Consider the following 58,736-nt stretch of genomic DNA (forward strand, 5'->3'; position numbering starts at 1 on the left):
TGTATCTCCCACGGTCTACCATTCCGCTTCATAACCAATACCTTGAGATGGAAGTTTCAACTCTTAATCCACCGACTGCAGTTCTAATTGTTTATCTCTCAAACTTTCTTATCGTATACTTCAATTATTCATTTTTTTTATTATATCTTCTAATCTAAGTACCTTGATCTTTCCCGATTATCCTTAACCGGAACTAATGGTAAAAAGAGTTTCCCAAGTCGGGTCACAACCTTAATTCATACTATTCGACCTACCACCGCTCTAATTGCTCGTCAAAACTAATCATGAGTTAAACTTTTCATCGACATCTAGATCGATAATACTACTTATCCTCCCTTCGCTCGATATATACGAGCATCTTACTTTAGTTTTCCTAGAGGATCTAGCATACCGCTTGATCCGTCAAACTTCTTTAGTCTTAACTTATGTATACCACTATCAAACCTCCATAGGTGTTCCTTTCTTCACGTTAATACTGTCTTTGTATCCATCGTCCTATTATTGGCATCCAATTCCTTACATCAGTTGCTTTTACGGCTAACTGATTCATAACGACGTTGGGTTACTGCGGCACTTCCGATGCCTGTATGTTCCCACTTTACTTTGCTAAGTTTCCATTATCCTTTATCTCGTCTCTGGCCTTTACTGACCAATTGGAGTAGATTGCATTCGCTTTGGTTACCTCGATCTTCTTCTCGCGCCTCATATACTTGTTGTGCAACAGCGCGCGTTCGCGCAGTTCTTTATTCATAGTATGACGAATACATAAAGGAATCCTGATGAATTCCTTAAAATATAACACCTACTAGTCATCGCAACTAACCGCTGTCCACGTAAGTTGGACTTTAGGAACGTCTCCTTCCCTTAGGCTTTCGAGAGTGAGGTCTCTTATTGCAAGTCTTCTGAGCGCTCTGACTCATTGTAGACTTAGCAAATTATCAAAACATATACTCGCATTGTATATGTTATACGTATATAACTATTATAGCTATAGCATCTAACCGAATTCAAGAAAACCAGTGTTCCCTAGATTTTCTTGATTATGTATCATAACTTAAGTCTTGTGAGCATTCCGCTCACATAGACTTAATCAAACATCAAGAGTATTAAAATATAACATACATGTCATACGTTATTAATCGGATATGTTTTACTATCCGAACATATATCTACTATCCATGCTAAGTTCATTAGCTAGAGGCACAAATCCTATGTTCTCACAACTATACATATCCATTCGTCTCATAGCCTAGATCGCAGTTTGCTCGCGAGCACTTCATTTCCATCACAGAGTTCTGGTCTAGGTATGCTTACACTAAAAACAAAACTCTTGAATTTTTTTTCAAATAAAACGACTCATTTAAAAATTCCATTTAAATCTTAGCAAAATTGTGCACTAGGGTGATGACGTCTCTCATCTCCAAATAGTTGCCACATCTCACCTCTTCGTCTGAACATAATGCATATGATGCATGTCCTATTAATGCATGTATTGATGTATGTAGTGATGCATTTCTATCAATGTCGTGGCAATCATCAATGACTAACACGGGTCTAGGCACAATTATGCTTTTAAAATCGTTAAACAAATAACTTCAGTAAGTTATAAACTTTGAGTTTGTAAGTTCTCTAGACCTTTTTAAACTCTGTATTTGGAAAGTCCTTCAACTTCTACAACTTTGCATTCCTTCTTCACACTCTTTCTAAAATTTTGATCGATCGAATCCAATAACATGTCTCACGTTATCTGATGCTAAGCACACATATATATGACATCAAATCATAATCATATCAATTATATTCTATTCGTAGGAGGCAATACCTCTCCTAGAAACTTCAGCTCAAAAAGCATAGCATGTATGCATGTCTCATCGAAACAACATATACGTATATATCTCGTATATACGTGTCACAAGAAACAAATAAGTATTTCACAAATCATTTTATCGTACCTATCACAAAACACATCATACTAACGACTTGGATCAGACAAACCTCAACTCTATAGCTGCAGTAGTTCCTAGGTTACTTAACCGACAAACGCATCTTAGCATAGGTAACTGGACCAACTGCTCTGATACCACAATTGTCACGACCCAAATTATTGTGCCGAGACCGGCGCTAGGGAATGGGAGTGGTAGCTCCGAAACCCGTAGCAAGCCTAAAACCACTAATAATTTTTCGCATTTAAAAACATAATATCATATATAAAACATTTTTAGAAAACTCTTTTAAATAATACTATTATAGATATTGAAATATTATACTAAAGTTTACATTAAGAATTAACCATTTGAAATCAAATCATAGGTTTTCTATTGACGCCTACTGACTACTGCAGCTATAGGAATTCATATTTGTGCAAGTCCAACGACTTCTTGCACAATGGAGATGGTTTGTCTGATCCGACTCCGTCTACCTACAAACATAAGAGTGAGGGGTCAGTATTTGGGAAAATACTGAGTGAGTTTGCAAGTTACTTATAGTATTATCAAAATATAGCGTTACACGCTTAATACATATATAAATTTATGATATAAGCAAACATTATTAATTTCAAAAGTGTGAGTCTATCTCACTAGATACGGGGACTTCCAGACTACACCGTATCCGAGTGCTCACTCGTATCGAAATCATAAAGTGTGAGTCCAACTCACTGGTGGGTCCAACCTACTGGTGAGTCCAACCCATTGGTGGGCCCAGCCCACTAGATACGGGGACTCCAGACTACACCGTAACCGAGTTCACTCTCGTATCGTATTCGTAATATATCTCTTAATCACAAAGTCAGGCACTCTAGACTGACTCACTAATCACACAGCCTATTGACACCCAATAGGTAGTTGGTCTCTTTGGACCGCACATTAGACATTCATCTTCAAAACAATGAATAAAACAGAATTCATATAATCAAATCTATCAAACAAAACATCTTATACGAGCAAATCATATAGATACGAGGTATTTAATAATAGTGTTCATGATATAAGAAAATAACTTTTATAATAATACGTAAAAGTAAATTTGCCACTCATTGTGACCGCTACCCAAAACTGCATTATCGTCACCCGATCACGTTCCGTGTATCGTTAGATCTCGTAGTTACTCCAGCTCAACGACCTGATAGCTTGTCGATATATCCATTTCCTACTCAAATCATACGTACGTTTAATTCATAAACATAGGCTTAATATCAAAATCCTAAGTTATAAACTTAGGTTAACACAGTCGTATTTCTAATACGACTCTTAACTTATTATTCTCTTAGTCACACTTCTCTTTTAAACGTCCTAGTTTACGTTTTGAAATTCAATCAAATCACGATTGATTACGCGACTTGAAATTGTCTGAAATCAAGTTTCCGCGTCGCGTCAGGGCCCAGAAAGCCCGAATCAAAAATCCCCCTTTGGCAAAAGACTGTACGTTCGTGCAGCAGTGTACTGCACGTTCGTGCAGTTACTGTGCTGCACGATCGTGCAATTATTGTGCTGCACGATCATGTAGCACATGCTGCACGTTCGTGCAGCAGTCTGCGCGAACGTGTAGTCCGCACGAACGTGCAGCCTGTTGGCTGCCGACGTGCATCCTGTGGGCTGCCGACGTGTAGCCTGTTGGCTGCCGACGTGCAGCCCCGGGGTTCGCTCCCCGGGCCATTTCTGACGTGCTTAAACGTCCTAAATCGATTCTAACATGATTTTCAACAATAACCACTTCAAATTTCATCAAAAACGACAATTGAAATGCGATTACGATTCGTTTAATTCGTTAAAATAAAATAACCCTTATTTATCAATTCTCACAATAAAAACGTCAAGATTACCTCGATTTGAAGCTTGTAAACGATAGAGAATCGAATTCTGAACAAATCGATATATAGAACGCTCGATTTGGACGAGAAACGGCGAAACGGCGACGGATCGTAATCGATTGTCGAATTTTTCTTTCTCTCATCTGTTTCTTTCCTATCCTTTCTCGATCCTTCTGTTCTTCTTAATCCATATATATATATATATATTTTGGCCAAAAGGTCGTTTTGATCCCTCATTTCTTTAACTTAAACCATTTCTCTTTCAAACTTTCTAATTTAACCAAACGGTTAAATTATCCTTTTATACGTATTATTTATATCCAATTAAATAATACTTAGCCCAAAATTATTATTTTCCGTCAATATCTTTTAATTACTGATCTCGAGATTTAATTGGCTAATTTGCACTTTATCCCTTAAACTTTTCAAAGGTTACAATTTAGTCCAAAATGCATCCGCGTCCAAATTTTAAAAGGTCTCTGATTGACCCGAAACTTTTACCACATATATTATAAAACATTTCGCGGAGTTTGGCAAAATAATTTTCACTATGGGATTTAATTGGTTAAATTACCACTTTAGTCCATGAACTCTAGTTTGGGACTTTTTTGACATTTTTTCTTTTATTTCAAATTCCAACTTTAGAATTGAAATATGATTATTAAATTTCACAAAATTACTTTCCCCGAGACCGACCTACTTGGATTTATCAATTAAATTTCTCAGAAGTTCTTCTGAGATCGCCACCCCGGCCACTAAAAACTGGACACATGGTCCAATTAGATAGTTAAATCTTTTGGGGTATTACAGTCGATAAAGTTTACTACTTTTCAGAAGCATGCAAATCCATGTATTAACAGGCTTATGGACTAATGTAGCAATCAAATAAATTCTAGCCAATCACCTAGACTTCTTAGGATTTCATATAAAATGTAATTAGAGGTTATATATGATTTTCAATATGACTTAAATAAAATCAATCAAACATATACACCAGATTTAGACTTTGTTCATGTAATCAATCCAGACCAGCCAATACTTGTTATCTGTTAGAAACTGCTAGGTTTAGATGTATGCTTAGGAGTAACTGCTACCTGACCAATCCAGATCGAGTCATATAAGCGTCAAACGTGTTTACTGCTTTCATAAGTGTTTCTTTCCTTAAGCACCATATCTTGTGAATTGCAATTGAATGTCGAAATGATTTTGATACATCCAGTAGGTAAAAATTAGAGATTAATAGGCCAAGCGCATGAGACGGATAGGTCCACAAACCCAGTCTTTGGTCGGCGTATGGTAATCTTACCCATAAGCGAGTAAGGTTATCAAGTCTATGTAAAAGGTATTTCCTAACTGAGATAGGTGGCGACTTTATATTATTTTAAAACTTGCCCATAATAAAGTCCTGCCATAATTCTGGGCGAACGGGAGCCCTGAAACTCCCGCTTCCGCTCACACTAAGCTTATATTTAAGCTGAACCATTCTAAACATTTGTGTTCATCTTTCTACACTCTAACTCAATTATAAATTCTCATTTCCGCTATCTACAAAATTTTAATTTACTATTCAAAACCTATTTACCCCCCTAAGGCTGCTATTGGGGGTTTCAATAACATCGGAGATTAATGCTCTTTTTTATGCTGAAGAAAGTGTGTTAAGCTTGTATTTATAAAAGTAGGTTAGATTAGGGTTAAGGTTAAAGTTTACTATGTGTTTAGATTAGGTTAAAACTTTGTTTTAGATTAGTTATTATTCGTATTAATTAGTGTATGCCAAGGAAAAGGCAGCAAAAAATCATTTTTGGTCCCTAGAAGTGTAGAAAAAGGGTTGTAGGATCCCTAAGGTTAGATTTTGGGCAGTTTAGTATGTCAAACATACAAATTGACCGATAAACTTGTAAGACATTGCAATTAATCCAAGTTTTTAGATTTCTATCACAATCCCTTTCAGTTTTTGTGGTTATTTGCGACAATTACACTTCACTCGTTCAAGTTTGTTGATGCGCATCAACTAGTATGTTTGAATTTTAGTAGGCGAATCACTAGCTCGTCATCCGGGTATCTCTGAAAATCATCATCGAACGCTTCAATTCCTTATCATTTTTGTACCTGTCCGGGAAACAAATGTGTACAGTTGTCAACCAAAACAATCATTGATTAATTTTTCTGTTATTAAAATTTATTAGAATTGCATGTGTACAATTTATAATAGAAAATAAAAGAAATTATTATACTCGTCCAAAGTTTTCAAACATACATAAATAGGGGTGAGCAAAAACCGGACCACTCCGTAAAATCGATCCAAACCGAGTCGAAAAAAATTGTGGAGTGGTTAAATCGGTTTCTTCGGTGTGATTTGGTTTGGGAATTTTTATTTCTGCGGTTTTCGGTTTTGATCTGGTTTTAGGGCGCGGTTAACCAAATCGAAAACCGAAATTACCAAACGATGTCGTTTTGTTTTAGGGCTAGGGGGTATAAATACTCCCCTTAAACTTTTCCTATACCTAATTCACTCAACCTTATCGACACTCCCAGCCCTACTCCTATGGCTTTCCCTTCTCTCCTCTGAGTTCTCTCAACTCTCTTCTTCTCTACCCTCTCTCTCAGTTGATGAAACCCTAAAAACACTCTTCTCTCTGGCTTATATCACTAGATATTCTTCTCTTTAATGGATTCAATGTTTGTTGAATACTGTTAGAGACTTGGTCAGTCATCGTTCTTCTCTATTACATCAAAGTGAAACCCTAATTCACATTGCAACTTTGCTTATCGGTTTTCAGAGTTTTAATTGATAAAATCTCTAGTGATTTTGTGAAGAAATGCCGACCTTTAAGGTAAACAGGTTTGATTTTTTTTTTAATTTATTATATTAAAATTGGTTTTAAACAATTTTAGCTAACTTTTTTGTGTGTTTCTTTGTTTATTTTGTACAGATCTTGCATTTCTTACCAAAAAGACCAGATTATAAGGTATATCCGAGATTAAACTTTTATAGTTTGTGCTTTCTTCGTTTATTATGGGGTTTATCATTCTGGTACTCCATCAGATTTCTCTGTTTGCTTATTTAGTGTCTTATGTTTTTCTATCTTTCATGAACAACTTCTCGAAGGTGACTTGGCAAAAGGTCTTGGGCGGAAGCTTTAAAACGTTCAATTTAAGGTAATATGTCTTTTGTTGAATCTAATGGTTGGTTTTGGCTCTCTGAGTTCTAATTTCTGTTATGTTATGCTTGTATAATTCTTTTTGGTTGGTTTTGGCTCTCCGAGTTCTGATTTCTGTTATGTTCTGCTTATATATTTCTTAATGGTTGGCTGTCTGAGTCTTTGTTTCCTTTGTATCTAATTTTGTAGATGGAACCTTATATGGTGATTCAGCAAACAGATAGCCAACTTGAGCCTGGAAATGGCCAAGACCAAGCTGATGTGGAAGCACTAAATGCTAGTCAAGAATCTATACCTGACCCTGTCCCTGTTTGTGATGGCCAAAAAGACAATGCTAATGTGGAAGCAAATCAAAAAAAGAGAAAGGTGTCACAACAAAGATCAATGGTATGGGACCACTTTGATTCCATTAAAGATACAAAGGGTGTGATCTTGCAAGTAAAGTGTTGTCATGCAAAAAAAAATGGAACATCTACTTTGAGGGGTCATATGCTTAGATGTACTAAACACCCACACACTATTGAAAATAGGCAAGCCCTTTTATCTTTTCAGCCTGTTGTGAATGATGGTTGTGTTGCTGCTCCTGAAATGTTTAATGTTGCTTCATGGAAGTTTGATCAGGATGTAATTAGGCAAGCTGTTGCATATATGATTATTGTTGATGAATTGCCCTTTAAGTTTGTTGAGAAACAGGGTTTTAGGAAGCTAATGAGTGTTGCTTGTCCACTGTTTAAAATCCCTTATAGGTTTACTGTGAATAGAGACTGTTATTGTATGTTTGTTGAAGAGAGATCGAAAATGAAAAATATTTTGAAAACAAGTACACAAAGAATTAGTCTAACTAGTGATTTATGGACTTCCAATCAAAGACTAAATTACATGTGTGTCACTGCCCATTACATAGATGATGATTGGAAGCTTAATAAAAAGATTATCTCTTTTATGCCTTATTCGAAACATATTGGAGAGCATTTGACTAAGGCATTAGAAACCTGTTTGCAAGAGTGGGGGCTTAAAAACATTTTCTCTGTGACCCTTGATAATGCTGAGAATAATACTGCTGCTATGACTTTTTTTTTATGGAAAAATTGTTGAGTTGTGGGTGTACTTCTATAAGATCTAAATATGCACACATGAGATGTATCTCTCACATCCTTAACCTTGTTGTTTCTGATTGTCTAAAAGAGTCTGGTAACTCATTTGAAAAGTTTAGGAGGGCAGCTAGATACATTAAAAATTCACCTCTCGGATTGAGTAAATTTAAAGAATGTAAAGAGTCAACTGAAACTGTCTGTAAGCGTTCTTTGTGTCTAGATGTCCCAACTAGGTGAAATTCAACTTATCGTATGTTGAGTACTGCTTTGTTGTATTAAAAGGTGTTTGAAGAGTATGAGGAAGTGGAGTCAAGTTTTAAGAAAGACTTGGGTGATAATATGCCTAGTATCAGTGATTGGGATAATGTTAGAGAGTTATGTGGTATGTTAGAGTGTTTTTATAAAATGACATTGAGAATTTCTGGTTCTCTTTATGTGACCTCTAACAGCCATTTTAATGAGATATCTGATCTGTCTACAATTATCCAAGATTGGATTGCTTATACTTATGTGTCTTTGAGGTCAATGGGACTTAAAATGAAAGTTAAGTTTAATAAGTACTGGGGTGATCCAGTAGTTATGAATAAAGTGATCTTTTTTGCTAACATTTTAGATCCCAGAGATAGAGTTGTGTACATGGAATATACCTTGAGTGAGATGTATGGTGACCTAGAAGGGAAATTTTTGTTTAAGTATGTGATGGATGACTTGGTTGAGTTATTTAATGACTACGATGTGCAATACAAGAAAGAAATGGCTGTTGCTGGCCAGACTGGCTCCTCATCTGAAACTCAGGGCCAATTCTCTAATGCCAATTCTGTGTTAAAAGGAACGGTTCTTGCAGCAAATGTTGGAGACTGGTGGTGTGGGTGGAAGCAAAAAATCTGAACTTGATGTTTACTTAAAGTGAGGCAGTAGCTCCTAATGATGGGAATTTTGATATTCTAAGATGGTGGAAGTACAATTCTCAGAGATTCCCAGTCCTATCCAGAATTGCTAGAGATATACTTGCAGTACTAGTCTCCACAGTGCTTCAGAGTCTGCTTTTAGCACTAGTGGTAGAGTGCTTGATGATTTTAGGAGTTGTTTAACTCCTAAGGTTGTGGAGGCTTTAATTTTCACTCAAGATTGGCTAAGGGATCCCTCAAAGCCTGTTTCAATTGAGCAGACTTTGAAAGAGTTGGAAGAGCTAGAAGCATGTAAATTAAATCTATCTCTATCTTATTTCTGTTTTATTTTTGTTTTTTTATATAATGTTTGCTAACTTGTTTATGTTTATTTCTCAGGTTTTCAAGATCCAGCAAATGCTAAAAATGATTAACAGTTTGTCTTTGACTGTTTAATCTCTTTTATTTAACTTGCTGATTTGAATTCCTGATCCTTGGAATCTCCTATTGGCTTTTATGATATCCTTGCTGCATTTCTGAACTTTGATGCTTAGTATATCTATTCTTGCCTTGATGCATCATAATAATGGTATTTGGCATATAGACATTGTAGAAATCTTGTCTGGTATGATGTTTCTGCTGTGATACTTTGATTTCTCTATCTGTTTTTTGCTAATGGCTATGATGATGCTTCCACATTTAAGTTAATACTATAGGTTATGAAATGTGAGACATTTTATTATTGCCACCTTTTTATGATCTTAACTGTTTATACATGATGCACTTTTCATATCTGAGCCTTATTATCAATTGACAATGATGAGATCTGTCTAAAATGTAGTCACTGCAATTTGGAGTCACTGCACATTGTGTTTAATTTCTCTGTCTTATGCTAATATATCATTTCATTTTGGCAATGATGAAGCTTCCACTTCAAGTTTAGAATTGCTCAACTTTTTTTTTTGTCAAAGGCTAAAACTTTCTTTGATGAGAATGAAAATTACATAGATGAATGGTTCTTCAACAAATTGAAAGAACTATTCTAAAATAATGATGAGAACTGTTAATACAGTCATCGATTAGGACTTTTTCAACCATCAAAAGATTACCCAAAATATAAATGGTTCAAATTGAAAATACGATTTTGAAGCCGCTTGATTCTTGAAGTTTCAAACTTTTCAAGTCTTCATCTTCAATAGATCCACAAGTTATCTCCTAAGTTTTAGATCTACAACAACATTTAAAAGTTTATTCAATCAAAATAAAATTCATACAAACACCTTAAGAAAGCCTTATTGAAGCAAAAAAAGTAAATCTACGATTAATAGTACTATGGGCGGAAAGAAGATAATTTTCCAGTTAATCAGAAAAATCATCTTCTCCCACCCTTATGAAGATGAAGAAGAAAAAAGTTTTTTGGTTTTAAAGAGAAGGGAGAGCACTAGTTTTTAGAGAGAAGGGAGAGCACCGAATTGCTCAACTTTTAATTGTCTGACATAAGTCATTTGTTGCCTTTATGAGAGTTGGGTGAATCTAATGACTTAACCTATGCAAGCTGAGCCTAATTCTAATTTATTACTAATTTAGACTTTCATTTTAAGTCATTTTTTCCTTTTTATTACTCATTCACTGCTTTTTTTTCTTTTTTCAGGTTTTTGACTGCACTTTTTGGGAACTAATTGGTGGGATGCGATCATATTTTGGTACACCAAAAAGAAGTGAAGTGAAGATTAGTTCCATTTTTTGTAGATTAGTTCCATTTTTTATACAACTTATACAAGTTGTTAATTGGCCTGTAAAATTTATTAAACTTTGTAGACCTGTATTTTTTGTAGTCTGTATTTATATTTAGGTCTGTAAATTTATATGCCCTCTTTTTTTTTGGATAAAAGACCTTACATATATTTCTTAGGTCTTTTAAAACAGACTGTATATTTATTTTATATATTAAAAGTTTTTAAAAATTAAGTTTATTATTAATTTTGATAGTGTGTGAACCGACCGAATCGGACCGAAAAACACCAAAAATTTAGTTATCCGAACCGAAAAAACCGTGAACCAAAATAGTGCGGTTTGATTTTCACTTAAGTAGGGGTGGTTTGGTTCGGTTTTAACATTTTGTACACCGAACTGAACCGAACCAAACCGAACTCACCCCTATATATAAATACTAAACAAAAAAATTTCTCTCAATACCTTTTCAGCTTTTCATTTGTACGCTCCCAATAAAACAGCGATATTAAATATATTTTATATTTATATATTAATTTTCTCTTTTTAATTATTTATGTGTGATATGTATTACTTATGTATCTGAAACATATCATGCATCAGTGTTTTAGAGATGTAAGTTATGCATCATTTATTTCTGTATTTTAAAGTTTAATGTAATGTTTATTTATTTTTTTGAAAAACATATATGAGCTATCGCTGAGATGTTTTCAAAATGTATGAGGGATGTTTTTGAATTTTATGACTTTTTAAAAAAAAATTATTTTAGAAGTTTTTAAGATGCATTGAAACAATTTTTAAGATTTGATTACTTATATAAAAAAATTAGGCAAAAATACTTAAAAAAAACCCCATCTTTGACTTTGTTTTCAATTGCACCACCACGTAGGAGAATTTTCAATTACACCCTATTTAGGGTTTTCAGTTTTCGTCTGTACCCCAATTGACTAAAATGACCTCTTTTTATTTAGAAAAAAGTTTAAATTAATCCTTCATATATTAATTTATTTGTTTTTATCAAATGGAAAAAATAATGATACAATCCCTCTATTTAGTTGGTTTCAATAATTTTATCATTAAATTAATTAAATTATCAATTTTTTTTATTTTGGGGTACAGATGAAAACTGAAAACCCTAAATAGGGTGTAATTGAGAATTCTCCTAGGTGGTGGTAGAATTGAAAAAAAGTTCAAAAGTGGGGGAGTTTTCAGTATTTTTGCCAAAAAATTAAGAGTTTTTAGTAGTTTTTCTTATTTGTTCTCATATATTTTATATTTTTATCAAGATGATAAATTTATTGGTCCAATTGTTTGTGTATATATTATGTACACATAAAAATATTATGCACTGTTGGAGATAAAATTAATGAATATAGTATTGAAAATCAGAGAGTACAAATTGAGTATATTGAATTGGATTGCAAAAATTACAAATCAAAAAGTAAACGTAAAGCTACTACTCTATTTATTGCTGAAAAGGGTTTCTAGTAGAATGTTGAACATAGAATGAAGCATGTATGGGTTTAATGAGTTGTCTATGAGCTGTTTCTGAGCTGGAATTAAAGCATAAGCAGAAAATTTTATATAAGCAGAGTTGAGCAGGCTTGATGTAGCAGAAAAGCATATACTCTATTATATGGAGTGTATATTTGTAACATAGTTTTTTTCTAGATTATTTTGTAATTTTCCTAAAATTTACAAATATATACTAACATCAAAACATTTATCAACTTCCAATTATATTTGTTTAGAGAATGTATTTAAATTGTTTCTGAAATGTATACACGATGTACCATAAATGTATCACACTTGACACATTTTTGATGACGCATGCTGACGGATTTTCAAGTGTCAACGACATGTCGCTCTTTCACTAGAAGCGTACAAATGAAATCTTATTATCTTTTTAATTTTATGGATAAATTGTATTTTTTATTAATAGAGAAAGTTTTTGGGTATTTTGTGGTTATCCCAAAATAAAAAGCAGTAATACTAAATCATACAGAAAAAAGAGAACAAGAAATTGAGAGCATAACTTCTTAAATGTTGAATAAAAGCAGTTTAGAGGAAGAAGATGGAAACTAAAGTAAAAGGAAAAATGGAATAATTAGATGGAGATGAAGAGATATTAGGTGATGGCTGTGAAATGGGTGCAATTAGTTTCAACATTAACACCCATTTTCATTCCTCCAAAGCAATAGCCTCCACTACTATCATATCAAAATCTGAAAAATTGTTTGATTGACCTATGAAATTTCTAAGATTTTTGTATCCATTTAAATTAGGTAGATACTATTAACCCTTCTATCATATCAAAATCTGAAAAATCAAAATTAATAAATTTTAAATTATTTTGAAAGGAAAATGGTATCTACCTAATTTAAATGGATACAAAAATCCAATTCTTTCCAACTCTTTGCAAATCCAACCAAAACTTTTTATTTCATTAAATTTAACCCATTTTTAAAGTAATTATAGTCCAGTTTTACAATTTGTTTAATTGACCTATGAAATTACGAATTCAAAAATTAAATTTTACAAGTTATAGATGAAGATGTATAAAAGGAAAGTGAACTTTTTAAAAAATAAGTATATAATTTTTATAATTCAATAATTAACACTAAAAATACATGTGAATTTGACTAAAACTAAAATTAACTTTTAAAAATCGGACTAGAATCTGAAGTTTTTTGAGCCATTAGGATAATTTAAATTGTCAAGACTTTTTCTCCTCTAAAAACAGCTATAGATAAAAATGCATGTACTACAAGCTAATGATTTAAAACCGAACCGATGAGAATGTTCTAAGAGACTAATAATGATGATAATGTGAATGATTAGTATTAGTTTTGATATTAAAAGCGAAAGCTAATTTGTTAGATCACAGTTAAATAAAAAAAAAACATCCACATAATGAAAATTTAGTATACAGAAGAAGGCACAGCCTTGTGAATAATTTAAAAAAATGGGATTGGTTCAACTAAAAACTAGTTACTGGTCTCTTTGAGAAACAAAGACGGGAATTGTAATGGGATATCAGCGATTATTTGATGAGGCTGAATAAGGTTTGAAGCAGTTAAATTGGTGAAACATGCAGACATTGATCCTAGCAGTTGATTAAATTGCGAAGCGAATTAGACAGCTATTTTAATTTTAAAAAAAATATTGTAAAGAAAAAGAGAGAGGCACAAAATTGGCGATGAGTGAAGGACGCCATGCCTGTTTTGCTCCTCCTACATAATACAACATTTCTCCTTTTATATCATCACCATCCGCCTACATAAGATGAATTTCCAAATAAGTTATCGGCTACAAAACTTCGATACTGCACGCAGGACTCCCAAGCAGAACCAGGTCAGGGCCTTACATATTATATCGCTCCCTGAAATCGAGATTGCAAGAAATAGAGAACAGATAAATGACATTTTTTGGAAACATTTCCTGTCACATGTCGAAACAGTCGACTCCACAAGTTTCCGCTCAACAATTCTATTTCATGAAACATACAGCATTAAACATTTCTCAAACACTAACTCTAAAAAATTGAACACCTAAGAAAGGCTCAAACTCTACAAATAAGTAAATGAATATAGCAAAAAACACTTCCTATTTCCAATTAAGAAAAGACTAGCAATGTGATCAGTAATGAATTATGCCTAAGGATTTATATCCGGTTACTATATACTGCAACCAGTAAAAGCTAACTGCCTTTTTCCACTTTCTTTACAAACTGCATTCTTATACTGCACAACCTATTCACCATTCATACCAAACATGCCAACATAGAAAATCGAAAAACAATATTTTTCACAAGAATACGATATAAATATAAAGTTTCAAAAATATTTACAAAAAAATAAACAAAACGTCAAAACATAAGACTCCACGAGTTTCCATTCAACATATCACCTATAAAGATGAATGTTCTTATCCCACAAATTTGAAATGTCGTTAGCAGTTAGTACTTGCATTCACAAGTAACAATTATTATCTAAATCAATTAGAGTTGGGAAGTATTATGATACCCTGGAAAGTATGGGATGAAATTGAAAGGATTAAGCCAGCCATGATTGAACTATGAACCACTCATATTTCTCGAAATGCATGGATTATGGGGACGAACCGGAAACTCGCTGGGACACGGAACAATAAGCATTCATGGTACATGTCAGAGGACACGCCGGGTACCCTTCAGAGGACACGACAAGTAATTTTTTAAACGGTTATGGTTTTTTTTTTTCTGAACAAAAACCAAAGGCTCTTTTTTTATGTTTTTTCTTTAAGCATCAACACAACCCCCTCATTTTTAAAACAAAAATACAACCCGTTCTCCAATCCTATTCTACTATATTACCTCTCTTCAATTTAAGCACAAAGAAAAAAACCACTTAATAATTACTCTTTAATTCCATGAATTTCTCGTATTCCAGGGTCCAACTATGGAGCCATACTTATAAACCTTCCACATCCAGACTCATTTCCAGATCTCTTAAGGAAGGCAAAACTCTATTCCTAAATTTTAAACTGCTGCATACATGAATATGGTTTGAACCCATGTCTTCACTTAAAAGACTCTCTTACCAACTCACATACGCCCTGGTGATTTCTTATTCATATATAGTTAATTTGCATTGTCTCCTCCGCATCTAGGTCTCAATCTTTTGACAATATTGTCCGTCGTGTCTGAACCCGTATCTGTACCAATTCCATTAGTGTTAGTGATTCATAGTCATTGAGTGAAGCATAAATGATCTGCAAGGTAATCAAAATTAAACACATGCATATTTAAGGAAATAACATAACAAAATGAATAATGGAAATTTTACAAAGATAATTTTTCATTGCCATGATTGAATTTTTGAGATACATACTGGCCGAGAATTTATGAAACCTTAACAAATTTCCGAGTCTGCAAAACTTCTCATTTGCCTGCATAAGAGACATACAAATCTGGCAGGAGATCAGCCTCATAAAAGCTGGTAAATAATTTGAGCTTATTGATGATATTAATGAGAAAAGTTTAATAAAATCAAATACTTGAACCGAAACTAGGAAAGAAGGGGTCACTGAATCATTTGGACTTCGCAATAGTCTGAAACCAGAAATTATTAGAAATATAAATATTTCATTTAGAAAACAGAATTCAATTCAATGATCAAAGAGCTAACTCAAATCCTTTTATAGCACAAAGAATCTGAGATTTTTCAATCTAGAAGAAAACAGATAGAATAATAGAATTCCTTAACAAACTAACTGCCTATTTTATCGATGCCTGCATCTTTAATGCACTTACTATCATTGGTATATGGTAAAAGACGTAAAGTGAGCTAAATAAATAAAAAACTTGTAACAAACAGACGCTTAATGTGTGTTTGGTTTCGTGCATACAATTGAGACGTTTTAAAGTTCGTTAAAAACATGTATAATTTATGAATTTATTTAACATTTCCCCATTCCTTAGAGATAACATTGGTAGACTCGTACTTGAAGACACCCTAAAACCAAATTGAAAGTTTTCTTTCGTTATAATTAATTTTAAACAATTCACCTAAATATTTTAAAATTTCCAACTCACTTAATTTTATAAAATAAGGAAATTATTAAACTTTTCACCACATGTTTTCATTATAAATTTACTATTATTTAATTCAAAGTATTACAAAGTAATCATGCAATTCTATAATAAGAGTTTTATGACTTATGTTTAAAAAAAAAGAGTTTTATAGCTACTCTTCCTTAGATCTGACTACTTTCGCACCTATTTTCTTCATTGATTAAATCCAACTTCAACAAATCGAAAATTAACCTTCTTAAGGAATATTGGCATAGTAATTTTATTCAATTTAAGCTAGAAATCACCCTAAAAGTGAGATTGTCAACATATAATTTCTACTATTTAATGAAAGAAAAGGTGTTTCACTTAATACTATTTGTTTACCAAGCACATGTCATTTCTTTAAAAAAAATTATTTTTGACAGTTGAGCAGAAATTTAAAAAGGAAAAGATTGAAAAAATAGAGCATGAAAACTTAGGGGAGAGGTGAAGAACAAAAAACTACCAAAAAAGGCCGACAGACAGCACTCAAAAAATCAAACTAAAGTACGGGGAGCAGGATCTATATATGTTCTACATCATATTCTTCTACCTTTCTACCATTAAGTCGATTCTCAGTTCGGGGAAACAATCAAATCTAAACTTATGATTGAACAAATCGAACATGTTCTTTTGATCCTAAATTCGGAAATGATCCTGCTACCTTTCTAACATAGTTACTCCCGCTTAATGTTTCAAAAATATATAACGCATATTAGAAAGAAAATATGTCAAAGTCTGGTAGCTTTGAAATACAAAAATTAATTATAATAAAAAAGCAAATAATTTCAAAAATGTTGTATTTTCCGTAAATTCATCATCCCAGCTATTAGTACAAGTCCCTATCGTAAACAAAAAAAAAATGGAAATAAATACCTCATATGCCGCAAAATCAAATATGAATCCACTTTACCAACTAACTACTAGTTAAATTTTAAGTAAATAAAATATTTTTCTGCATAGTAACCGTCCAAATAAACACCACTACTCGTAACAAATCTCAATCTCCATCTCCGTCCCTTGTAAAGAAGTCCTCAACATCATCAACAACAACAAATGCATGTATAATAAGCATCTCTTCTCATTTCCCCGGCATCTCCACTTCTCATGTTCTTCTCTTATCAAAATTACCTTAACCTGACATCAAACATTTCGTTCAATCTCATTGTTTTCTTTCAATCATTTTGATTTCTATAAATTCATCATCGGTGTTTCTAGGAAAATACTTAGTTTCATATTTAAAAGAACTTTACACGAGTAGGTTCTAAATTACTTATTAGAAATAAATAAAAATTAATGCTAATAGTTTATGCGGTGCTATTTGTTCCTGTTTAACAAATAGCAGGGCACAAACCAGTTAATGATTAACCATTTTGTCAGGTTACATGTCCTTTTCTTAGATGGCTAGGATCAAAAGTTATAAATCTAACCAAGTCATATTAACGAGTGTATCTTGCACAGGGTGTACGCTAGAATGGACTCATTTATCTATCGCATAGCTTTTGAGGAAGTTAATTAATTGCATGCACATAGACTTCGCCAAATGAAATGGTTTACATTGTCTATAACTGGACCCTCTTGTACGCTAGGGTTTTAAATAGAAACTCATGGATTAAAAGTTTTCTATTACCAGAAAAAATATAAAAGTTACTATTTCCCTTTTAATTTTAAAAAACACATAATTCTCCTGACATTTAAATATTAGAAAACTGAAACCCCTTAATCAAGGGTATCAGTTAAATGAAACTAAAATGTTAGAGAAAACTGTAATTTGATCTAATCTATAGTAATTATCCATAAAATAATCTGCCCAAAACAAGATTCTACAACTTTTAAATTTATGAGTTATGACTATTATTGCAAAAGGCTTCAAGGTAGGACACGATAGATCTGTCTTGAGTATGACAACAGAATGCAAACAAATGTCATAGTCCAAAATCAGAGTGTCTTAGCCTAATGGCTAGGCCACTCGCCATGAATCCTGAGATCGTGGGTTTATACCCCGCCTCTGTGGTTTCGGCTTGTTTAATATGTGTTGGAAGAGGTAGTCTCTCGCTGTGCAACTGACCCTCTACCCCCGAGAAAAAAAAGTGATCATATTCCCAAATCTTTTATGAGATAACCAGAGGGTTAGCAGCATTGGAAAAAAAAGTGATAAAGATGTACATGTTATGTTCACCAAATTTAAACTATTTCACATTATTTTTGCAAAAACTCAATTTATTTACCAAAGTTTGGAATCTTACTCTAAGAAAAGGAATCCATTTTGAAATCCAAAGGGTACCAAAACTGGTACTCTGATTCCATCCCACACATTTATTACACAAGCCACTGCTCACCTCCTGAATATGTGTGTACAACCGTCAGTTCGGTTCGATTCGGTCCGATACCTAATAATTCACTAAGTAGCAGGTTGGTGTTTAGGGCTACTGGTAAGCCCTGCCAAAAAGAATAAAAGTCAAAAGAATAATAGAAATGGTTCCTGGTAGTCCACTCTGACGACCAAGTTAAATTTAGTAGAGAAAGATGAGAGAACAAAGAGAAAAAGAATACCTAGAGTTTGTCCATGAAATTATATATGAACACATATTTATCATTCAGGTTTTCTCGCTCGGGTCTTGGTGTCCCTTGCTTGGGTCCGGTGTATCTTATTATGATCATACTTGACCTAAAGGACTTTAGGGATTTTTGTACTTTTTCTTATAATGTAATTATAAGTCACTCTCAAAATATTATGGATATTTATATCCGAGTCCAATTGATTCGTCGGTGTATACCGAGCAGTAATTAATTAGTTCTTGTTCGGTATTATGCAGCATACGGTTATTGTTTGCATTTTTAGGGCTAATGTGGATAATGATTTCTGAATTTTGTCTATTAGATTCCATAGTGGAGATGCTTAATCAATATATAAACACAATCATTCACACGCACAACCAATGTCAGATAATCTCACTTCTAACATTACCCCTCATGCGTAGCGTTCTGGCTCGAGCCAACCCCCCTCACTTAGCGTGTGGACTGAGCCAAGCCTCTGATTACATGTTAGATTTCATCTTAAAACCAATTAATATTATATGGAGATGCTCACCAATATATAAATACATATACCACTCACACACAACAATATGGGATAGTCCCACTTCCATCAGTCTTCTTGGGTGACGCATGACAGATGGACATCTTTCAGATTCCGGTTCATTAAGGGATAATATCCGCACCATCCGCCTCTCAAAATTACCACCACAAATGTGCCACATTTATTTCTCTCCCGTCTCATATTACATTGCCTTTTGAGATAGAAGACGCAAGTAAGTGTGTACAAACACTAGATTTCTGCTTGTTCAGGAGTAAATTCCTTCGCATTGAATTGATAAATGAGTAAGCGCTCTAACTTCATTCACAACAAGAGGAAGAAGGTGGTTGTCCTAGACGTTTAATTGCTACAGATTTCAGATTTGGAGTAGCCTCTACATGAACAAGCCACCAGTATATGTGACTCCTATTATTGTTTGATTCAAAATCACCAAACTCTTCCCTTAAAGATGAAATTTGGCAAATTCAATTTGAACTTTTCTTTAATCATCGACATTCGGAAAATAGCGCCAATCATTGTTTTTTTCCATTAGAAATCTTCACATTATTATGAGAAGCTACACGTCCACACCACTTTTAATCCAATCATCGATATACTACCTATAAAGCACAAATATGTGTACACTATAATAATTCATATTTTCTAATATTTATTAACTACACTTAAATAACATAAAAAACAAGAGAGCTAAAAATTTAATACCAAGGATTTAAGAAGTGAGCCAGACAATGAAAAGGAACATTGCTCATATTTATTGATACACCAAACTTTCATGAATTGTATCACAAAATGTAGATTTATCGTTGTCTTGCTTCTTCTCATGTTTAATAACCTTTACCTTTTCAATCATTATATCCCATTTATCATAAATAAAGTGAAGGCATGGTTTGTTGATGTCCGCAAAACCTCAACATCTCATAAATTGGAACCGTGAATTCAACAATATATTTAATTTTGTCCCACCAATCATCATCTAGCACTTTTCTCGAGAAGTGTTTAGATTTCTCGTGATCTTCATCCTTAAAATTATCTCATTTGTCACTTATGACTATACGTAGAAGATCACGCTTGATAGTTAACATTCTTTTAAGCGTTACAACCACCGCTGCAATATGCGTAAGAGCAATTGCTAACATCTTCATAGGATTTGAGAGATGAACTCCAGTGGAATCACTACTAGTAATTACAATATCAACCCCCCATATACAAATAATAGTATGATGTCATGCCACTCCTAGATTGTTTATAATAATCAATGATCAGACTTGCACTTCTGCGTACAAAATTTATCAAGCACAAGGAATATGTTTCAATCCACACAAACATTTGCAAAGGCGATGGGAAGATTATCACTCGAAAGCGGATTTGATGACGAAGATACTGGCTCATCAAGACATAAAGCCGAAAGATTTGGAATAGTTACAACGAGTGTTTTAAAAATTGAATCGTACCAGCCGATTCGACCGGTTCAATCGGGACCCAGAGCCTTGTCCGATTTGATTGCACCTCTAAAGCTGGATTTCCGGTTTAACAGCTTTAAACCGAAAAAATTCATGAAGAATCAACCTAACTTACGGATGTGAAGCAATAATATCCATAGAGATTGGCACACTAAGGGTCCAATATTTTGATGAGGTGACAAATAGAAAAGATAAAGAGCAAATTACTATGAGGCCCCCGCATATGTCATAATTCACACTTTCGTCCCTTCAGTTAGAAAATCAAACGATACGGTCCCTCACTTTTGTTTCTGTCAACGATTTAGTCCTTCCATTCATTTTTGGTGTTAGTCCACCGAGTCACATGGCTAAATTAAAACAAAATTCAAGAAAACAATGTGGTCCTCGACTTTTGTTTAAGTCAACGATTTTGTCCCTCATGTTTAAAATTAATTTACCCCTAAGTCCTTTGACTCAGTTGACTAGCACCAAAAATAGACACAGGGACTCAATTGTTGACGGAAACAAAAGTGGGGGACCATATCGTTTGATTTTCAAAAAGGAGGGACTAAAGTGTGAATTATACATATGTAAGGGGCCTTTATAGTAATTTGCTCAATCATAAATTATGTCTCAATCTGCATGAGGGGAAAGAGCGGGACTCGGTTAAAATGGAAGCATACATGTAATACATGTATGACAAAGCAATCATACCCAATGAAAAAATATCAATTCAATGTTATTTGTTTTAGTTTTTTAATCAACCCAAACAGAAAAAATTAACTTCCATTCATTTTCTCCACAAGGTTACATTACTGTATTACTTTTGCAAACCATATGCCATAACCTAGGCCTGAGGTCATATGACACAACCTAGCTTTAATCAGGTAGGAAACATGCTGATATAAAATCTCACATGACATGAGATCAAATTTCAATTGTGTAAACGTTCTTCTTTTTAGGGTTTTATAGCAAAAAGAACTGCAGATCCTTGGAAAAGAGGATCAAGTTGGCCCTTGTGAACAACTTGATGAACTCTTTCCCTTTAACCCTTATGATAAGCAAGTGAATTGGTATCCAATCAATCGTCTGATGCTCCTGAGTTTCAGGCCCTTTATCTCCCCAAAATCTCGGTAGCAAAAATCCCTTTACTTGGGAGAGCAAAATCTCAAGCCGACAAACCGATCCATCAACTTTTGGTCAGTTTTGTTCAGTTAAATTAAAGGTCAGTTCAATTTTGAATTTCAAAAAACAAATCAGTTCGGTTTTAGTTTTGAATTTTGAAAACCAAAATTAATCTAACCAACAAAATATTTGAATTTAAATTTTCCTTTTCTTTTTTTTTTATCGGTTTTAACCAAACAGACTGAAATTTTGAATAAAAAAAAGGTTTTTAGGTTGGTTTGGTTTTTAATTTTTTTTATGGTTGGTTCGATTTCGACTAAAGAATATTTTCGGTCGGTTTCAGTTTTAAGTTTGGGGGAGTTCGGTATGGAAAATTTTGGTTTGGTTTTAACAGAGCCGACCAAATGCTCACCATTGCCTTTACCACTCTATTAATCAACAAAATTTGGTTGCATTTATTAAATTTTATATATTAGTATAGAACTCTCACTTCACTTCATGTTATAATTTTTAGTTTAACATAGTATTATTAAAAAACAGACATTAAAATAATAAAAATTACCCTTTTGATGCATTAATTATATGTTATATAATAATTATATTTAAGAGTTAAATTAGATCGATATAGTTTAAGATTCTCTCAAAATGAAGGAGAGATAAAATGAGAAAGGATTCATGCAAGGTGCAAGGATATTAACAGTTTAAATATAAACCCTCTCTCTCTAAAAAAATCCTCCCCCTTCTCTCTAGCTAAACCTCAACAAGCTTAGCTGAAAACCACCTCCTCCACCACCCTTTTTTTTAATTTTCATTTTTAGGTTGTTTTTATTTCAAATAATTACTTCATAGATGGAGTTTGGTGTGCTTTTGTGGGTTCTTTTTTTGATGCTTTTTGAAAAATCTTGGTTCTATCAAGATTTTTTGATTTGCATGTTAAGGATCTATGATCCAAAGAAGAAATTTTGAAGTTTTTTTGGTTTGCATGTTAAAAACTTCTTGTCAATATGATGATCCATGAACCTTTAAATATTGAAGATTTTCTTCAATATTTTATTTTAATTGTTTGTTTTTTTAATATTTGTTTTGATGGTTTTCTAACTTTAAATTCATGATAATGAATGTGTCTAAAAGATTTGAAGTTTTAAAGGATCAAGCGGTTTAACAGCATAGTTAATCGAGAATTAATGACGCCGCTCCAACGGGATTTTGTTCTTTGTTGCGTCACCTTAACGGGATTTGGTTCTTAATTTTTCTTTTTCGATTATTATCTTTTACTTGTATTTTTTATTATTTCATATTTTCTTATTAGATTAGAGTATTTGAAAGACCATATATTTATTTGTTGTTGTATGGCTTTCATATTTGTACTTTGATCTTCTTCTTTAATATTAATTTATCTCTGTTAAAAAAAAAGGTGCAAAGATATTAAGAAAAAGAAAAATGTTAGGGCATTAAGAAAAAAAACAAACGAACAGTAGCTTTTCTTGATGAATTCCAAAAATAATGTTCATAGTACAATATATTTAGATTCTACGTAAATAACAAAGATAATTATACTATAAATAAATAAATATATATATATATATATATATGTTCACCAATTTTGTAAATGCCAAAAACATCCAATGTATAGTGTTGTATTACCTTTTATCTCAAATTGATAGACCGCATCCTATTTTGGGTATTCAAAATTTATAGGTTGATTATAATTTGAGCAAATTACTCTAAGGTACCTCACATTTGTCATAATTCACAGTTTGATACCCCTTGTTTGAAAATCAAACGATTTGGTACCTCAGTTTTAATTTTGTAAACTGTAAGGCCCTTCTGTTAAATATAGGTACTCAATCGTTAACGGAATGAAATGTGAGATACCAAATAGTTTACAAATGAGGTACCTAATCGTTTACATAATTGAAATTGAGGTACCAAATCGTTTATATAATCAAAACTGAGGTACCAAATCTAAATTTCAAATTATTAACGAAACTAACAGAAGGGACCAAATCGTTTGATTTTCAAACAAGAGGTATCAAACTGTGAATTATGATAAATGTGAGGTACCTTAGAGTAATTTGCTCTTATAATTTTTAGAAGTTGATTAACTAGTTAAACATCTAAATTGAATTAGTGAGGGTTAGCTTTTATAACAATAAAAACTAATGATATTTGACATTTTAATATGAAAAGCTATTTTATATGTATCTCAGTGTCATTTTTGAGTCCCCTATTTACTAAAAGTATGTAGAAATATTAAATGAGTCACCTATTAATTAATTGTATTGTAGGTAGTTAGTATTTATGCCAACTCAATAAGACCAAATTTCTTAATGTGAGTAAATCAAATAAGCCTATTAATTTAGTAGAAGTGTTATTTTAACAGTTCTTTTAAACCTTGAAATAAAAAAAAACAGAAGTTATTTTGAAAATTTCAGATTGGTTAGTTTGGTTCAATTTAATTCCTCAATTCAATTTTGACTGAATATTGTACAGCCATACTCTTAACATCATCCAAGAATACTTAGAAATTTAGGCTATGTTTTATGCTACCATAGCAGACAAAAATATGAGACCAGTCCTCAATTTATATGAACCATGAAAGTATCTTTAAGCATGCCAATAATCTAATAGATGTCTCATGTAAACTGGTAGAACATGCTAACCCCAGACCTTGATGAATGCAACCAGCCAAACTATTTCTTAATTTATTTAATAATTTTCATAAAGGCGGTTGATAATTTTCAAGATATTATGATAAGATTATTGTTTATAATTAGACTGAAAGCAGCAAATGAGATATAGCACTGACCTAACTTTTCCTCTGCACAAATCAAAAATGTTTTTTACAGAAGAGTTGTAAAAATCAAGAGCAACTAATTGCTGGTGAATTACAAATTGGAAAGGTTGAGCTACAGGTAAAATTAATAAGGTATTGTGTAAATTAGTCAACTTCAATTAGTAAGTTATTCTCACCGTCTTTCCAAAAATAATGTTCTCTGCCCAAGGGAAGGAAGAAGGTAGAGAAAAAGAAGCTGCACCAATAATCATTTGTATTATGGTGATAAGATGAGAAATGGTAAATAATGGGATGACAAAAGATAAGAGCTCCACAACCCAATTATGACAAGCAATGACGAGGAGATTATGGAAAGGAAACATTTTCTCTGAAATTCTGCACGAAGAAAATTGGAATAAGTATCAGTACAGTGTGCGGAAGGAAGAGATCAGTAAAAACAGTGGTATCACATATGACAATTCCAATGACATGAACAAGGGAAATTGGATGAGAAAATAAACTGTTGGCTTTGATGAACCAGGACCTACATTAAACCGATTCTGAACTGAGTGGAGATAAACAATATGCAAGTATAATGAGAAGGAACGCATTCAAGAAGGTTGCAATTGCAACTATGGTCCTAAAAGTGGGGATCGCCATTACATGATGGCCCTATGAACATATACCAATAAAACAGTCAAATGACAGGCTAGCATTGTTGTTTAGGCTGAAATATGGAATTGGCACAATGGCACATTCATTGTATACTGTAAATATGGTTAGGTTGTATATTTCTTTCCTTTCTTACACTAGATTTATTCAGTAAATGCTTAGATTAAGGAGATTTGATTATATTGAACATGCCTCAAGGGCAAGAGAGCTTTTCCCAAAAGGTTTTTCACTTTGTCAAGAGTGCGAATCTAGCAGCAATATCCTATGGCTAAAAAGGTCCCTAAAATCTCTTGCCAACTAAGAATACTGAACTAAAACCTTACACAAGACCAAGTTCTCTTATTTATCTCTATTATTTACAGCAAAATATCTCTTTATCATGCTGCAAACTTCAACCAGAACTGACCTCATGGAACAACTAGCCTCAACAATTTATCAACTCGACTGATCCCAACTAAATTAAATCCCAAACCAGTCTCTACAAATGGTAATTGAAAAAATAATAAAGGAAAAGTAGTGTAAAAAAAGTCAGCTTATGAGAAATAAGTTATTATGAGAGTCTCTTTTGAGACATCTCCTAAGTGGAGAGCGACATTTGTGACTTCAAATGTCTCTCAAAAGAGCATCAAATCTTCACCTTGGTTGCAAAATATATTTACTTGTTTTACTTGTTCCTTGAATATAACTAGGAGTTCACATCTAATAATTTGAATGTTTGGTGAACATGCCTTCTCTTGTTTCAATTCATCTTCAGTTTGATTGACGAAAAAACTTAAAAAAAGAAAAAAGAGAAACATTTTTGTAGTTCTTTCCAACAATTTTGTAGATATCTTCAACTTTTAGTGGGATAGGAAGGAAGAGTAAATATATAAAAGGTTGTACTGGAAGTTTAGTGAGGTTTAGATATGGAATTGTCTACAAATTCATGGGATCTCTTATTAATAGCTCTATAGCAGTTACAAGAAGAGATATGATAAATAAACATAAGGTATTAATATTTAAATTTAATACACTGCAAATAACACTAGTCGGTCATCTTGAGCCCAAAAAGGAGAAGTTATAGACTGATTTAAATTATCCAAAAGAATTTTCAAGCTTATGAACCTTAGCTGAAAGTCGAGGAAATTTGACCTATAAATGCTAGAAAAGTATCTACAACCTTAATACTAGAAAGACACTAAGGCCTGCAAACAAGTATCTCAGACATTAATACTCATTGAAAAAATGGGGGTGCAGTCACTAATATAGTCAGACTATGCTATTGATTTCCTGTATATTTATGCCTAATTTGAAACAGGCATAACTAGTCCAACTAGTTCACATTTTTAAAATTAGATATGGACATACAGATTCCAGCTTGGGTACAAAAGTACAAGTGGAATAGAAAGCCACTAAGATTTGGTACTAAGATTTGGGGCAAACAAATATCAGCTATGGCATATTTCTAATTTATTCTCATATTTTCTTTGGTTAGGCCTTAGGGCACATCACTAAATCTCATGATAAGTTTCATAATGTGAAATAAGATATCAATTTGAAACAGAAAAAACAGATAATGCACCACATATGTTTAAAAAAAAAAACAGAAATAATGCGAAAGGACTAAGTTGCATTTAAGTTAAGCTTACTCTTTTATTCTTCTTTGCAGTCTGTCAATTCACTTCGAAGGGCATAGACCTTTGCCACTTGCTCCTCTGCTTCAGTGTCATTAACCACACCACGGCATCTAGGGAAGCCACAATAGCATGCCAGTCGTTCATCAATTGAGAAAAATCTGAAAAATATTAACATCAGCATCAAAAGAAATCAAAGGACGTAAATGTGATTTAGAATGATTTGGAGAATACCTATAATCATAAGTGAGCTCCTGCCATCTTTTGATATCTCTCTTTGCAAATATAATTATATGTTGCTCACCATTAACGTTTATTACTCTCGAATGGCAATTGGGCTGCGTCAAAAATTGAAAATGAGTGCTCTTTAACATCTATTACGATTAATATGGATCAAAACCAGAAAAATGAACAGCATAGAAAAGCATATTGTCTATATGAACAGCCATCTGCGAAAATATTGACTTCGTTAAAAGATAATTCAAATATGATACAACTTGAACTATACTAAAATCTCGGGTAATTGATTATGGCCATCATTGAACTTTCGAGTTTTTTCATTTCAGTCACTAAAGTATTTTTTTTATTCATTTTGATCACTGGACTTTTTTTTTTTCATTTTGGTATTTCAGGCTAAAAATGCTTAGGTGGCAGCCGGAAGTTGATATGTGACAACCGGATTTTACAAGTTTTACTTAGAAAATTTATCACATACATAATTTCACTTTGAAAATGACTTTTTAGATCAAATAATGCATATATGGCAAGTTTTCAGGTTTAAAAAAATTAATTCTCGCTGCATCTAAGCATTTTTGGCCGGAAAATACTGAAATGAAAAAAAATGAAAGTTCAGTGATCAAAATGAAAAAAAAATAGTTTAGTGACTGAAATGAAAAAATTCGAAAGTTCAATTATCTTCAGGATCAATTACCCCTAAAACCTCCATTATACTTATAGAACCAAAAAATAATGAAACAGCGCACCTCGCATGAGTGATTAATCAGATGAGCTATGCTTCCGGCCCTTGTGGCATCAATAACACTATTATCATCAATGCGAAACATGTAAGTCCCAGCACCCTGCAATTAAAAAATTGCTCAAAACCTTGTTCTGTTTCTTTCCACCTCCTTAAACTAATCACATAAGAATGTACCTGATGGCACCAAAAATGAATGCATATCAAAAGAGACACCAAGACATCATTAGAAAGAGCAACATACCACTAATGAATTGTATATGAAGTGTTCCCTTCTGTCAGCTATAGGTGGCCTAACAAGTTCCCCAGTGTATTCGATTACCTACATATCATTCAACTTCTAAGAGCTTAAAAGACCATGCACATTTAATCACTACATGTATTTAATCAGCAAATAATTTACCATATCTCCAGCCCTATGTGGATGCTTTGCAAAGATACCAAATCCATGTATTCCCGATTTTCCTAATAAAAAAAATGTCACCAACGATTAATAAGAGTAGAAACCAAATTATCATGTAAAGTTTCAAATACTTGTTTAGAAATAAAATATGAACTTTATAAGTTTTAAACTAATGGAAAGAAATGAAAGTGATGCATCAAAAATGCCAAATGTGCACAAAAGTTTGTATTTTTAATTGCGTTGCTAGTTTTCGAGACATTTCGAAGCACTACGAGCACAGTAGGTAGAGCTATGAGTACAGTACTAGTAGCTTGGGTGTTATTCAAGGCAAGGACTTGATACCTCAGCATACATTAACAATAGAAAATATCAGTAGAGCTAAAGAAGGCCGAGAGATTAAGTTAAAAGAGAGTAAAAAGGCATGCTTCTTACAAAAAAATAACTGGAGGAAGCAAGTAAGCAGAAAATCATCAGAACTTGACACACTGAAGAATATCTGCATTGTAATCGACATTACTATTGTTCACCAGAATTTCCAACACAAACAAATCTGCACTGTGGGAAGCTTTGAATTCCAAACTTTTTCGTACTTCCAAGTCTTACCCATTTATACGCCTAATTGTCTAAAGTACCTAACAATTATAGCTTGCAAATAAACCTAGACACCAACTCACTGTAAATAAACCACACATCGATATGCATGGAATGGTCAGAAACAGCTAGCATCCAGCATACTTTAGATTTAGCTACTGACATGGAAAAATCTTGTGGTGGCTTCCATAGAGAGGAAGATGGAGAGGATTACAAAACTATCCAAAAGATAATTCTGTTTACAACTACTCCAGGATAAAGTAGTTTTTCCACAACTGCACCAAGTATTTGTTGAAGTGGGAAATCCCACATTGGTTGCGTGTGTGAATGGACTTGTGTTTATATATTAGTTGGGCACCTCCACTTAACACCAATTGGTTTTAAGATGGAATCTAACAGTATTAACACCCTGAAAAAGCCCAGCACCACTTATGGAGTACAAAATATAAGCAGAGAGCTTTCTTATTTTACTTTGTATTGTTCTTCACAAGGCTTTTCCTCTTGGCCTTATAATGTTCTCTTGTCTCATGATAAATTTTTTACTTTACTCCGAATAAAATGCAAATCTACCTCTTTTGGAGGCAAAAATCCAGAATTAAACATGAAAACAGAATAGCATAATTGTAAATTGTTTTACCATCAATGACTAGTCATCAAAATATTGTAGATCCATATCCAAAATAGTAATATTATAGCAGATTCACTCACTTTATACTATGCAACTAGTGGTAGATGAAGAATACTTGAAGATTGGAATATTTCATTACGATGCTTCCACTTTCAAAAAAGAGCAAAATATGCGACAATTTTGGATAAGGAATAAGCCCAACTCCATAAGATTTATACCAAGAAATTTAAATAAGATACTATATTAAACATAGCTTTAAAAAACATTAATGCTTAAAGGCTACATGAAAAAACCTTTGGGAGTAAAAACAATCAAGCACAGCAGCGATACATAATTAAGAAATTAAGATTCGTCACACAGAAACAAAATCAATGTCAACAAATACTAAAGCTTGTAAGAATCAATTTATCAAACAAAAATGATATGCTTACCAAAAGCTAGTCTCTTCCGGAAGGTCTGTCGCATGTATTTGTACTTCTCAGCCATAGAGAGAATGTTGTTAGGAGCGTCAAGCTGAGAAGCCTTCAGCCTTTGCAGATCAAAAGAGAATTTAGAGCTGTCAACTCCATTTGAGGTTAATGCAACTCTTGATGATTGATGTTGACTGAAACCACCAACCAAGTAAGGTTGATTCTCAACAAATAAGCGCTTCAAGGATGCTGCAGCAAGGGCTTGAGGTTCTTTCTGTCCTCTTCTTCCAAAATAATTGTAGGGCTCTACACAATACGAAGAAAGTTTAAATTAAATATCATCAAGTTATTGCATCTGACAGATTCAACCAATTTGTGGCTAACTGCATATAGAAAATCAATAAAAATATTCTCAAGCATATATGCAAAGACTATAAAATAAGCAGCAGTTATAATGAACAAAAGCAAATTATATATTTCCTTGATACTACAAACACTGGTAGAACATGCCAAAGGAAAACATACACCATCCTGTAAGAGCAGAAAAGAGGAGGAGAGACGGAACATATAACAAAAATTCACTAGTTCCAGATAAATAAGTAATAACAGTATTATAAGCAAGCACAGCCATGGATAAATCATAATAAGCATACCACTGCGAGCACAGCCAGAAGGATTACAAGGGGGGGTATAATCAGAATATCGATGAGTAATCCGGCCAATTCGATCTTCTGTAACTGGGCGTTCATTGGATGGCTGCTTGTGCCTCTTGCAGAAGGAAAGTAGGCGAATGCACTGATTTTCTAAATCATCATCAACAGTAAGGAGATGGAGTCTTTCCTCATCAGCAAGCTACGTATACATATAAAGAAGGGAAAAAAAACAGAAAGACATAAGCCATACAATCAATAAGCATAAACACCAACATGCCATGGATATCGACATAATGAATAATGATAATTGATGCTTGTAACAAAGAAAAAAGATTACCTCCACACACAGGGCAGCTGCGCGTGCACATAGAGGATGATATGCCACCCGGCAAGTATTATTTGAACACTGTAGTGAGAACATTTCAAAGGGCTAAGCCTAAATCTAATGAAGAGATAAAAAATGACAAGATAATCAAATGCAAATGAAAAATAAGAACATGTGAATGCCTGTAGGAAGACACCAAGTACTCATGCCGCACTGAATACTACAAGCCACATTCACTTTAGAGAAATCAATTATACCTGCAAGATTTTTCTATCCTTTACAAAAGAAAAACACGACACTTTGCTTACTGGAAGTTGGAAGCTACAAGCACCAAGTGTGATCTTTCCAACTAAGCACCATGAAACTAAAAAAAACACAAAGCTATTGGGAACTTAAAGCTTCTGGTCTAGGTTTCTTCGAGAAACACAATTGATTACTTTCTACCCTTTCAAACCCCAAAAATGCAATCCATTAGCTGCTGGTTAAATGTTAATCTATGAGTAAAGTCTCAAATGTTATATAGTCATTCCCATATCCACTCAAATCAGCTCTAACTTTAGCAATTCATTAAATCATTGAGCATTGAAAGTTCTTAATTGTGATTGAAGTTCAGATCCAGGAGTTCAGTAGGCCAAGAGTTCAAATAATATTTAATTTTTCCCATAATTTTCTTTTCAAGAAATTCCTTTCTAAATCAAGAAATTATCAATTTCAATGATTGAGCATTGAGCTTCTTTAAATGATGGAGTCTGACCCAAAATAGAGAATGCTATGTAATTAGACTTACATATCTTATCACTTTCTTTCACTTTTAATATGTTAATTCTACTTTCAGAATTAAAACTTATCACTTTCCTCAATTTTTGCTATGTTGATTAATGTTTCTACTGTCTTTTTCACCAAAGATGGAATCACAGAGCTACTTCAACAATTCAATAATAATTATTGATTCATTAAGATAAAATTTTACCCAGGAATTGTTGTACATCATAATTTACAGTGCCAAGAGCATACTTTTTTCCTATTATCCAGGACGCAATCAAGGAACACAAGTGGCCGGTAAATAGTAACGCCTACTAAGAACTTCGATGCCAAAAGACGATATGATAAGCCAGAACTAAATCAATGACAGAAGCAAAGATGCGGCTAAAAAGAGGCCCTATATTGTAAGACCATATGTAATAGAGGGCTGATGTAAACAAGCTACTAGTACTACTAAAGCAGAAACATTTGTTTACTCTTTTCTTATCTTCCCTAATTTATGCATTCTTTTACCATTGGCGCACATGGCATTAATATTTGGTTTTGCTCCAAAACTATCTGATGTCATCAGATGCACAAAACCACGTCAGATTGAATGTAAGCTTACAAATACATAAAAAAAAAATCAAAAACAAAACAATATAAACCAACACATGTGATCCTACTAGAACAATATGCGCTTACTTGGATGCAAGCTCCATAAGCTACGCCACAAATGCTACATAAAAGCTTCCAGCGATCCTGTTTAAACACAAACATATAAGAAATATTACGTGCATGCATAAAATTGGTAACTCTTACTGTGGTGACCCTGCACTCATGCTTCTTTGTCAATACTAACATACAGAAATACAAACGCTCAAGAATAAATTCTATTTTGGAGTAGAAAATGCTCAAGAAAAGAGTTGCTGAATGCAAAGGTTTCAAGAGAAAAAAAATATGTACCTTGTTTATTCTATTCAGCCCATCAATAGGTTCCATCCTCTTGATATCAGACAAGCAAGTTTCTGCATCAAAAGATGAATCAACAAACTCATTTAAAAGAGGGAATAATCAAGAGTGTTGTAGCTACAAACCCGGTATCCATATGGCACAAGCCAAATGCGCCCAACGCCCATCAGTTGTAGGCTTCATAGCACCACCTAAAAGAAAATCAATTTACAGATTCAGTGATGTAAATTAAAAAATACATTACCATGTAAATATGTTATTTATATATACTACTTTTTCCATTAGAAAATCATGTACTCGCTCCCTTTTTTTAAATTGTCCATCTAGGGTAAACATATTTGTCTTTAAATACTTGACCTTTTAGAACTTTTAGATGATTTTAACACTTATCTTCCATGTACCCTTCCTATTAAATCACTCTATTAAATATGTGGTTCAGTTTACAAAGAAAAAATTTGTGCCTTTCAAAATACATATTCCATGTAATGAATCAAAACATTGATTAACTAATGGATTGATAAGTAGAGTTATATTAGTCTTTATACTTATAATTTAAGACAAGAAAAACACTTTCTTAATATTAACAATTTTGGCTTGATGGACAAATAATAAAATGGAGGGAGTAACTCCTAATATTGATAAATTCATTAACTTAATAATTTAATAGTAAAATTCATATAAAAAAATATGTATTCTTATATAAGAGTAAATTGTGCTTGTCCGGTGTTTATTTTTTTTGATACTGGTAGGATCACCCTAAATTCACCTTACTACCACCTGCTCTTTTTGTCAATTAACACCATTAGAACTGGGTGGTAAGGTGTGTAAAATCATGATTTAAGTTCAAGGCCACAGACTACTGCTTCTGGCTGTAATTTTACAACAGATAGTAGTAGTTTGGAAACATCAATTGTCTTAAGGTTACCTCTTATAATCTATTCAAGGACAGGTTGTTGTTTGCTATCTTTCTGCAGCACCTTTCTTGATATTTTGATAATCAAGAGAATCCATAGCATCAAAATCAATTATTTAAAGTCGGACTTCATTCATGGGAAAATATCAAGGAAGATACTATAAGAAAAACTAGTAACTAGTGGAAAACCATACTTTTAAAAACATTAAGCTACCCCCCTCACTCTACTAATCCAACAAATTATCGAGTTATTCAGTTAATGCCTAAAACAGAACCTATGTGACAAGCATCATTGGGGAATCAAGGCCGCCAAGTACCACCTGCTGGTAGCAATAATGTCAAAGTTGGTAATTTGGCTACCAGCTGCCAGCTGTGGTAGTAAGGTGAACCTTTACATCTTTTGGAGATTAGGGTTGTTGGCTATCTTTGCCTCATACCAAAAACTCAGCGACTTCACATACCTATTATAGGACAAAGGCAACAGGGTGGTGTAGGGTCAGGGGCGGCAGGACGGCATAAGTTGCACAACCATAATACACCATCTATAGGTTCTAATTCTCCATAACATCTGGCATGGACCTGGATGCAGATTACTTCCAGTTAAACCAAAGAAGATACTAAAAAATTACACTAAATATGTAAAAAGAAAAATTAAAAGATAAAGATTAAATCAACTCCAATATGTAAAAGGAAACATATGACAGTAAAGTCAATAAGAAAAATAAAACAATGCCAAAAAATGAATTTATAATTTTTTAAAGCTGCTAATTGTTCAATCGATTATATAATATCCATGAAAGTTACAAGCTGGTAAATAAATTCTTACCATCATTCGGCATTTATCACACTGCAGGAACAGATTGTTTTCATATTCCTAAAAACAGATATCCACAGTTAATAGAAAAGCCAGACTCAAGAGCAAGAATAATGTAGAAAACTATGTGAAACAATGATATTACATAATACAATCCAATTCATACTTTCTTTATCCTTCTATTCTCTTTAGAAGGGAGAAGGTTAAAGTAACAAGTTTGTACTAACGTAAAATGAAAAGAAAATGCTGAATTTCACCTCATCCATATGGCAGACATTGCACTTGTCCAAATCTTTCCAATCAACTCGGACAGGTCTGTAACCAATAGGTAAGTCCTGAAATTTTTCTGAAGTTACTTTGCAAAAAGACATTTTGGAATAAAGTCTGGGTTTTGATAATCCCTGCCAATATCATTCGGAAATTTTGTCAGCATATAATCAAATTGCAAGGTCCACATTGATAGAAATGAGTGAAAACACAATGCAAACAGATCCTTAAACTTCGAAATTCAAATTACATAAAACACTACTTTAAGGTATAACAGTCAAATGACAAAGGGCAAGAGCCGATTCAATTATGATTTGTACAACCTATCTGCAGCACTGGGGAATAACAGGAGAATATAGAAATATTTCTAACATACCTTTATAAGTTTTATAACCTCAGGATTAGAAAAACCAAACATATCAGAACCAGATTTATAAAATCTGTCCACAGCACCTTCTGCACTAAAACCATTGGAATCACTATATTGCAATTTCTTTATCCTTTTGTATATTTTGTCCCAGCAAGCAGATGGAGAAGATCCTCTGATCTGTGAATATATAATTATCATGAAAAAAAAAAATCAAACGCACAAAGTAGGCAAGTTACATGCAAATTGCAAAACCAAAAAATGGACCCAAAATACAACTTTGCCAACTAATTAAGGCATGTATCTAATCTGTTTTGTAAATCATAGTTCAACCATAAAAACAAAAGCCCCTTTCAGGTTTATAGAATCTATCAGACATAAGTATTCAATGGGCTTTCCCTGTATCCAGGATTTTAAAAGCATTTAACTATCAACAGCACTTTATGTCTGGCCTCCCAATTAAATAAATTGCACAACCAAGTTAGCCAGATTTCCCATCAATATATGAGGCTTTCCAGGTTCAATTACCACCATCCAGTGTACAATCAAATAGAAAATGCAAATAGTTTCATAATTTTAATTTTTAATAAATAAGAAAAAAGAAAATACAACAGCAAATAAGGTAATTTGCCTGTCAGCACAATATATTCGAAAAATCCCTTAACATTATTCTACTATACAACCTAAAGGAATAACTATGCCAAGTATACACACTGCAATAAAGGAAACATACAGCAGCACACGCCAGTCTTAGAAGATATGATTATGTACATCTAGTATTGTCTTGTTAATAAGAAACAACATTAGACATAAAAAAATCTCAAAAGAAAAAACTGGTAAAACTCACTACTGAACCACACATAGTGCCAAAAGAAATCTCACGTGACAACTGCAATAACAACTAAACATTGACTCGCATAGAAACCATGCTTAAATAATTAGACAACAAGCAAACGGACTGCGACAAAAGTTATATGAAACTAAAAACATAGAGGACAACTACAAAAAATGCACCGAGATAATCAAGACCAAAATAAAAACTATTCATAATTCCAGGTTTAGTTTGCATCAGCTGACCTGCTCTCCGTTATCCGATGTCACTCTAAAGAGAGGCCGAATCTTAGACTCAGCATCTCTGAGTACTTCCATCTTATAAACCGTACATGCATTTGGATCTGAAACCCACAAACAGAAAAGAAGCAAAGAAATGTCTTACAAACATTGAGATCAATAAAAGAAACAGAGGATAAACAAAATCTAAAATTGGTGTACAAAACATAAACACATCGGCAAAAACCCTACAAAAGATTTTTCAGAAAATAACCACCTGTTACTGAAGTGAACTTCCTCAGGGCAACGTAGCCTTCAGGCCAGATAAATTTATCATCCTGAAAATATTCTGAGTCCTTAACAATTTTCCCTGCAATAGAAGTTTAGATGATTTTATATAAATGTCTATACTCAAGTACCAATCAATTAATAAACTAGCAATTTTAATTTCTAGACATCAATGGTTAGTGCTAGAATTTAGGTACAGTAAGATGTACGTTAAAATTGGATTGAAAGAAAGACATGTTTAAGTTTGTTTTTGTTTGAATATGGCATGAAGTGAAAGTAAAAAGCACAAAATTAAATGAGGAGCGTGAATGGCACTTCTTCCCATGCCTTCGTACAGTAAATTTTTAGATCTAAATTTGTAATAACCATGACTAATACAAGGAAATGAGATGATAGTGTGATTGAATGCACAAACATGTTTGAAATATAGCTATCTTTTAACAAATTTATAAACAACTGAAACAGCTGAAAAGATACCAAGTCTAATTATTTGCAAGTCCCCAATCACGTATGGAGAAGTTTCAAGACCCTTCAGTATTCTTTGCATTGCTTCATTTTCTATGCAGTCTTCCCCTGAATCTGTACTTCCTTCATCCTCACTGCTTGCACTCTTGCAGCTACCAGCATTCATGCTATTTTGGAGCTGTAGCATTCTTCTTGGAAGCTTTTGTGCACTCAGATACCTGGTCAAAAACCAAAATTCTAAAACTCACACTCTCATAAGAATTGGATTTCTCACCAAAGCTTGTCCATATTAGAAAAAACTAGACTTTCAGATGTCTACATCAACAACCAGCAAATTTCAACCTCATCAACATTAGCCAGAAGGTCAAGGTTTCAGAAATTTATAAGATATTGTTGGATCCTAAGCATTAATGATGTACTATGACCTCACTTTCCAAACCATGCACATTTGATAAGTGTCTAAAGTGATAACTCCAAGAAACAATACCTGCATTCTACCAAGTCACTGACAAGGAGACATCATTACGTGAACCACCAAGTTAGAAGGAACAACATTGACATTGTTATATTTAAAACACATGTTCAGTATCTCCTTCAGTTTTAGAAACTAAGTTATAGTAAATTCGAAAATATAGTCTTACATTTTCGCTTCTTCCATGCTTTGATTGAAATGGGGTTTCTTGCACTTAAGGTGAAAAGAAGAAAGCAGTCCTCTAAGAAATGAGATCACTTGCTTCGGTTTAATTCTGAAAATTCACAACATAAAAAATATGTTATCATAGAAAAGGACATATTTTCTTCACAGCAACACACAAATAATACAACTCGAAGCTTGAAAACAAACCTTGCAAAATCATGAGTACCAAAGAACTGCACAAACACAAATCTTTCTCCAGAATTTTTATTTAGGCCTTTGTGCTCCCCAATAAGTGATTTATTAACAACAATTGCTGGCCACATGGCATGACCTGCGCTACAACAATTAAAAGATATAGTTGGTGTAAAACAAAAAGGTAAAGTCAATTTCATCACAAGTTAACTATTAACAAGTATAGCAGCATATCCAAGATAACATGTTGTCATTAAATAATACAAACATGTTATAACACACAGTATATGCATCAATACGATGATAGAGTTATTAATTGTATCATAAACTTTTCGTCTTTTCTTTTGATCTATAAATTAATATCTGTAAATTAATACACCCGAGTTACCAAATAGCAAAGGGGAGGCAGAGAAAGAGCATATGCTGGTTTACATTGATCTTAAGTGTATAGACTATGATTCAATCAAGATGGGCAAGACCCATTATAGGTCATTTCTATGACACTGCAGATAGTATATTATAGCAAAAAGAAATTGACCAAGGGTGCAATACATGCCTTTGACATCACGGAACATTTTCAAATTTCACAATAGCATGTTCCTGAGATATGTTATTCTTCAGTTAACACTTGAGTTATATCAAAAGTGAGGGATAATAAATACTCTTAAAAGAAGCAAATAAATTTAATGAACTAGAGCAGACCAGTAAGTTTTGCCCATATAATATCCCCAGGCTTGAGATCTTGGCAGTCATCCAAAACAGCAGCTAATGCAACCATCTCGTCAAAATCATAGCTATCGCCATCTAAACTTTTTACACTAAGACTCAAATCCAACTGCTCCATCTCCTCACGAGAAATACAAAAACTAATTTTCTCATTTGAAAGATTCAAATGCTCTTTATCTCCATCTTGATATTCAACCTGCAATCAATATCATTTATGGTCAACAGAAGCATATGGACTGTTTTTTATCAACCTCAAGAAACTAAATCTTCTAAAAACTCAAAAAGTGCATCAGAATTCAGAACCGCACATGATGCTGTTTAGTCTCCGATGTGTAGCCAACAACACGTCCAGAATACCAGTCAGCATCCAATGGCCAAAAAACCTGCAAAGAAGAGCAGTTTCATTTCAGAGGAAGCGTGAAAAAATGACAGTAGCTTGAAATGGATGAATAAAAGGTGTGAAAGCTTGCCTTGCATGTCAAACCAATGAACCTTTTTGGATCAACGCCATCCACTTTTAACCTAATGAAGTCATAGTCAAAAATGAAATATCTTGAAGAATCACAAAGACGGGCAATGTAACAAAAATCTTCAAAGCTCTACAAACTAAAAGTGTAAATTTTGTAAGAATTGCAAACTCATTGTTAAAACTAAGACAGACATTTGCAGAAACACATAAGAAGGATAATATTAGGAATCAAGTGGTTCAGATAAGAAAAAAGAAAACATCCAGAAAATATACCTGACCCATTTTTTAGTAGCAGGAGAGGAAGACATAATTTGATGAGAATTGTGTAAGGGTTTCTTCTTCTTTCTGTTTAAACTCCCATTATTAGTATTAAGATTAGCAGTAAAATTGCGAGAATCTCTCAACCTTGGAGCAGTGAAAACCCTAGAAGAATCATGATTATCGCGAATCCCTAAATTGAGCAGCTCAGTAGTCCCAATTCTCCTCCTTTTCTTCACCTTAACCTCAATGGCATCCAAAATTTCAGTCTTAACAGCCGTTTGCGCAAGCAGCCTGTCATAAAAGGAGGGCGTGTGAGGGGAATGTTGCGTCTTACGGGAGTAAACATGAAGAATGGGGGGATGAGTATGGAGGTCGGGGTGAAGCTTTCTGGCTTTAACTTTCTTGGACATGACATTGGAAGCGCTAACTGAGTAAACTCGCTCCAGTGACACGTAGCGGAGCGGAGTAGCGGTTGCGGCGTGATCGATGTTGTTAATGTCTACATCTTCTTCTTCTTGGAGCTTGGGTTTTTGCAAAATTGACATTTTTGTAGAGAGAGCAAAACAATTGATTTGCTTTTGCTCCCTCGCTTTCCTCTTGATCAAATGATTTTTTTTTTTTTTTTAATTTAAGAGACAAAGACAGGGTGAAGGTTTATGGGATTTGTTTTGGAGGGAGACAGACAGATTTTGCATTTCTTTTGCTCCCAAAAAACATTTATCGATTTCCCGCCGCCGAAAAGGAGAAGACATCCGCATCGATGTCTTTCTTCTCTTCACTTGAGCTTCTTTACTTTTTTTTAAGGAAAAAATGTACAAAAATAGCCCTAATGTTCGCACCCAACTCCAAAACTGCCCTTACTAAAATTTCAGGATGAAAAATATCTTAAAAACTGCTATCTACCTCTCTATTAAATGGAGCTAATTAAGTAAACTAACGGGCCACAGTGGGAGTTTAGCCCTTTTTTGGAAAGGGGTGGAAAAGGTAAAGCTTTGTGAGTATTCTAGATATTTTATCGATGTGGAGATAGAAATCAATGGTGGTGTTCAATGAGACTTACCGATTATTATGGTAACCCGGACAGAGCCAAGAGAAGAGAGTCGTGGGATGCAATTGATTCTGCAAGTTTGATTGATTTAGGGATGTCTGGTTATCTGTGGACGTGGGAGAGGGGTAGAAGGGGTAATGGTTGTGTTCAAGAAAGGCTGGATCGAGCCTTTGGTAATGGGGGTTTGTGTGCGATCTTCCCTAGAGCAAAAGTGTCTTCTTTGGAGTGCAATGCTTGTGACCATCTGCCAATTCATGTTGCGTTGGTGGAAAAGATTATAGAAAGGAAGCAGTATCGGTTTAGGCTTAAGAACCTCTGGGTCCATGAAGCAGATTGTAAGGAGATTGTGTAGAGTAGCTAGTATGGGAGTAATAATAATAATATTAAAGGAAAAATTGAGAATGTGGGAGTGATGTTGAAGAGTGGGGAATAAACAGGGCTTTGAGATTCCATCGTAAAATCAAAAATCTGAAAGCTAAGGTCTCGGGCCTGAGATGGAGAGCTGATGCAAATGGTATAAAGGCTTTTAAAGATGCAGTCAAAAAGCTGATTGACGTCCAGAATCAAGAGCACTGGTACTGGAAGCAACTGGAAAAAACTTTTGGTATAAAGTTGGGGATGTGAATTCGAAATTTTTTCATAGAGCTACTTTAATTCGTAAAAAGAAGAATTCTATTATGAAGCTTATGAATTGGAAGGAGTGTGGTGTGAATGTGGGAACGGCTTAGAAGAGCATATTTCTACTTGTTTTAATTCTTTATTCTGCTCCCTATTTCAAACGATGATAGTGTGGTTAATTTAGTTCCTGATAACAGAGTAGAGGATGTGGATTTGCTGATTATTAATGCGACTGAGGAATAGGTTCGCTTAGCAGTGTTTAGTATGCAAGGAGATAAGTCTCCGGGTGTTGATGGTCTAACTCTAGATTTTTTCCAATCTTGCTGGACCATCGTGAAAGCTGATCTGGTTGCAACTGTTAACAGATTTATTCAGTCTGATACCATGTATGAGGGGATGAATGATACGGCAATTACTTTGATCCCTAAACAAGAAAATTCGACCAAGATGAGTGGGCTTCGCCCTATTTCTTTATGTAATTTTTTTTATAAATTTTTTCAAAGATTCTCGTAGGAAGAATGAAGAGTAGTCTCCTTAATATTATATCGGAGAGCCATAGCACTTTTGTCCAAGGCAGACTCATCAGTGATAATGTTCTTATTGCCTTTGAAGTAATGCACTACTTGAAGAGGAAAACTAAGGAAAGGATAGCTATGCGGCTTTTAAAATAGATATGGAAAAAGCTTACGATCGTGTTGAGTGGTCGTTTCTGCTGAAACTACTTATAGCGTTTGGGTTTGGTGAGAAATTTACAAAGCTAATTTGGAGTTGTATTTCTTTTGTAAAGTATTTTGTTATTCATAATGGCATTGAGGTGGGTCATATTGTGTCGGAGAGGGGGTTGAGACAGGGAGACCCTCTGTCCCCTTACTTATTCATTTTGTGCGCATAAGGGTTAAGCTTGATGTTGCAGAATAGAGAGAGGATGGGAAAAATTCATGAGATAAAAGTTTGCTGAAGAGCTCTATCAATATCTCATATTTTTTCGCAGATGATTGCCTGCTCTTCTTTAAGGCAAACAACAGAGAAGCTCAGCAGATTAAAGAGGTGTTGCAAATATATGAGGGGTGTTCAGGGCAGCAGGTCAATTACTCTAAATCCTCTGTTTGCTTTAGTAGTAATGATAAAGCCGTTGATGTTCAGGCTGTGAAGGATCTGTTGGGTGTAAATTATATGGATATGGACGGTACCTATCTGGGGTTACCTTTTATGATTGGAAGGAAGAAGAGCGTTGTTTTTGGCATGTTGAAAGGAAAGATTTGAAATAGAATTCAAGCCTGGAAGCATCAGTCCCTTTCGGCTGCAGGTAAGGAATTGTTCATTAAGTCGGTCTTACAAACTATTCCGAATTATTATTTTAGTGTGTGTCTTATTCCTGTTGGTATTTGTGCTGATATTGAAAAATGTTTGAATGCTTTCTGGTGGGGTACAAATAAAAAAGATGGGTCTAGAGGGATTAACTGGAGTGACTGGGATAAACTGTGCCTCCCTAAGAAATATGGTGGAATGGGTTTTCGTAAACTTAGAGGTTTTAATCTTGCTATGTTATGTAAATAGGATTGGAGATTTTTAAATTATCCAAACTCGCTAGGGGACTCCATTAGGATTGGAGTTGATCAATGGCTCCCGGATGAAAAATTTGGTTTGGTGGAGTCTAACTTGTATGATAACATTAGATTTGCTAAAGTTGAGTCTCTGATTACGAATGATAATGGGTGTAGAGTTTGGGGTGAGTTGAAGCTTTCAAACTTATTTTGTCTTGATGATAGAGAGTTAATCAAGAAGATTACTTTGGTTGACGCTAGCTTTTGTGATAAGATTTGGCAGCCTGAAGTCAAGGGTTCTTTCACTGTCAAAAGTGCGTATAGACTGTCCTTTGGAGATAGCAGTGATGGAGGAGTAGGAGATGAATCTTTCTAGAAGTGGCTTTGGAGATGTAAAGTCCCAGAAAAGTGTAAAGTGATTCTTTGGAAAGGGATGCGTAATTGGTTACCTATGTTAGATGTTTTGAGAGCCAAAAAATGTGACGTTTCCAGCATGTGTATCATGTGCAAGAGTGAAGCTGAACGTGTGCCCCATTTGTTTGCAAATTGTGCTTTTGTGTCTAAATGTACACTATAAAAAAGTGACTTTTAGTAACGCTTTAAGACAACGTCTATTGGAGCCATTATTAAAAATCTACTTATCAGAATGTCACGACCCAAATTATTGAGCCGAGACCGGCGCTAGGGAACAGGAGTGGTAGCTCCGGAACCCATAGCAAGCCTAAAACCACTACAAAATTTTTGCGATTAAAACATATAATTATATATAATACGTTTGTAGAAATCTTCTTAAATAATATAATTACAAGTATCAAGATCTCGTTTTCACTTTTGAAAACGGATCCGAAACAATTCTTAGAAACCAGGGTCTTACCGAGCGATATCTCACATCCAGCATCGCCCTGTTTCTAGTCACAATCATAACCAATTCCATTCACGGCAATTGGTACCAAATTCAAACGGATAGGACGTCATTTTTATAAACAACTTATTTATAAAATTATATCAGAGTTTACTTTTCAAATACCGTTTGAAATTAAATCGCAAACCTTATACTGACACCTACTGACTACTACAGCTCTATAAAAACTTGTACTTTGTGTAAGCCAAAGAGACTGCCGACACAAAGGAGATTGTCTGTATGATCCGACTCCGATAACCTGAAAGAAAACACTGTGAGGGAGTCAGTATTTTGGGAAATACTGAGTGAGCTTGCAAGTTACTAACTGTATTGTAAAGACGTAACATCGCATTACAATTCAAGTAATAATATAAAAATATCTATAAGCAAGTACTTGATCCGTTCGAAACTAATATCCTAAAATGTGACACAACTTTCGATTAAGCAAATCATACTGATCCAAATGGTCCGACCCGGGAGTGTTCACACTCTACCTCGTCGATCGTGACCTATCTCTTCATCCCAAAGTGTGAGTCCAACTCACTAGATACGGGGACTCCAGGTTACACCGTAATCGAGTGCTCACTCGTATCGAATTCATTGTCCGACTTCGAAATTCATGGTCATATTCATATCATACATGTATATCAAATCATTAATCATATGCAACACACTAGACTGACTTGATACTGGTGATCACACAGCCTATTGACACCCAATAGGTAGCTAGTTTCTTCGGATCGCATACTAGAGTTTCAGCTCAAAACAATCATTCAAGTAATCAAATCATATAAATGCGATGCATAAAATCATAATATATGAAAATAACTTTAATAAACAATACACGAAAGTAAAATGCAACTCACAGAACTCGCTATCCCAAAACTGCATTATCATCAATTCATCACGTAGGTTCTGTGCGTCATATGGTCTCATAGCTAACCCAGCTTGACGGCCTGGTAGCTCGTCGATACATCCGTGTCCTATTCAAATTACTCGTACGTTTAATTCATAAACGTAAACTTAATACTAAAACCCTAAGTTATAAACTTAGGTTACCACGATCGTATCTCAAATACGACTCTTAACTTTGATAACCTCTTAATCACATTTCATTATTAACGTCCTAGTTTACATTTTAAAATTCAATCGAATCATGATTGATTACGCGACTTAAAATTGTCCAAAATCAAGTTTCCGCGTCGCGCCAGGGCCCTGAAAGCCCAAATCGAAAATCCAACCTTGGCGAAGGACTGCACGTTCGTGCAGCCCTTGCTGCACGTTCGTGCGGTACGCTGCACGATCGTGCAGTTGCTGTGCTGCACGAACGTGCAGTCTGCTGCACGATGCGCAACCCCAAGGTTCATTCCCCAGGCCATTCCGACGTGCTAACATTTCTTAATCAATCCCGCAACGCTCTAAAACATCAAAAACACAAGATTCAAGCTTAAAACGTCTAGATTCGAATCCAAAATCGTTAAAACGATAAAACCGCTTAAAATCCTAATTTCAAATCGATAATCCATTAACTTACCTTGATTTGATGCTTGTAGTAGATAGAGAATCGAATTTTGAACAAATCGACATAAAGAACGTGCGATTTGGACGGAAAACGGCGAAACGACGACGGATCGAATTGAATCGTCGATTTTCCTTCACTCTCTCTGATGCTTTCTTTCCCTTTCTGGATTCTTCATTTCCTTATCAATTCATATATATAATTGGCTAAAGTACTCCTTTAATCCTTGATTTCTTTAACTTAAACCAATTCTCTTTGAAACTTTCTAATTTAACCAAACGGTTAAATTATCCTTTTAACTGAATTACTTACGTATTATTTATATCCAAATAAATAATACTAACCCAAAATTATTATTTCCGTCAATAATCTTCTAATTTCCATTCCCGAGGCTTAATTTGGCTAATTTGCACTTTGGTCCTTGAAACTTTTTAAAAGTTGCAATTTAGCCCAAAATGTATCCGCGTCCAAATTTTAAAAGGTCTCTGATTGACCCGAAACTTTTACCACCGATATTATAAAACATTTCGCGGACCTTGGCGAAATAATTTCCATTATGGGATTTATATTTCATTTTATATTAATTTTCTAACCTTATCCTCAACTCCCGCCAATACGCTTAATAAGCATTTAGTCTAAATCTCCAATAAAATTAAATTAAATCTACATTAATTTAACTTATCGGGATTTACGACACGTGGCGCAACTTAATTTATTTTAAATATTTGGAATATTGCACAGAACAACTTTTTTAATGTCGTTTTTAAAAATATTTATCTGACAACAACAAGAAAATTTATTGTTAAAAACAATCTTTAGTAACGTGCTGTCACAACGTTTATTAGGATTGTTACAAAAGTTACATATTTCATAACGAATTTTTTAATGTCGTTTTTAAATGTATCTATTTCACAAACATAGAAATTATGGATATTAAAAGTATATTTTTAAAAGACTCGTACACAGCGCCTAATGAAGTCGTTATGAAAAAATAGGTTTATCATAACGCCATTTTTAATGTCGTTTTAAAATGTATCTATTTCACAACCATAAAAATTATAGTTATCAAAAGTATATTTTTAAAGATTCTTACACAACGCCTGGTGAAGTAGTTATGAAAAACTATGTTTATCATATCAACATCTTTAATGTCGTTTCTAAATGTACATTTTTTTAAAAGAATTTTTAATTTATATTCTATCACAATTTCTATTGGAGTCGTAATTAAAAATTATATTTTTTATAACGACTTTTCAATATCAATTTTAAACGTATTCTTTTTACAACCACAAAAAGTATCATTGTTAAAAGTAGATTTTATAAAAAGTATCATCCTATCACAATGTCTATCGGAGTACAATTTTTCATAACGACTAAAACATATTTCTCTTTTTTGTCCGTATTAGACTTGGTAATTACTGCACTTTGTTGGAGATAGAAACGAATTAAAAACTTTGCAAAAAGAAAAGCAAAATAATTGAATTTCATAGAAAGAAAAAAAGACCATTCTCACTTCACTCCAGAATATGGAAAAGCGGTAAAGATAAAAGAGTAATTTTAATGGTTGAAAAAGGACACGAATGAGTATCCACCATTTTCCATCATTCAAAATCAAGAAAGCTCAAACTGGAGATTTGAAACTTTGGATTTTTCTTATCAGCACGATCTATTGAAAAATGAAACAGCACGATCTATTGAAAAATGAAACACCACGATTTTTTAGAAAGAAAATTTTGAAGGAAAAAGTTAAAACGGTAGCGTTGAGATCGGTAAGTGGATGTTTAATTATGATTTTTTTATCAAATTTATTATTTTTGAATTAAGAGTTTTTCTAATTTCTGTTTAAGAAATAAAATATAATTAGTCATAAATTTTATTAATTATTTTATTATATAGAAATTATAAGGGAGAAATTTGATAGAATCAGACTTAAATACCAATTCTTAAAATTCTTAAAATCCTAATTCTTATAATTCAAGGATATTTTGAGAGATTTTCAGGTATATACTATGTAACTGGCGGGAATAATTTTTCATTCCCTCCGATTTTTTCTTTTGGATAAATTTTACCTTGAGGATACTAAAATTAGGGTTTACAGTTTTTTATTTCTAGTAGTTTCAAATCTCATTAACTTTAGTGAGAGGAGAAAGTTTCGCGAGGAAAAAAATCAGAAAGAAAACAAGATAATTTAGTGATTGCACGTAACATGTAAGACACGAATCTACAAGTATCCACACGAACAGACCTTAGCCAAAACTAGTGCTTGTGTGCTAGCACTATTGCTTCACAAGCAATTTTGAATTTTAGTGATTTAGTGAATAATTAATTTCGTGATTCTCAAACCAACTGCTTAATGAGTATTTATAGTGATAAATAACACTAGGGTTTGAGACAAATTCGAATTTCAATCTCATTGCAATTCTACAAGTTTATGTTTATCAAAAACTCCTTTTTGATAATTATCCATATATATTAATTACTATATTTATTATCTTCCAAAAATAATAAATTAAGAAAAACACTTATCCTTAAATTTCGAATTAATATATATATTAATATATATATATTACGAATTATATATATATATATATATATATATATATATATATATATATATATATATATATATAATTAATCACTTAATCACATTGGGCTTGTACAACCCATAACTGTTTTGGGCCTGTTCTTAGTGTGCGACCCTGTAGGTTCATATAACGTTGGCAGTAGGCTCGAAATCCCTATTTCAGCCCACAAGTCATAAGTGGCCTCTAGCAAGACATTATGACTACCCAAGTTATATGAATATCGATAATCCGATTTAACCATTTACAATAATATTTTAATCCCTTTGTCTCTCGATATCCAGATTGAATATAAGGCATAGTTATGTCATCCTTATAACATTCAATCATTAGTTTCTTGACTCTAAGTAGACTGAAAATGATAACTTCTTATCAATTAGCATGGCCATGCATTTTCGTCAGTCTATCTTCTTCAAGGGGCCCATAGATATCTTACTCAAATAAATGAGGGACAAATTCCTTCTCAGTCACTCACATTTCTCACATAGTTACTTTCATATCCAATGACAGTCTATTCCATTATCCTGTTAAAGATAATGTAAGACTATATCAAAATATGAAATAGCTATGTAGAAATCCATGATGATTTCAAGGTCAAAGGATTATACTAATAGAACTGTAATGAGAATTACTTATGACAGTGATCTATGTAGTATTCTCACAGTGGGTCATCCAGTGCCTTATTTCTCAAATAGCACCTATGATTTGACTTAATATCTCATATACATGATTAGTAAAACATAATCATCAGCCAACATCATACTAGTCTCAATGTTCTATTAAGACTAGGGATAGATGGTATATAATTCTTTTATTAAACCTAAGGGTTCTACTATCAAGTCACATACTCGATGACCTTAGAAAGAATTAACCATTCAAGTATTTTAATCATTAATATAAAATGATAAAAACTGCCAATTAATAAATAATAAAATGATAAAGTCAAAACATGGTCAAACATGATTGACCTAGTGCATATCACTAACAATCTCCCACTTGCACTAGGCCCAATCTACATTAAATCTAATTCCCATGGACCTAGTATGACTCTCATGCTTAGGCTGTGGAAGAGCCTTAGTTAGCGGATCAGAAACATTATCATTTGTCGAAACTCTGCATATCTTCACGTCTCCTCTCTCAATGATTTCTCGAATGAGATGATAACGTCTAAGTATGTGTTTGGATCGCTGATGTGATCTGGGCTCCTTTGCTTGTGCTATGGCCCCATTGTTATCACATAACAAGTTCACTGGATCGGATATACTAGGAACAACTCCTAATCCAATTATGAACTTTTTGATCCAAACAGCCTCCTTAGCTGCGTCTAAAGCAGCTATATACTCAGCTTCTGTTGTAGAATCATCAACGGTGTCCTGCTTCGAGCTCTTCCAGCTAAAAGCACCTCCATTCAAACAAAACACATATCCTGACTGTGATTTATAATCATCAATGTCAGTTTGGAAGCTAGCGTCTGTGTAACCCTTTACAATCAGCTCATCTTCCTGACCACCATATAGCAAGAATGCATCCTTGGTTCTTCTCAAGTACTTAAGGATGTTCTTAACTGCTGCCCAGTGACTTTCTCCTGGATTTGACTGGTATCTGCTCGTTGTACTCAAAGCATACGAGACATCAGGTCGAGTGCACAACATTGCATACATGATAGATCCAATAGCAGAAGCATATGGAATTTTACTCATGCGGTCTCGCTCATCCTGTGTCTTAGGTCACTGAGTCTTGCTGAGACTGATGCCATGTGACATTGGCAAGAATCCTCTCTTAGAGTCTTGCATACTAAACCTGTTTAATACCTTATCAACATAAGTGCTTTGACTTAGGCCAATGAGTCTTCTAGATCTATCTCTATAGATCTTGATGCCTAATATATAAGCAGCATCGCCCAAGTCTTTCATTGAAAAACACTTCCCTAACCATGATTTAACATTTTGCAGTATGGGAATGTCGTTTCCAATGAGTAGTATGTCATCAACATAAAGCACTAAGAAAACAATCGCGCTCCCACTAACCTTCTTGTATACACAAGGTTCATCTTCATTCTTGATGAATCCAAACTCTTTGATTGCTTCATCAAAACGAAGATTCCAACTCCGAGAAGCTTGCTTTAATCCATAAATGGATTTTTGAAGCTTGCAAACCTTTCCAGAATTCTCTGGACTGGCAAAACCCTCAGGCTGTGTCATGTACACATCCTCAAGTAAGTTTCCATTAAGAAACGCTGTTTTGACATCCATTTGCCATATCTCATAGTCATAATATGCAGCTATGGCAAGGAGAATTCGAATGGATTTGAGCATAGCAACTGGTGAAAAGGTTTCATCATAGTCTATACCATGTATTTGTCTGAAACCTTTTGCAACTAGTCTTGCTTTATAGGTATGCACATTGCCATCCATGTCAGTCTTCATTTTGAAGACCCATTTGCACCCAATGGTTTTTACACCATCCGTTGGGTCAATCAAGGTCCAAACTTGATTATCATACATGGATTGCATTTCAGATCTCATGGCTTCGAGCCATTTTTCAGAGTCAGGACTATTTATGGCCTCTTGATAGGATGTGGGTTCTTCTTGATCCACAATCATCACATCATTGTTCTCAGTAATGAGAAATCCATATCTCATAGGATTATGACGTGTCCTATCAGACCTCCTTTGGCCTTGTGGTATTTGTACTGGTTCAGCAATTGCTTGTTGATTCTTTTGAGGTTCCATACTTGGTACAATGCTATTTTGTGGTTCTTGAATTTCTTCAAGTTGTACTGTACTCCCACTGGTTCCTTTGGAAATAAATTCTTTTTCCAAAAAGATACCATTTCGAGCAACAAACACTTTGTTCTCATAAGCATTGTAGAAGTAATATCCTTTAGTTTCTTTAGGATATCCTACAAAAAGGCATTTGTCAGATTTGGGTGCTAATTTATCTGAAATTAGTCGCTTCACATAAGCTTGACATCCCCAAATCTTAAGAAAAGACAAACTAGGAGTTTTTCCAGTCCATATCTCATATGGTGTCTTTTCAACTGCCTTTGATGGAACTCTATTCAAAATGAATACAGCGGTTTCTAAAGCATAACCCCAAAATGAGATTGGAAGATCAGTTTGACTCATCATTGATCGAACCATATCCAATAGAGTTCGATTTCTCCATTCAGACACACCATTCCATTGTGGTGTTCCAGGTGGAGTCAATTGAGAAACGATCCCACAATCTCTTAGATGATCTACAAATTCTTGGCTTAAATATTCACCACCTCGATCAGATCTTAGTGTTTTAATATTTTTACCAAGTTGATTTTGTACTTCATTCTTAAATATTTTGAACTTTTCAAAAGATTCAGATTTATGTTTCATCAGATAAACATAACCATATCTACTGAGATCATCAGTAAAAGTAATGAAGTACTGAAATCCACCTCTAGCATTTGTACTTAATGGACCACATACATCTGTATGTATAAGGCCCAATAAGTTTTTAGCTCTTTCACCTTGTCCAATAAAAGGTGTTTTTGTCATTTTGCCCATTAGACAAGATTCACATGTTTCAAATGATTCATAATCAAATGAATTCAAAAGTCCATCTCTTTGAAGTTTTGATATGCGTTTCTCATTTATATGGCCTAAACGACAATGCCAGAGATAAGTAGAGTTTAAATCATTTGACTTAAACTTCTTAGCATTAATGTTATAGATTGATTTTTCATTAGTGTCTTCAACATTTAAAATATAAAGACCACTACTGCGTGGAGCATATCCATAAAGAATGTTATTATGCGAAATACTGCATTTATTATTCCTAATAATAAATTCAAAACCATCCTTGTCCAAACAAGAAACAGAAATAATATTCCTACACATGGTAGGTACATAATAACAATTGTTCAAAGATAAAATAAGTCCACTAGGTAAAGATAACTCATAAGTCCCTACAGCTAAAGCAGCAACTCTTGCTCCATTGCCAACTCGTAGGTCCACTTCGCCTTTTGTCAAACTTCTACTCCTTTTGAGACCCTGCACATTAGTACAAATGTGAGATCCAGATCCAGTATCTAATACCCATGAATCAGAAGTAGAAAGATTAATTTCTATAACATGAATACCTGAAGTGGTAGTCTCACTACCCTTGTTCTTCTTCAGATCATCTAGATATTTCTTGCAATTCCTTTTCCAATGTCCAGGTTCCTTGCAGAAAAAGCAAGTTCCTTCCTTTGGCGGTTTTGCTTTGGGTTCATCCTTGATCTTGGGCTTGGACTTGGGTTTAGACTTCTTGAAAGCCTTTCCCTTGCCCTTACCAGACCTTTTCATACCCTTTCCCTTGTTGACCATAAGAACATCCTTAATCTCATTCTTGATGTTCTTTTCAGCAGTTTGAAGCATCCCATGCAACTCTGTGGTGGTCTTCTCCATATAATGCATATTGAAGTTCATGATGAAACCATCATAAGCCTCAGGCAAAGATTGGAGAATAATGTCTGTAGCCAACTCTTGGGCAATTGGGAGACCGAGCCTGTCCAAATGTTCAAGATGACCCTTCATCTTCAAAACATGAGGACTAACTGAGCCGCTAGTAGTCAACTTGCAAGAAAGCAAATCCTTGATGGTATTGAACCTTTCAATTCTTGCTCTCTCTTGGAACATTTCCATGAGATCAGTAATCATGGTGTTCGCATCCAATTCCATCATTTGCTTTTGGAGTTCATTCTCCATGCATCCAAGCATAATGCAAGTGACATCAGTAGAGTCATTGAGATGCTTCGTATAAGCATCCCTTTGAGCTCTAGTAGCAGCAGGAGCTGGTTCCTCAGGGAGGGGTTGATCAAGGATATATTCCTTTCTTTCTTGCCTAAGAACAATTCTTAGTTTTCTGCACCAGTCCAGAAAGTTAGTGCCATTGAGCTTATCCTTCTCAAGGATTGATCGCACTGATGAAGTAGGTGTAGTGTTTGTAGCCATCTCTACAACAATAAATATACAAGTAGCATTTAATAAAAGGCACAATAAAATTCCCACAACATATATCCATAATTCATATAAAAACCCTTAATGTTAATTTCAACAATTGAAAAATAATAGTGGGACAAGATCCATATTTCACCCTACTTCAAGTAAGCTTTGGCTTATCACTTTAAGTGTGGTTTATTTAGGTAGGTAACACTTTACCAATTACATCTCATGCAATTCTTGAACATAGAATATTAACATCACATGTAGTCTTGATATTCTATCTTATACCCTAGGTTCAAAACTATTTTGATAACCTAGTTAAGTCTAACCAAATCAAACATATGGATATCACTTTTATCCAACTTATCTTACTTAGATGATTTTATACATCATGCTTTGGCATAGCCTATACATAACAATCTAAGTCTTGATAAGTGTTATTACAATGGGAGGTATATTGAAGACTTAATATTAAATAAGGGTTTGTTATTTATCCTATTTAGTTATCCTATCTTATCACATGTAAAATAATCATGCAAAGCATATAACCAATTAGATAAACATTAAAAACATATTATTTTACTATTTTAAATCATATTTAACAACAATCATATAAATATGTTATTCATGATAATTTAAATCATATTTAAAATTTATCATTAAAATATTAAAATAAAATACATGACAAAAACACGTCGGCTTAAAAGGATAACGGTCCTTAATGGGGTGTATCAGCGGGGTCCAAGGGGCAGCGCCCCTGGCGGGGCCCGGGGGCAGAGCCCCAGGCGGTGGTCCCGCTAGTCGGGTCTAAAATTTTTTCTCACATGTTACTCTTAACAGAATTAAAATTTCTTTATCCGAAATCAATAATCTTAACTGATTACGGTTTATTTTAATATGTTCAAAACAGATTAAAATAACCCCAAAACCCTAATTACTGCATCTTAAAAACTGTTCAGAAACAATTTATTTAACACTTAAATAACAACAGTTTCATTAATTCGGCTCATAGCAGAATTAAATACAGTTTTATAAATTATGTTCATAACATAATTAAACACAGTTTTATCAATAGAATTAAAACAGTTTCACAAACAGTTTACTAATCCTATTTAAAACAGAATTACTAATAGAGTTAAAACAGTTTCAGAAACAGTCTACTAATCCTATTCAAAACAGAATTACTAATAGAATTAAAACCAGTTTCACAAACAGTTTACTAATCCTATTCAAAAACAGTTTTCCTAATAGAATTAAAACAGTTTCATAAACAGTTTACTAATCCTTATTTAAAAACAGTTTTATTATTCTGTTTCCCCTTTTCTTATCAATTCGTATGAACATTAATACTACGAAACCTTTAATCAAATTAAAACGTAATATTAATTTAGAACAGTATATTCGAAGTTTTAATCACATTAAACGATTAATCAAATTAATTCTTCATACTATTTTTCATACAATTAATCACATAAACGTTTTATTTATAATTACAACGAATTATAATTCCTTCAAAAACAATTTCGAAAAACAACCCCTTTTTCAAAACAGAACATACAATAAGCATATATCACATATATACTCAGAATCTAATTAATCAAATTACAAGCAGCTCTGATACCACTGTTGGGTTTTATAGGTTCATAACGCAGCGGAATTTCAAAAATTTATCTAAAAAACCCAAACCAAGATCCATGTAATTCGAATTAACAGAATAATTACTTACTTGTATGTCGAATTCAACAGCAATGTAGGAAGGAAGGAGGTGGTTCACTTTGGTGATACCTGGCCTCGGATCAGAAACGCCTCCAAAAGAACGCGTCCTCTACGAGTATCCACACGAACAGACCTTAGCCAAAACTAGTGGTTGTGTGCTAGCACTATTACTTCACAAGCAATTTCGAATTTTAGTGATTTAGTGAATAATGAATTTCGTGATTCTCAAACCAACTGCTTAATGAGTATTTATAGTGATAAATAACACTAGGGTTTGAGACAAATTCGAATTTCAATCTCATTGCAATTCTACAAGTTTATGTTTATCAAAAACTCCTTTTTGATAATTATCCATATATATTAATTACTATATTTATTATCTTCCAAAAATAATAAATTAAGGAAAACACTTATCCTTAAATTTCGAATTAATATATATATTAATATATATATATTACAAATTATATATATATATATATATATATATATATATATATATATATATATATATATATAATTAATTACTTAATCACATTGGGCTTGTACAACCCATAACTGTTTTGGGCCTGTTCTTAGTGTGCGACCCTGTAGGTTCATATAACGTTGGCAGTAGGCTCGAAATCCCTATTTCAGCCCACAAGTCATAAGTGGCCTCTAGCAAGACATTATGACTACCCAAGTTATATGAATATCGATAATCCGATTTAACCATTTACAATAATATTTTAATCCCTTTGTCTCTCGATATCCAGATTGAATATAAGGCATAGTTATGTCATCCTTATAACATTCAATCATTAGTTTCTTGACTCTAAGTAGACTGAAAATGACAACTTCTTATCAATTAGCATGGCCATGCATTTTCTTCAGTCTATCTTCTTCAAGGGGCCCATAGATATCTTACTCAAATAAATGAGGGACAAATTCCTTCTCAGTCACTCACATTTCTCACATAGTTACTTTCATATCCAATGACAATCTATTCCATTATCCTGTTAAAGATAATGTAAGACTGTATCAAAATATGAAAAAGCTATGTAGAAATCCATGATGATTTCAAGGTCAAAGGATTATACTAATAGAACTGTAATGAGAATTACTTATGACAGTGATCTATGTAGTATTCTCACAGTGGGTCATCCAGTGCCTTATTTCTCAAATAGCACCTATGATTTGACTTAATATCTCATATACATGATTAGTAAAACATAATCATCATTCAACATCATACTAGTCTCAATGTTCTATTAAGACTAGGGATAGATGGTATATAATTCTTTTATTAAACCTAAGGGTTCTACTATCAAGTCACATACTCGATGACCTTAGAAATAATTAACCATTCAAGTATTTTAATCATTAATATAAAATGATAAAAACTGCCAATTAATAAATAATAAAATGATAAAGTCAAAACATGGTCAAACATGATTGATCTAGTGCATATCACTAACATAATATATATAAAAATATTTCGACACATCTCAAAAATGTATCAAATAAGTATAAAAAATATATGTAATAAAATGTATAAAAAAATAAGAAAATAAGTTCGAATAATCGAATATTTATCATATATATAGCGGTAAAATATTATTATATAGTATATGAGAGACATATCAAATATGTATCAGAGATATAAATAAAAAAAGATTAATATATTTGTATTTTTAAAACTAAAATTAAAATTAATATTTTTAAAATTTAAATATAATAAATAAATTTTCTGTATGTAATATATAAATATATAATTTATATTAAAAAACAAAAAAATTATCAGGTGCACCCGCTCATCACGTGCGGGTCATTCATTATAGCAGGTGCACCTTAAAATTGTTGAAATAAATGACACGGGTGCACATGCACATAGTGAAGGCTTTTTTTGTTTTAACATATGTGATTTGGTGGACATGTGTTGGTTTGGGAGGAAGGTGGTGTTGGTTAAAAAGTAATAATGGAAGTTGGTATTTTATGAAAGAAAAATTATAATAAAATAAACAAAATAAATAATATTACATTATGTGAAATAGTGAGTCATTATTGTGGTTTTCTTGTTATTTTCTCTAGAAAATACTGTAATGACAATAATGCTTCCGAGTAATCAGAGAATGTAAAATTCAATCTATTTGTTCTCCATGGCTGTTTTGCTGATTATTGTTGGATGTTTTAGATATAATAATTCTAACATAATTTGATAATTAAATCATTATGCTTTTTTTGCTTATGTAGCTAATGTGCTGGTTAAGTATTTAAACTATTGTTTTTATTGAACTGAACACTACACCACACACAGCATTTAGTGGCATTTTTTTGGGGCTGCAGCGGCATTTATAAATGCCACTATCATTTTTACCGGCATTTGTACAAATGCCTTTAGTTCCAGTGTCGTTAAAGGTTTTAGTGGCATATAATGGAGGTGCTGGTATTGTCACGTATAAATGCCAGTAAAACTGAGGTGTTATAGTGGCAATAAATAATGGCATTTCTAATTGCCACTAAAGTTAGGTTTTATTTTAAATTAAATAAAAAATCTTTTAATGACATTTAAAATTACCATTAAACAAAAATATTATATCTGCAAATACCATTGAAATCATGAAATTTAACTATTTTTTATAAATTAACAATATTAAATGCTATTAAAATCACAAATATATTAATTGAGTTTTAGTTTATTCACATTTTTATTCTTATTAATACAAAAAAGGAGAAGTAAAATTAAAATGATCAAATTACTAGTGTATAATTATTTTTAATAATAAAAAATGTACAAAGTCTACAAATACAAAATTATCTAACTTTTCATCATTGATAACTTAAAACAACATTATTTTAGTTTGTAATTGGCAAGCTTTGTCTCTGCTTCTAAGTTGATGTAGCTTGAATCTTCGTTCAAATGTTAAAGTTGCTTTTCCAAACGAATCCTTAATCCACTCAGGCATGTTATAACTAAACAGACAAACCAACTCCTCTGAGCAAGATGCATCTGACCAGTCCGATGTAGATATACTCTTTCGAGCTTAAAACACCGGAAGCAATAAGAGATCTGCAACTAAGCTGTGCAAAGCTACAAATAAGAAACAGAACAGAAAGAGTCATGAACAAAACCTTATACTAAAAAAAGTAAAATAAAAAACTAGCTCATCTTTTAAATCACTACTGAAGAGTGATTAAGTATTTGTGATCTTTTTTCTGTAACATCTTGTTCAATTCATCCATAGCTCTATATCATAATCTTTGGAAATGTAAATTGGGGTTTGAATACTCCAAAGGTTTAATAATACTGAAGAAACACAATGAAAAAACGTTTATCAAGTTAGGTAGTAGAATACCTTATCCATGTCTGCTGCAATGCTCAGAGATAAAGAATTAGGAAGCTCGAAGTCCCCAATCTACAACACAAAATAATTATGAGAGTAAATTAACAAGAATTGATTTTCATCTTTAAGTTTTTCGCAAAAACACAACATTTACATAAAATTTACTAATCTAATAAATTTGTCCTGAAATTTCCTAAAGAGAAAAACTTTAAGCTTATTTTATAAGTAGCCTATGATTAATTTAGGAATATATAAGAAAACGTGATTGTGCGTATTAATAAACTAAGAAACGATTCTGGTTAATGTTTAAACACAATAGTAATAACAATTTCTGACCAACGAATTATAACTTCATCAAACTAAATCATGATTAAGTACATCAATTAAAATATGAGGGTGAAACCACTTGTCAACCCCTGTTGTAAAAGTCGCTGCTCTAATAAGAGAATGTGCAGCACTGTTGGTAGATCAGTGCATAAAAAACACATTAATATTTGATAATTCCTGCAACAACAATCTACAATCATTAATCAAGCAAATTAAACGAGAATAGTCTCAAATTTCTGTTGAAGCACGTCCACTACCACTCAACAATATGTACCAATGACCAGTCTTTGGTTATAACATCCAAACACTAATAACAAATAAATAAATACATGCTGGGTTGTTCTTATAATTTGTATATTCATTGCCCAATAAACAAAAGTAAAGAATTTTACTTTTAGATCAAAATATTATAAGAAATACATGTAAGTTTAATTGAATTCGTATATCACAGTTAATTGATTGAAAGCACCATACCCAAGTGCAAACAGAAAAATTAGAGAAGAAAAATACCTCATAATCCACAAGGACGTCAAACAATTAGGGCGCTCTAGGAATACAGATGGTTTTACAGTTCTTTAAAGTAATTAAACCCTAAATTTTTTGTTTTTAAAAGTGGAGGGAACCAAAATTCTAAAACAAAAATAAGGAGGGAACCAAAATTCTAAACCAAAAATAAGGAGGGAAATCAAAATAATCTAATTATGATTTTAAAAGAAACGAAATTACAGCTACTAAATAGCAATAATTGTGGCATTTACTTAAAAAGCCACTAAATAGACTTTTTAGTGTCAATTAATATAAATGCAATAATAAGTTTCGAACTTCTAATCCATCTTATATTTTTAGTGGTATTATATACAAATGCCACTAATTAAATGCCAGAATAAGCTATATCTCTTGTAGTGGAACTTGCTAATGATTTAAATTTCATATTAGAAATCGCTATGGATAAAAAATGGATGCATTTAGGCAACAAGGTTGATCCTCAATATGTACAAAGAGATGATAACTTTTTACAATTTGCATTTAGTCAACCTGAAATTTCAAGTAGTATTC

At 33.3% G+C, this 58,736-nt stretch overlaps 1 protein-coding gene across 11 annotated transcripts; it reads right to left on the bottom strand.

Moving 5' to 3' along the window:
* Positions 1–13,575: 13,575 nt before the first annotated feature.
* On the bottom strand, positions 13,576–39,917 carry LOC126681059 (histone-lysine N-methyltransferase ATX2-like). 11 transcript variants are annotated; one of them, XR_007641322.2, is made up of 27 exons: positions 39,157–39,917; positions 38,885–38,936; positions 38,723–38,797; positions 38,391–38,610; positions 37,704–37,827; positions 37,501–37,605; positions 36,872–37,077; positions 36,384–36,476; positions 36,134–36,231; positions 35,066–35,236; positions 34,680–34,823; positions 34,435–34,482; positions 34,070–34,187; positions 32,821–32,886; positions 32,690–32,751; positions 32,429–32,485; positions 30,995–31,063; positions 30,658–30,856; positions 30,026–30,310; positions 28,376–28,437; positions 28,217–28,294; positions 27,980–28,075; positions 27,231–27,334; positions 27,012–27,157; positions 15,553–15,631; positions 15,263–15,376; positions 13,576–14,063 (listed from the first exon to the last, which is right to left on the bottom strand). XR_007641322.2 is itself a non-coding variant. In XM_056106293.1 (26 exons), exons 1-24 carry the CDS (start codon positions 39,687–39,689, stop codon positions 27,016–27,018), a joined length of 3,207 nt encoding a protein of 1,068 aa, XP_055962268.1. In that variant the 5' UTR covers positions 39,690–39,917; the 3' UTR covers positions 13,576–15,376; positions 15,573–15,610; positions 27,012–27,015. The 11 variants fall into 11 exon arrangements, 3 of the variants coding, with proteins under 3 accessions (XP_055962268.1, XP_050232416.1, XP_050232395.1); XR_008791010.1 differs by adding an exon at positions 15,719–15,773 and having other exon boundaries at positions 13,576–15,376; positions 15,573–15,631; XR_008791005.1 differs by adding an exon at positions 15,719–15,773 and having other exon boundaries at positions 13,576–15,376.
* Between the last annotated feature and the right edge of the window lie 18,819 nt (positions 39,918–58,736).

The sequence above is a fragment of the Mercurialis annua genome, linkage group LG1-X (assembly GCF_937616625.2).
Source record: "Mercurialis annua linkage group LG1-X, ddMerAnnu1.2, whole genome shotgun sequence".
NCBI lineage: Eukaryota > Viridiplantae > Streptophyta > Magnoliopsida > Malpighiales > Euphorbiaceae > Mercurialis > Mercurialis annua.

Coding starts and splice junctions, on each gene's coding strand:
- LOC126681059 (XM_050376459.2), bottom strand. CDS start 39,689: ATGTCAATTTTGCAAAAACCCAAGCTCCAAGAAGAAGAAGATGTAGAC. Junction 34,483..34,679: donor ATGTCTGCCATATGGATGAG/GTGAAATTCAGC, acceptor ATCTGTTTTTAG/GAATATGAAAACAATCTGTT. Junction 32,752..32,820: donor TTGTGCCATATGGATACCGG/GTTTGTAGCTAC, acceptor CTTTTGATGCAG/AAACTTGCTTGTCTGATATC.